Source organism: Centroberyx gerrardi, chromosome 1, assembly GCF_048128805.1.
Source record: "Centroberyx gerrardi isolate f3 chromosome 1, fCenGer3.hap1.cur.20231027, whole genome shotgun sequence".
Lineage (NCBI taxonomy): Eukaryota > Metazoa > Chordata > Actinopteri > Beryciformes > Berycidae > Centroberyx > Centroberyx gerrardi.
Genome location: NC_135997.1, coordinates 22119003 through 22179033, shown reverse-complemented (window position 1 = coordinate 22179033; position 60031 = coordinate 22119003). Strand labels below are relative to the sequence as shown.

The window sequence follows — 60031 nt, the reverse complement described above, 5'->3', positions numbered from 1 at the left end:
CTCAGCACTTTGTGAAATCTTCTCTCACCCCAGGCCGGGGACATCAGGTCTGTTGCATGACATTGAAATAAAGACCTTGAGGACCTTGCTCCTATTTTACATTTGCTACAGCCTACCCTAAAAAAGAAATATAATCCCGCACATGCCTCTTTGGTTTTTGTCCTACGCACCTGTCACTAAAAGACTTTTAGGTGTGCTAAAGCTCCATTTTTCTTTACATTAGCTACCCTAAAATAAAGGTGGGGAGGGAAACCTCCGGGTGCTGCTTGAGGAAAAGTGCATTACAATAGCCATTTTGTGTTCAGTCTTTATTGCAATGCTGTATATGCATACTGGAGACAATAAATAGCTTTTCTGCACCATCCAGTGCATGGTTTCCCTTCCCACATTTATTATAGCACTTCTCTGCCTCATTGGGAACCCTGTACTTTTTACTACTTGGTGCAGTGACATTAGCTACCCTGAATTGTTATGTTAATTTTCAACGTTGGCGTATTGAGTACCTACCTGTTAGAGAACGAGCCACTCTTCTCCATTAATTTCATAGTTTGTGGCCATGCCCTGGTTCTTCTGACCCACAGAAAGGCCTCCATCACTGGGTGATTTGTTTGATTTTGACTCTGATCGGCTTTTAAATTGTTACATATAGGGAGATGCATAAAGCCTAATAATTTCTGCAATTCTTCCTCATGGCCCTCAAACCACAGACTTCTTATATGGCAGCACTTTTTGACATTAGAATCTCTTGAAATTGTGAAATAAATGTACAGTAATTTGTCATTGTGACTTAGGTGCAAAGACATCCTGAATCTGTAGGTTCTGTTCACATTCACAATAAGGTTGTCAGTTTCTGACAGTGGTAAGCAGTACTTGAGTGAGTGAGTAGGCTATACTGTGACCATGCCTCTCTGATATTTCAACGTCAGGCTGATGCGTGCCCAGAGAAAAAGGTGGCAATGGTGCATATACCATAATGTACTCTTTACAATGCTCATGGCTTGCGGCCATCTAAAATGCCCACCCAAATTCAATGCAGTTTCACCTTTAAAGTTGATTGGTAGCATTATTTTAACCTTAACCTCGCTACAATGTAGCACTCATCACTACACAAGGAATTGCCTGCTGTGCATGCACATTGTGGCACTGTCCCTGTCCCAAACAGATCATTTTCGGCTATGACAGTTTCCCGCTATGCTGCATCTGCTCATAGACATAAGGTATAAAGATGTGGATTAAATAAGCCATAATGTGGGAGATTTATAACAGCTTCTTCCTGCTATTTTTTGAATGATGCAGCTGTCAGTATCTCACACAGAAAATAACCCTTTTTACACTTTGCTATTGCATGTAGGTCTATCTCCCCTCTTCCAACACACACACACACACACACACACACGCACACACACACACACACACACACACACACACCTTATCAAACTCATCAGTATGGACTATGTCAGTATCAATAGATTTATACCAGTGCTTTGATATGATTAATTTTAAAAGAAATCCAGTTTTGTGTAGTTTTAGATGAATATCATTCAGTGAATCTCTCAAAGATCATAGGATATTAATTTAGTTGTATGTCGTTGTGCCTCTAAATTTGCCTTTTAATCCTAGTTGTACACTTGATACAGTTAGATCTCTGAACTGCTGAGGGTGCTGTTTCAAGCCAGAGGGGTCAGCCATTCCTTTAGCCTATGGTTGCTGAGACTGAAGATAAAGTTAGAAATGGGTGTAATGTTGTGAGCTAAGTGTAATTCTGACCAGTGTTGAGAGTGGGTGTGGAGGATGTCAGAACATACTGTTGAGCCTTCTGGAGGTGTCATGGGCCAAATTCAGTGAAACATCTGTGGTGGGAGAAGCCCATTTGCTAACTCCAATGGCACACCTGCTGTCACCCTCCCCCTTGTCTGCTATATCACCCAAGCTAGAGTACCTAAACCTTTAGGTAGAAACCTAGGTAGAAACCTAGCTTGGGTGATTTAAGTTTCTAACTTTACTTGTGCGATTAGATCTCATGCAAACATTTCAATACTCATTTCAATTCATTGTGACTGGAACAACAAGATTTTGCCTCTTGCTTACATTGCAGATTATTACAGCCTTAGTTCTCTGGTTTCTAGCTTGGGGATGGAGTTGTTTCATGTTCACACATATTGATGGAGCTGTCTAAGGTCATAGAAACAGCATCGGTGAATTCTGTTTTTCACCTCAAAATGACTTTCAGAAGAATGCAGCACTTTACTTTTGAGTCAGGAGGTTTGGATTCCCCTCAGCGAGACCTGCCAACCAGTAGCTTCTGTCTGCAGGGAAAGGACAAGTGGGCCCAGGGTGGAATGAAGATAGATGGCTGATAGTTCATTAGCTAGTTAGGAACAGAGGGGGGGATACCACAGAGGGTTGCAGACTCTCCTTTTTCAAAGTGCTGCTAAGAGCCCAGTTTCCAGTGCGGGGCCAAACACATCTAGGCTTACTTGTTATTTATGTCACTCAGTCTCCTCCAAAGCAAACTTTCTGTCTTATTCTCTGCTGACATTTTGTTGCTTTAACACATTATATTTCTGATGGGATATACTGTTTCAAATAAACAAACAGTAATGACAGTTTAGTGTTGTAAACATGGCCATGGTAAGCCCTGATCTGGCCTCGCAGTGGAAAAGCAGTTGTTGCTTCCCTCACCACTGCCTGAGTCCAGCCTCGGGCCTGGTTGTCCTCTAGAGATTTGCTGAACACCACTTCAAAGACAGATCCCCTCTCCTTACATACCGTACCCCTCTCTCCCCTCCCGCGATAAACACAAGAACTTAAGGAATTAATTAGACACCGGATCAAAGATGGGTTAGTAGATTCAGCTCACTCAGAGAGATGCTCAGAATGGTGCAATCAGAGGTTGAATGTTGCGTCACTTGTCATGCATGTAGTGTCTTTGACATGTAGTGTGTAGTACATTACATTTCAGATCCGGCCTGACAGCTCATATAGACAATCTCCTGACCCCTCTCTTATTCACCGAGTGATATGGTTAAGGATATTTTGCAGGCTTTGATCTTCACACTGAGGGACAGCACCGCAGCCCTGTAAAAAAGGCAAAGGAAACTTTCCTTGATACAGCAACTGCTCCTTGAAGGCCTGTTTTTGAAGGAGAGTTTCTTCCACAAGGGCAGCTCCCAAAATCATTTTCCCTTGGCTCACATCAAAGAAGTAGAAGTTCCGATGATCTGTGAAATATACACATAATCCTGTTAATTTTACAGGTTAATAGTTGGGCTTCGGCCTCGTTTGCAGTGCATTTCATTTGTGTTTATGGGTAACTGTGTGGTCTAATCAATACTGCAGGGTATTGCTGCACTACTCTGCAATCTCACAGCCCCTGTGTAGCCCAAGCAATGTCTTTATTTTCAGGTAACAAATCATAGCCTGTACAACACATGCTGATTAGACCCGGCTACATTGGCATTACTCCATGTGTCGATAAAGAGAGTTGATTCATGGCTGCTAATATGAGAGGCAGGCTCTCCAAAACACACTGTGGATGGATTGCATGGGAAATCTATACGAGCACGCTTGTCCATAAATGAGGGTCTTTCTTATCTTTTAATGCCGTCTCCAGATAGGCAGGGCCGGTGGTTATTGACAGGAGGACAAGCAGCGTTTCATTGCTTATAGATCTGCCCTGAGGGGGTATATCAGAAAACAGGATTACCCAGTTTAGTCAGATAACTGATTTGAATAACGGGGCTATTTAGACTTGGATATTGGTTCTTCCTCAGGATGTCTAACAGTCATTTTTTTACTGATGACCTGGTTTCAGGGACAAAAAAATGATATTTAATGATGATTTGAAGTGATATGACTGCTGCTTGAAAAAACATCTGTAATGGAAGGCAAACACTGGTGAGGAGTGCTGCCTTTTTCCTGATGAAAACTGATGCAGTCTGCCTCAACCTACTATTACAAGCTCTGGATTTTTGCAATGCATTGCGCAATGCAGTGTAATGTGTTGCACGTACTGTTTGGTGATTGAACTTAGTCAAATGATATTTAGTGCAAACTCTGTGTTGTCAATTTGGATTTTTTTCCTCCCTCACAAATGTTCATTGACAAGGGGGGAAAGCGTCTTTGACAGGGAGCTGAGAGATCGTAACTTGGCTGTGAAGCAGCAGTGGCTGTAGGCAATGTTTAGAAGTACACACAGGCAGGATAAACATCACAGAAGACCCTGCCAGGCAGCCAGCAAAAGCTGTTTGCACTCCTTCATTCAAGGCAAAATGCCCCCACCTAATTATTGTCTTTCTCTATCTCTTTCTCTCTCTTTCACCACACATAATCTTTTCTTTCTCTCTCTCTCTCCTTCTCACACACACACACCCACACACCCACATCCCAGCCTCCCACTGTGTGCAGAATGTGTAGCGAAGCCACCCGCGCATCAGGCAGGGAAACCAGCGTAACCATCCTCCCTACCGTCTCACTATCTGCTGATCAAAGCGCCGCTAAACAGCCAGAAACTACAGCGGGGGCAAGAAAGGAGCATGCACAGCAACGCAATTAGCAAGCAGGACTTTTTTTATATATGCAGAATTCCACCCTCAATCCCTGACATTTTCACACATAAACACGCACATGCATACTAATTTACAACATGTATCCTCACTCGGGGAAGCATAAACACAAATAAACACTTAGATACCTATGGTTGTGTACGTGTACGTACACACACACACACACACACATGCACAACACATACACAAAATAAGCTGAATCCCAGCTTCACCTATGAGTGACTGTGCGCGATGACATCAACCACTGATCTCTAAGTTGCTCAATTAAAGTTAGTGAAGAGACCTAACAGGGCAAGGAGAGGGGAGGAGAAGGAAGATCAAAGGGAATACAGAGAAAATCCTTCTGGCTGGAGAGAGAGAGAAAGAGAGAGAGAGAAAGAGAGAGTATGTGTGTGAGGGAGTGAACAGACAGAGAGAGAGAGAAGCTGTGATTTTGAGAGAGACAGAGGAGAGGGTAACAAGGGGGAGACAGTGTGTGAAAGAGAGAGACAGAGCAGTTAGACAGAGAGACTGTGTACATGAAAGTGTGTGAGAGACAGTGCAAGAGAGAGGGAGTGAGATGGTGTGATGGTGAGAGACAGAAAGAGAGAGGGAGAGATTGTGTGAGTTAGAGAGAGAGAGAGATGGACGGCAGTATAGAACAAAAAAAAATGTCACCCTGATATTCAGGTTCCTGTAATTAACTGTCACCCCGTGAAGTGATTTAGGTAGAATCATTTTTAGTATGAAACCCCATATCCTGACAGAGTTTCTGGGAGAAACAGAGGTCAACTGAAGCTATCAGCAATCTATCAGCCGCAGTCTCCACCTCCACCACCCTGGGCTCTGCTCCTGGAACTAGTTAAAACAAGAAGAAAACAAATCATTTTTTAAAGATATGAGACAGGTGTGTGTGTATGTGTGTGTGTGTGTGTGTATGAGAGAGAGAGAGAGAGAGACGTACCAACACGTTACCTGAGGAACTCCAAATTAGCCTGCTCTCAATAACATGTATCTTGGTAACCAACTAGGAGACTTTAAGAAGTACTGATTTATATATCTGTCTTGAAATAAGAGAGAGAGTTGGGTAGATGTCCATGCACCTTCCCACTGATCCTCAAGACAAAGGACCCTGCTGTCAATACTTTAGCTGAATACTTATAGACTTTTTAAACTGCAGGCAAAACCCAGGTCAAATAGTATTCTCAAATAGTTTTCATAGTGTGTTTTAGGCAACTTATGTCTCAAATAGGTTGGATTTGAGATAGGACAATTCAACGAGTGCCAGAGAGTTTAGACAATTATAGGAAAGTATTTCAGTTTGGTATAGGCTACTTTTCCCTCACTGACAAATTACTTGATACTATCTGAATTGATGTGATGTGTTATACCCCATAGCACTTAAAGCAGATTAACAGTTTTTTGTTTTTTTTGTAATTACTGCTTGACCCAGGTAATAGCACTATCATAATTCTTGTTTTGCACAATTTTAGTAAGTGTAGTGAATGTGTAATATACTGGCACCTAGTTCACCTTCACTTCAGGTTGTTTTAGCAATGTGTTAATGCCTGAATAAGATTAACATTTATGAACTGGAAACGAGAAACCGCCTCTGTAACCCTCAGAATGAAAACCGATTACTTTTGTGGCTTATTTGAAAGCTTTGGCTACACACTTGGAATTAAGTAAAGCAGCTGCAGCTCAAATGAAAGACAAACAATCATGCATGAGGAGGCAAGAGAAGGCAGTCAACAGAGGTGGGGACTCGAGTCACATGACTTGGACTCGAGTCAGACTCGAGTCACAATTTTAATTGCTTGAGACTTGACTTGATGCATGAAGAGAAGACTTGAGACTTGACTTGACTTGGGTTCTGCTGACTTGGGACTTGACTTTGACTTCTGCTTCGATGACTTGAAAAGATTTCTAAAGTCTTGACAAAAGATCTTGGCCCGGATCTACTAAACGTTTGCGCCAGTGCAAATCGCATTGCGGGTGCTAAAACCTTGTTCTCTGTACAGCGCATGGGTTGATCTGATCTTTTTTGCAGTTTGATATAATTGCATATGCATTTGTGGGTGTTCCAAGGACGAAGCGCAAAATTAAGGGAGGGTTTTATGGAAATTGGCAGAGGACGTGATTTATCAAGAGGCGGTGGCCGTTAACACCTGTTGATTGCGCACGGAATTTAAGACCTAGGAAAAGCATGTCTTATCATTTTGCGCACAGAATGGCTTCAACGAGACTGGCTCTGGAACCGGCTCTAAGATCAAGGTGACACACACATCTACACATCATAACATGTAGACATTAGATCGCATCCCTATTATAATTCCAATCAGGTTTAAACGGGTATGCTGATTTAAAAATACACCATTTACGCGTCATTGGCAGAGTAGCAGAATGCGCACTCAATATGCAGACCATTACCTAAATATACAAAAAGGAAAACGCACGCTCGCACACTCTTGTCTGGATTTGCTGACACTTATTATGAGCCAATATCTGAACGGCATTGCCTGTAAACAATGCAGCTAAAACATGTGTGATAATGCTACCTCTCCATGGAGAGGTGTGTGTGCGGCTTCATACCTTCACCAGGTCTCCATCCCTCCCCTCCCCCCTCTCTGCCACCAACACTTCCAGCTCCACTGGAGAGAAATTTGCGCTTCTTTTGTCCATCATTACATTGCCGCAAATAGGCTATCGTGCGCATTGTTTGGCCCTTATATTTGCGCATTCGCAATTATAATTAATTATCTGCGCCTCCGCTCATTTGCGTGCGCTACTTTAGTAAATACCATGAGCTGGCGGTACAAATTTCACCCGCAATTGCTTTTGTGCTGCGCCTGGAATTACGACATGTTAGTAGATCCGGGCCCTTGTGTTTGTGTAAATGACTTAGATTGAAAGTGATAAGATTTGTTCCAGCAGACGACTGAATTTAAGTTCTGTTTTCTGAATTTGTATGGAGTGATTTAATTTATTGAAGTTGAAACTGATTATAGAAATCAAACTCATGATGCTTTTACCAAGTTTTTATCCTATTAAAACCATATTGCATTGAAAAGTCCTAGATATTTACTTTTCTTTAAGATATTAAATTGATATTGGACTCTCAATTTGTTCTGACTTGACTACATTTAGACTTGAGACTTGACTTGAGACTTGACATAAATGACTTGGACTTGACTTGGACTTGACTTGGTAATCTACATGTAGACTTGGGACTTTACTTGAGACTTGTGCCTCAAGACTTGAGACTGACTTGGGACTCGAGCAAAGTTGACTTGGTCACACCTCTGGCAGTCAAACAAAGTTATTAATGAGATGTTTGTGAGAGAACAGCCATTCAAAATATAATAATTCAAATGAAGAGCATTTTCTTTATAATGTTCTTCACACTAAGGGCAATGCAGGGACATTTCTGGGAGCAGAGCCATTTGGGAACGAGGCACAAATCTGAGGATTGTCTATAGGAAAAATGGATGTGGATCCGCTGCTGTAAAGGGATCACTAAGTATAGATGGTCTGGTTGAGTCTCGCATACTGCCACTGCTGATCCAAGTGCGCCCTCCAATGGAGGAAAACAGACTATATTGACAAAATAGATTTATCTGCTATAGGCCTATGTTTAAGTGAATCTTGGTCTTTTTTCCCACCTGTATTTGGACTCTCTAAATTCTTTACTTTTCATTGCGATTTTGCGTTTTCCCTTAGTTGCCAAAATTGGTGAGCAGAGGGCATTTTCCCAGCAAATTCAGGGCTTGAACACTTGAACACTGAACTTCTAGGCACACGCCTTCTTCTCTATCCATTCAAGTTAATGTCAGCTCTATTTTTATGGAACTGTACATGCATGTAATATCACAGAATACAGAGTGGAACAAATTCCTGTGTTTCTTCTGTTTCTGGGAAACGGTGAATATTGTAGATGTCAGATAAACAGTGTATAAGCCTAGGAAATTATAAAACAAAACTTTCTCAGATAGAAGTCTGCAGCCAAATACTTCTGTGAAGTCTTGTAGCATTATTTCTGATAATCTCAAAACAATCGGAACAAGCACAGACTTCATTCGCAGCATATGTTCATTAGTAACACATTATAATGCAGTTTTTCGAAAGGTCGCTGAATGATTGCGAGGTTCTAATCCAAATGCTAATTCACCAGCTGATTGGAAAAGCTCAGTAATGTGATGATAATGATATGCAGATGAATTCTCATCAGAGCTGTCTATCCATTAGTGAAGATCATATCAGAGTGTATGTGTGTCTATGTGTGTGTATGTGTGCGCGTGTGTATATGTACATGTGTATGTCAGGCTGTGCATTCACATCCCTTAAAATGTTATGCATATTAATGTGCAATCTAACACTGCACTAATGAAAACTTTGATTATGGTGTGCCGTAGTCGGTAATTAACAGAAGGAAGAAACTAGACTTGATTATCTCACAGCCTGCTTACACGACGAGCTTTCCTCCTTTTAGGAAAGTTTTGATATTAAGATATGCATAACCCCACAACCCTGAAATATGACAAAGAATAGTGCAATGATGATGAAAATGTCTGTGTGTGTGTGTGTGTGTGCGTGAAAGTTTGTATGTTAAAGTATGCATGAAAACAGAGTGAACTGTGATGCAGGTGGCAGCAGGTGTGTGGAACATGATGGCCTTAATTTTGATGCTTTTGGCACAGGTGGCAACAGATAGCATTTCTGAGAGAAAAAGAGGCCCTCTCTGTGTGGAGTTTGCATGTTTTCTGTGTGTCGGTGTGGGTTTCCTCTGTGTGCTCCAGTCTCCTCCCACATCCCAAAGACATGGAAGTCAGGTGGGCTGGCGACTCTGAATTGCCTGTAGGTGTGAATGTATTTGTGGAACTCAGGAAGACTGGCTGAGATGTCAGCCAATGGGGATCCTAATAAATAAAATGTGCTTATCAGATGGGTCGACAACACAATTCAAAATAGACCTTGACTGTACCTTAAATGCATCTTAAATATCCCAGTTTTAATTTACTTGCTATGAACCAAGTGTTGTATTCTATTGTAAAAGTTGAAAGTTGTAAACTAAACTATACTAAATGTGCATCCAGTTACAAACTGTCAAGAACGGGTGTTAACATCTGGGTGTATTACACTGTTGGACAGATGGAAATGTCAAACCAGTAAGACAAACAAGTAAGGTTTTATACATCTGATCCATTTAGAAGGCTTCCATTCCCATTCATAACATTGAACTGAACAGTAAATTGGCTCACTGTCATCTAATCCCCCCCAACAGTGACTGAGGTTGTGTGATGGTGGGCATTTTTTAGTTCTATATTAGCTCTGTGTATATTAGCAATGCATAAGACATTGTATAGAACAGTGCTTGATTGACAAGCTACTTTATAATTTCATACACACACAGACATAATTATATGCAGTCACTGATAAAAGCACACACACATCCATATAAACAGAAACAGTGATCTCTGAGAGTTCAGTCTAGATCTTTGAACGTAAATAATTATATTCCAAGGTCAATTCCATTATATTCCAACACTGACTCGTTTTATAATGCCATCAAGAGATTAATCCCTAAGCTCCACTGACAGTGAATTGGAGACTTGCTTTGCATCATCTCCAAAGCACCACAGAGCACCAAATACAGACAGAGCTGTTCTCTGTAAATTAAGAGTTGTTTGACTTCTTCTGCCCAGGACCCAAATGAAAAATGTAGTTTCTTTCATCCTGGGACCCAGGCCCATTAAAGCGTGATGAAACAGAAAGTAACTGCTCGTCTCCACTTCAGAGTGCGAATTTTCGAAAAGCCCAAAATGTGGGAGGAGATAACATAGGAGGGGAGCTGGGGAGTGTATGTTTTACTACAGTGCTGTGCACAGATTCACGTCTCCACCTTTGAGCTGGTTGCTGCCAGGAGAGATCGCTGCTCTCTCTTCAAGTTGATAATATGTAATGTTACAAATACGATTAGTGTCAAGTTGATAATATGTAATGTTACAAATACGATTAATGTCAAGTTGATAGTATGTAATGTTACAAATACGATTAATGTCAAGTTGATAGTATGTAATGTTACAAATACGATTAATGTCAAGTTGATAATATGTAATGTTACAAATACATTTACGCAGAGCATCATTGTTATTTCTATAACATAACATTTTTTCAGTCTTCATACTTCCCAGCACAGCAGCATTCTTTACAAAAAAAAAAATACCGTCCACATTCAAACAGAGCCAAACACAACAGGCTACACAGCACACATGTTGCTTCTCTCGTCCATACCAGACAAATTTGCCAGAGGCTGGTAAGTAGCTGTCTCATTCAGCACAGCCCTTGCTAATTCATTGGCACCTGACAAACCTCCACTTTTACATCACATGGCCTTGACCCCAAGGTTGGAAAACCCAAAGACTGCCTGAAAAGATTATGTGCCACTAGAGGGCAACAAACACCAAGTCAAGTTTCTGCATAGGCCTTGTCTTTTTACCTTTCTGACTGAACCACTGAGTGTCAATAAACTATATGCATACTTGGCCTGAGGCACATTAATTTAAGTAGATTCCCTCATTCTATTCTCCCACGTACAGTCTAAATGTCATACAAGTCTTAAATATAATGATGACAATGATGATGACGATGATACTACTACTACTGCTACTACTACTCCTCTTCCCTCTCCTCCTACTACTAACAATGATAAAACATAGCAATAATAAAGTGTGAACACAGATCTAATGACAGTACAACGTCTGCATGCCTTCACAGTTGCAGTGCTGTACTGACATCTGGTGGACAATCCTTGGGACAGTCAGTTCACTCAATCCTAACTCATACTGCAGCTGACTATGGCTATTAATGTAATCATACTGTCTTTTCCACAAGCAAAGGTCTGGTAACACACAGGCCGACACACACACACACACACACACACACACACACACACACACACGCACGCACGCACGCACGCACGCGCACACACATACATTACAGTCAAAAACCACATGCATATATACAGTACATATACTGTATATTCTCATAATACAATCATTCATAATCACACACCCCTATCCACACTCAACCACGTTGTTGCTGAGTTTATACCCCAGTGATGGAGGGTATATGCACACAGTTCTCATAGACTGTTCATGTTCACTTTATTCTTACTAAGATTAATACCTTTGCATGCATCACAGAGGACAATGAGGAGGAATACAGAGAGCTTTGTAGGTTGGTGCGACAACAACCACCTCCAGCTCAACATCAGGAAGACCAAGGAGCTGGTGGTGGACTTCAGAAGGAGCAGGAAGCCTCCAAATCCTGTCACCATCCAAGGGGAGGAGGTGGAGATGGTGAACTCTTATCGGTTCCTGGGAGTGCAGCTCAACAACAAACTGGACCGGTCGGACAACACCGAGGTCCTCTACAGGAAAGGACAGAGCAGGCTGTACTTCCTGAGGAGACTCAGGTCCTTCAACGTGTGCAACAGGCTGCTGCAGATGTTCTACCAGTCTGTAGTAGCCAGACACCCCCCCCCCCCCTTTCCCTGACCTCCTGACCACTGACTATGTATATATATACAGAATATATATGTATATGTATTTATTATTATTATTATCATTATTTGCATTTATTTGCATTATTTGCACTGTCTCTATAGTATTATGTACATTACCTTTTTTTATCGTATTACCTCTTCTCTTTATTATCTTCCTGTACTTGTTTTTTGTCTTATCTTATCTTATCTTAGATAGCCACTAGGTAACATCATGCAACACTGTTACAGAGGAGTGAAAGAAAGAAGAAGAAACTCTTACTCCATCATATATGAGAAGCAAAAATAAAAGTAATGTAAATAATGTAGTTTCTCCTCAGTACATTAATGCTCTGGGATCACAGTTATAAAAGCCGAGCTAAATAAACATTCATTCAGATAACAGGAAAGATATCCATGCAACAGCCTCTACACCAAGGGATCTTTAGCCCAACACAAACTATTGCACTTTAAAAAATGATCTACCTTCAAAATCCCACTTTAGATATTAAATTGTGTTGTGTCAATCTAGCCCAAATATAAGTGTTATTATTATCGCTCTATTTTAGAGTGATAATGATAACTCTTTTTAGGCTGGATCCTCTATATTTTAGCGATATTGAAAATTATCTTTTAGTATTTTTTTTTCCCAAACACTTTTCATTTTTTCCCCCAACATTTTCAGGTGACATAATTCTTGGAAACTGTTCACACAGTCAGACCAATGGTAAGGTCACACTCTTGTATAAATATGTTAATGTATTTTTGTAATAGATAACCTCCTGAATAGCATCTCAGATTCTGGGCAGTATATACAGTATTAACAAGAATGATTGGAAGACATATTGGCATACAGTGATGACATCTCAATGGAATTATAAATTGCCCACAAATCTGAGCTTTTAATACAAGGACCAGCAGTATGAGACAGGTGAATATTATGCATGTATTATATAGCTTTACATGTATTTTAGAAATATTAAGCTTTTAAAACTACCTACAGACTGGATGACAGCAAAAATATCACCCCATAAAAGATAAAGGAACGGTGCAACTTCAAGCAAGCAAAGGAAAATGGCTGGCAATCCAGCTCTGCCATGCCTTCATTTTAAATATACATTCATTTTGATTACAGGAGAGGCATCCCTGTAGCACTCTACAACCAGGGATCTTAATGTTTTTTCTGCCCTGGACTCAAACAAGAAATTTCTCATCTCATCTTGGCACACAGGTTCATGAAAAAAGTATATGCACTTCTACTGTTGTCATGTTGCGACCCAACAGAAGCGAGCTGTGACCCACTCTGGGTACCAAGTTCCCAACCCATAGTTTTGTAAAACCAGGCTCAAGATGTTTCAAAGCACAGTGTTCCAGTGGAACTTTGTCCCGGCTGTCAACTCCCTCCATTCTCATTCTGTTTTCTCAGGAGGAACCACTTCCATCAGCAGCTGGAGATGCATGGTGATGGGCCCTACAGGGGAGCAGAGGTCAAAGGTCACATCAGCAGCACGGTTGGGGTCCATTCACCATGATGTCAGTGCAATCAAAGTATATCATGAAACTGCAGTTCATTAATCCACTTGATACTTTTAATAGAATTTGTTTGGCCATTTTTGCCTTTATTTCACAATTTAAAGTAGAGAGAGAGACAGGAATGATGGGGAGAGAGAGGGGGATGACAAAGGTCTTGGGCCTGATTTGAACCCAGGATGTTGTATTTACATGGTACGAGCCTTAGACCACTGAGCCACCAGGACATACTTTATTTTTCAGTGTGAACCACACACCTAAAGGTGTAGACAAGTTCATATGGCGTTATATGGCGTACCCACCTATTTTCTTGGGCAGTTGTTTGATTATACCCCTCTATTGTAATAAGCATAAGTGTAATAAGCAATGAAATATAGAGGAAGGTTACAGTATCATCACCTCACCTCAGCAGTATACTCAACTCTTCTACTACTGCAGCACTTACTTTAACACTATCTTCCCAGGTCTGCTGTTGTCACAGAGGATTAACATTTAAGGACTTACTCATGAATGTGCGTGTCCAGCTGAACTTGCGGTGGACAAAAGGGTAGTAGAGGATGAGTCCGCTGAGGATGAAGATGGTGCAGTAGAGGTACTCCAACTCTGGCTTATCAATGATGGGGGCCAGGACCAAGTAGCAGGACACTAGCACCATTAGGCCTGCTACGACGATCGGGACCTTGGGGCAAACACACAGTTACACAGGGTGCTGTGCAGAAGTAGATGCCACTTGCTCCTTTTTCCCTGTGCTGCTGCTCTGTCATCACTTCCCCAGGAGAAGCTGCTTGGAAAATCCTGCAGTATTAATGCCTGATAGATGCAGGGTGGGTGGACTTCTACAATTTGACTTCTACCCACTGATATAGTGGGCTGTATATTGACAGGGACACATATGATTGTATGGGATATCAGATAACACAATGACTATTAAAATCATGTCTCAGTCAAAACAAACAATGTGCCATAGTCCAAAAACTTATGGAGCTCATGGTATATTCCCATCTCTTTCTCTAGGTATAGCATATACTCACCTAATTATTGAATTTTACAGTACAAAGATGATGGAGTTACAGTACACCCACCTCCTCAGAGAATGTGAAAGCATATTTTTCATTTCTTACCATCTCCCTTGCCTCCCTTTGCTTCACCCCAGCTCTCACACTGAATGAACATCCCTCCCTCATGCACAACCATTTTAAAAAAAAAAAACTGTTGGAACTGCTTGTATTGTAGGTCATGTGCAGCCAATAAAGATATTTCAAGAGAGATAAGACAAAAATATGACTGAAAGGGGTGTGACACAACATTAGACAAAATGTCAAGAGATTTTACAGGCTAAAATTGAACAAAAAACTCCAAAATGAACACTGCTCTTGCTCTTTGTAGTCGGAAAACTGTCTCCTCTATCACCTCACCTTCACTGGTCTGTGGAGCTCCTTCCTGGTGAAGCGCATGACGATGAGAGCCAGGGCCGTCAGACCATAGAACAACCACTGGGCAAAGCTGAAGTAGTTAATGAGGGTGTTGATATCCGCTGGGATGATGTAGAAAATAGCCAAAATTCCCTGAAACATAAAACAATAGTAGAAAGCAGATACTGGTGAATTAGAAGTTGAAAATATCTTGCAAAAAAAACAGCACAATGGGCGTTTATTTATCTTATCTGGCATGTGATATGATCATTTATGTCCATGTATTGTTGAAATTACACAATAAGATTTTAACACCTTTCAAGGGTCACAAAACTTGCTCAACACATACAGTAAATGACCGTGCAAACTTCCTGCAGCGAACTCATACTTTATGGACATTCAAAACAGAATTAGCTCTTTCTTTCATGGAACATGAGTAATGAGATGGTAATGCTGGAATAAAAATGGACCCGTCAGACCAAATTGAAGAGTATACGGATGAGCTTGTTAAATATGCAGGACTCACGTTGAATATGAGAGCAGGGGATGGGGTGCAGCGCTTCAGACTGATGTAGGACAAGATTTTCACCATGTGGCCCTCCCTGCCAGCCACATAGGTCAGTCTGCGAGGACAGACGAATACAAATGTTTTGTTTTTTTATGTACTGACTGGGCCGTCAAAGCAATATTGACGATTTCTCTCTTCTCTCTCTCTTTCTGTCTCTCTAGCTCTTTCCATCTCTAACACACACACACACACACACACACACACACACACACACACACACACAAATATTCACTCCCCTGTACTCTCTTTTTGTCTCACACACACTTTCAATCTCTTTTTTGCTTCTCTCTCTCTCTCTCTCTCTCTCACTGACACACACAGGAAAATTCTGTCTTTGGCTCCTGATTTTGATCTATACTGTCACTGTTGTTTTTACCTGCCAGCAGTGAAGCAGCTCCCATTGGCAGAGCCAAATGTGGAGAAGACGACAAAGAGAGGAATGACCCAAGACACAGGGTAAAGCACTCTGTCTCCAAAAGTCTAAGGGGGCACAAACAAATCCTTCAGAAAAGACAAGGGAGCAGAGTAAATGAATATTGAGTTTTTACCCATCTAGTATTCTCTAAACAGAAACAGAATAAATTCACACATATATACATACATATATGTAAGGACATGGAAACATTTAGGGTGTTGCCTCTCATTAGCCAGTTCCCATTATGTATTTACATTGAATTCAACAGTACAGTGTTACCAAGGTGGTTACCAAGGAAATTTTAACATGCTCCATGATGGCTAATGGCTCTCTGGTGCTCTATTACTTCGGCAACCTCCAATCCTCCTTACCACGGCAACAGCTGGAGACATCAGCAGTTCAGTGGTCGTCATAACAGTGAAGTAAGCAACGTTGACCAACACATAGCACACAGACACCAAAGGGATCCCGATGAGGATGGCCAGTGGCAGGTTCCTGACACAAATAGCCAACAAATCAATTTAAGTGAGAAAATTGTTGAACATGAAACATGAAATATGCTCTGCAACAACTTTGTTGTGTCTGAATTCATACATTTAAGAGGGAGGTTGGTCTAGAGGTGGCTGACTAAGCTATAAAAGGCTGTAGGTTAATCCAGGGTATCTCCATTAGGAGGTATTCCAGCTCACATTCCAGCTGCCTGTTTGGTGGATGGTATTACATCTACAGTAACCACTAACACTGCCAAAGTGCCCTTTAGCATGACACGGAATTTCAAACTGTTTTGCCAATTCTGCAAAGTAGTGTAAGCTCTTTAAAGAGGAATAATGCCCTTCACTAGTATAGCTACTAGTATAGGAAAAAAGTTTAAATGTTTACTTAGAAGTTTGTAGATAATATTTGGATATGGACTTCTTACAAGTGACAAACTAAATCAGTTTAGTTTGTCTCACCTGTATGGATCTTTCAGCTCCTCTGTGATGAAATTCAGCTGATTCCTTAAAAAACAAGGGACACATTTACCAGATGTGCCATTTGGCTTGGAAACCAACGTATTGCCATATAAAAAGCCATAAAACAAAGAAAGAAAGAAATACTGTTTTACCATCCATCATAAGCCCAAAGGCCATTGTAAAAGGCAAGTCCAATTGCTCCAACAGAAGTTGATGACCCCTCAAAGGCATTCGACAGAGTCTCTGTGTTTCCTGGACACAAACATACAACAGTCCATAAAGCAATGATGCAATCAACTGGTTCATAAAAGGTCAACATTTGAAAAGACAGTGTTGTCTATCACTGGCCATGGATAATACAAGAAGGCCCACCTTGTGCCAACAGAACAATGCCAGCTCCCACTATGACAAGAATGATGAGAAGTTTGGCTACAGTGAAAAAAATCTGGACGTAGTTTGCCAGCTTGACACTGGAACAGTTGACTATGACGATCAACACTGAGAAGACACAAGGAGATCGACAGTAACAATATGAGACATTCCTATATTCCTATGTATTCCCAATATACAGGATTAAACATCCTAGCAGTCCCACTGTATGTACTTTCTGTGCTATCCTTTCACCAATCAGAGAACACATTGATTATCTGGCAACCAGGTGATTGACAAGTACATTTTTTGATTTGACAGAATGCCTATCCAGTTCCTTTTATATCTGAAAAGGAAAATGTTTCAGCTGCCAGTGCAGTACTAATGCAGGATAGATACATGATTGAGAACTTCCACAATGACAATGATAATCTTCTACTATTGACTGATAAGCACAAAATTACAACTCACATATAGCTGCTGCTGACAGACACTTGGTAACCACAACAGGAGGAGTGCAGCCGGGGTAGAAAGGTGTGGAGGCGTATTCTGCAAAGCTGAGAGTGATGATGGCGAAGGAGGAGGGCTTCAGCACCATGACAGTGGTCCAGGAGTACAGGTAGGCTAAAATGGAGCCAAACGCCTCCATTAGATACGGATACTCTCCCCCCGATTTGGTGATCATGGTGCCAAGCTCAGCATAGCACAGCGCCCCTGTGAAGCCATACATACAAACACACACACACACACACAGAAAACTAGAACAAGCAGATAGAAAGAACTCCCATCTTGTCTCCTGGTAAATCTCTTGGAAGAATGGGAGCCTTCTCCTACTGGGTAACATTCCTTTCTCTCCGCCAAACTTCTTTCCTGTCACAGGACCAGACACTCAAAATTTAAGTCCAATTGAAGACCAATTTATTTTGTACAGTCCAATTTATTTTGTAGCAATCTACCTCAACAGACAACAATTCCTTTCCCCTTTCTTTCCCTTCCATTAGTGCTCTTCTTACAGTCATTTATTCTTGTGTGTGTGTGTGTGTGTGTGTGTGTGTGTGTGTGTGTGTGTGTATATGACAGCTCTGAGGATATTACACAGCAGCACACACACACACACACACACACACAGTAAAGCACTTTGTGATAAAACCTGTTCTGTTAAAGGTGCTTCATAATTAAATTTAATATGACTTGACACTATGTCCCCAGTTTCTTAATCTCGTGTGATTTAACACACTAACCCAGTATTTTTTAAAAGAGATCCTAAAGACCAGCTTTGCATTGTGAAATTCTTGGCATTTTTCCATTCGAGAAAACCTCTTACAGCAATATGACTGAGCGAGGCTGAATTTCACAATACATCTGTATTGTTGTTGAACACAAAAACAGATTGACTCCACAACTAGAACACATTGCTAAATTCTACAGTTCTGATGCATGACGAAACTATAAAATCTTGTTGACAGTTTATTGTGTCAGGTTCTTTGTACTTGCTGTGACATTGGCTTGTCAAATTATATCTAGTTTAACACTTATACATGGGTTTAGATACCCTTGCTCTAGAGCACTACAGCAGCATTGGATACTGTCGGCGGGATACAACAAGCAATCTTTCAAGTACTAGATGGACTCCCTAACCTGTGGTCCTATCTAAATAGAGTTTTACTAAACTATATAGTAAATAGTAAATAGTACAATTTGCTTTTGAGTAAAGTCATCCCATGGAGTTCAACAATTCTCACAAATGTCAATATGATGATGTAATATGGTATGTGTGCTTAGAGAGGTAATGTGCATCTATGCAAGTGTGCGTTTGCGTGTTGGTGGTGGTGGGGGGGCGTTCTTTGGAAATGCATTCATATGCGAGGCCTGGGTCCTGTCTCACGAATCGAGTTTAGTCGGTTAGGCAGTGGCCACACTGATCCATCAGAAAACTGAATTATCGACAGATAGATTTCTGTCTGTTGGGCCTTTTTGAAACGTCAACATGGTGAGCAAGGCAGAAGTACAGTAAGGCGGCCACACTGATCCGTTGTATCTGTCGGTCTCCGTTCATTTCAATTAATTTTCAATGAGAGCTGTCCATTGTCCGGACAGGGCTGATGACGTGTCCGTCTCTGTCAGATTTCCATTCGTTTTGATAGACAGAAAGTTCAACCTTTTTCTGGACGGACGGATTTGTCACCATCCATTTAGCCAATCACAGGCGTTCCTATGTTTGTTTTGGAAAAAATAGCAGCGAACACAGAGATAACAGTACGACCAAAACAAAGGTAAAACAGAGAAAGCCGGGTATAACATTGGGATGACTGTAGGTTTTCCAGGTCAGTTTCTTAGTAGCACTGTTATGAGCAAAGCCTAACTTTGGGCTTAACCCTGGCTTTTCTGTCTCTCGACTGTGACTCACTTTATAGCAGGGCTGATCACCATGGCAACTCAGACTGCACAGCTAACCCGCTTTGGAGGTTATCCAATGGATAGTTATCCAGTTATCTGGGATTGGGATCTGGGTTTTATGAAGCCAGCTATCGTAAAGATACCCTGACTATGTTTAACTTGCTGCGTGAGACAAGCCCCTGGCCTGTTGCACCAGGAGAACAGAGCACCAGAGACATGGTTGGAGAGTTCAACTAAGGAGGCTTTATTTAAATGTGTGGGCAAAGGGAGGAGAGAGCAAACATTTTATTTGAATTCTTCCTGGACCAAGGTCAGCACTACTTCATGGTTAGGCAGTTTCCTCCTATGAGACACACAGAAGGAGGGGAGTCAGACATGCTGAGGGAACAAGAGAGAGAGAGGGAAAGGTTAAGCCAGTGTCTGGTCCAGTTCACAGTCACTCCACGGCCATGGGTTCAAGTCCAAATTCATCCACCAGCAACACCCTTAAAAAAAGTTCTGGTTAGCTTCATGGTCAGCCATTATTTTCATCCAATAACACAAGGAACTTGTGGCCTTTCACCATCTGGTCCCTCCCGTACAGGTCTTCACTCTGGGGTTCCACACTCTCTCTGGGCTGAGGAGAGACTGACACGACTTCAGGGTAATGATGAGCAGGTCTGTTATTCGCAGATGAGTAGTTGCTGTGAGTGAGAGGGTCCACTCCATAAAGGTATCCCAGTGCACTGCTTTTTGCTCAGGTGGCCGTGGTTTCCACTCCATTTAAAAATGGCACATGCCGGTTGTGCCTCTCTGAAGGCTCGGTAAGAACAGCAAGGACACGGAGCAATCAAACAAAAACACACATGGAGCCTGAACATGGTGAGCAATAGAGATGCATAAAACAGAGAATTGATAAATGTCTTACAGGGTTTCACAAAACTGTAACTGTTCTCCATGCTGGCAATTATGGAAATGTGTTCCGATTCATTCAAGGGACGTCTCCTAGGGCACCTACAACCAGGCTTTTGTGCTATCGTCCATTGTCGTTCATTTACTCAGTTGTCAAGTGTGCCAACATTGACATGTTTGTTGCCACCGGCTGACAGATTGCCCTCCATTTAAGTGGTTTTCTCTACCCTTGCCGCTATGTAATGAGTGGCACACTGGCGTATGCTAATGGACAGGACCCAGTCCCACCCATAGCACTGCTTGTCAATGACCTCACCTATTCTCCATCGTTCTTTGAATGGTGTTTGTTCAAGTTGATGAAGTCTCTCCATGTCCCATGTGGAGGGTCTTGGCAGCCTGGGTGCTCCACACATCCCCCAGCTCCTTGGTGGGACAGGGAGCAACAGTCCGGAGGTACAACAGTCCAGAGGTTTTTTTGACGGAGCATCCGCACATCATTGGTCCCTCCCTGCTCAGTGCTCCACCTTGAATTTGAATCCTTGCACTTCTAAAAACCACTGGGTTACTCATTTTTATATTACTTTGTTCATGCACATCCCTTTAAGGGGGGCATGGTCTGTGACCAGGGTGAATTTTCTGCTGAGAAGGTAATAACTCAGCATTGACATGGCCCTTTTTCAACATAATTATCTTTATGTTTCATTAACTTACAGCTGATGACCAGATCTTCCTCTCCACTCCTGACCTTGGACAGTACGGCCCTAATCCTGTCACTGAGGCGTCATCTGTAGCACAAAGGGATGCTGGAAGTCAGGAGCCATGAGCAATGAATTCAGCACACAGCGACTGACGAAGAGTGTTGAAGGCCTTCTCTGCCCCATTGGTCCACTGCCCAGGGCGGGGTTGCCCATTGTGGGTGAAAGCATGCGACAGTGCTGCAATATCAGCAAAGTTTTGGGATGAACTGTCTGTAGTAGCCCACCAGGCCCACAATATTTCTCACCATTTGTCTTAGTGACTGACCAAGACCAGGCATCCTCAACCTTCCATAGTTGTGGTTTCATGCTGCCCCAGCCAATAGTGAATGCCAAGTATAGCACGCACCTCTTGGGGTTAGTGTCAACCCAGCCTTCCAGGATATCTAGCACTGCGTCAAGGCATAGCAGGTGTGTGTGTGTGTGTGTGTGTGTGTGTGTGTGTGTGTGTGTGTGTGTGAGTGTGTGAGAGACTTGTCTTCACATACAAAAAATACTCCAACATTTTGACAAAAAAATTGGTCAATTTACTGAACTCTTATAGGAGTTTCACCTCTGAGTGTCCAGTATCTTCACTATAGCGCATATACTAACACTTTTGGCATGATGCGAAGCTACTTTGGGTGAAACTGCTACCAATCTTCTCATTACACAACAGCAAGTTGATCAAAGAACTTAGGTTGATGCTTTAATGTGTGTGAGCTGTTTATGACTATATTTATACGTATGTGCATTTATACACTATGGGCCCTATTGTTCTTATACCATGTTCTATCAGTATATATTGTGAGACTTTTTTAGTCGTCATTGGTTAAATCTCCACACCAATGTCACCAACAGAAATTCCTGTATATTTATTGCACTTTGTGATTAATGTGATTAATGTGATTCTGATTTTACCACAGAAATAAGCTGATCAACAAGCTTATTTACTTGAAGGTCAGAATTGTTTCAGAATGTGTGTGGATTAACGTGTACGTGTATTTGCACAAGGTTTGTTGTTGGTTTGGTTGCCCTCCTCACCCAGAGTGGCCAGCACCCCGCAGGCAGCCCAGACGAGCAGGCAGGGTCCCACAGCCCCTGTGTACAACAGAACAGCCTTAGGAGAAATGAAGATCCCTGAGCCAATCATAGTCCCCACGATCAGAGAGATGCCACTCACTAGACCTACCTACACATACACACACACACACACACACACACACACACACACACACACACACACAAACAATACATACAAACAGAAAGAAAGGTGAAGGGTACAGATGTTATTTTGATGGTTACATTTAAACGTTCTTGTATCTTATCTTCAGTCCACTTCAGCTGGCCACTGTTTAAAGAAGAAATCCACCCTCAGATACTCTTACACTGTTAAGGCTGATTTATAGTTCTGCGTTGAAGTTGTCTATGGCTGTTCAAGCATTTATAGCTCTGCGTTGGCGATTCTGTGCGTACACCACCGGAACGCTAGATGGCAGTGTCATGCTTTGTTACCACAGACGCAATAACAACAGAAGTAGTAGTGTTTACATTCTCTGAAATGTTCTGGGATATTTGTCGCCACAAATTCAGTGACATTTGGTAATCTTTATAATCTGGGAATGAGGTGTCGTACAAATGAACATATTTGCAAACTTCCTCAGCTAGTCTCTCTTCCATCTGCTCCATGTTGTCTTCACTATCAGCGGACATTAACCGGATACAAGTAGGAGGAAATACAAAGTGGGCCAATCATAGTTCTTGTGGTCTTGCGTCGTCCTACGCACAGTTACATTTTTGGAGAGGTGCACGTAAGCAACGGCAGCAGCCTCTGCAGGCTATGGCGGCAACACAATGAAACTACGGCGTAGCTATAGTGACAATGAGGCAAAATTATAAATCAGCCATTAATTTATGATGTTCAAAACATTCCAGGAGTTATTTTGTGACGAAGTGTTACAATTTACTTTTTTGGCGTACCCACTTTCCCTGTCAGCCTCGTCTACTTCTACTTCAGTTAGTGATTCCCAGAATGCCTTTCGACAACCCCCAGAGAACAAGCGTGAAGGTGGAGAGAACAATAGGGACAGTGATAGAGATTTCTTGACTTTTTCTAGTCAGGAAAAAGTGAGTCGCGCCCCTTACTCAAAACACAAGATGTCTTGTGGCTGCATTGCATTCTGGAAAATTCTTCTGCTATCAAACTCTATTGTAGCTGTGCTGAAAACATCTCCATGCGACATCACATCGTCTAGGTACGTTAATTATGAGGAATACGAAAAATAGCACCAACAAAACAACAAAATGGACCCAAGAGTGCAAGGTACATCGCCAATAGCTTATCATTAACAGTGTTCTGTTGTGCCCAGATACTCGTGTGGCTAAGGAACCCCACATGTGCCCCTACTGGCCTAAGATCGCACCCTGACTGAATTTTCTCTTCTGTAAATTCCCTATACTCTGTCTCCCTCTCTGCTTTCCTCTTCAATATTTTTTATTGTGAGTTTTCATTATCCTGAGTCAACAATAAAGTTTTACAATTAAAAGCAAAATTATGTCCTACAAATTATCCCAAATTCGTTCTACATTCACCTCCATCACATATGCATACATGCAAACAGTACACATGTGATCTGTATGCAATATTAACATATATTAACATATATTCCCTTATCACGTCACCCCACCCACCCACTTCACAGGAGTGCAGTACATACAATGAACAGACAGACACAGACACACACACACACACACACACAGACATAGCAGTGGTAACGAATGTGAATACAATTAAAAAAAAAGAATGGAAAAAGAAACAAAAAAGGCAAAGCATCACTCTGGTATGAAATATGAAGTATGAAAAATATGGGTTTCCTTCATCACATGTACTCAATGACAGACTGAAACAATTCATAAATAACTGGGAAATAACAGTAACTGTTTGTTTTATTTTGATTTCAAAATTTCACTCTTAGGTTTCGATTCATCACTTCCTATGGGCGGAGAATATTTCCTACCAGTGTCCATACCTAACACCAGAAGAATGTTTTTTGGGCAAATAGGACAGATCTACAGCAGTAGTCAATGAGGGGGGATGGGACGCAATTCTCTGTTGTAGCCCCACTTTGTGGACATATTTTTCCATCAAAATCCTGCTTAGTGCAGGTACTCAACTGAGGTGTTGCATGCTGAATGTTACGTTACTGACACTGCATGTAATCTACCTTGTGAATTCCTTTCTTAACCACCAACTGTGTTGGCAGTCACTCAATAACCAGGGTGCATTCAAACAGTTTACTACACATTAACAGAAATCTTGCAGTTTACAATTAAACTGTCTGCTGAGACTCTTTTCACTCTTACAACTCAAGCAGTTTGTTGAATGTTATGTAGACACCTTTGTAAATGTAAAATGGTAGCATTACCAAAACAGAGTGTCTGAATCATCTTTCATCATAAATCAAAGCAGCAATTTGCACAGTCAGAACTTCAGGATGAGTATCATTTCATTCTTGCTCATTTTGATTTTACAGTGGAGACCCTTAAACATTTTCAGCGTGGGATCCAAACTGCATAAAATACATCTCCCCTGAGAACCCTGGTGGAGACCCACCATTTTTTTCTTAAACCCATACTTTGATATCTCAATTAACAAGACATGTCATCTTAACTGTTCACTTCAGTAGTGAATGAGTTAAAATTAGTTATTATTAGGTATTAGTTGTGAGTTAAAAAGTCATTATTTATCCAAGGATGCAATCCCTTTTGATTCCTGCTCAAATCAGCCCCTGTGTCTGTGGCTTAGGGGGTCTGGACAGCAGCGCTGAGTTGATCAGTGTGGAGTTAATGTGCAGAGATGGTTGTTGTGGTACTGCCTGGTACTCAGCCCCAGCCCCCCTTACTGGAATGGGGTAAGGATGGTGAGAGCCTCTGTGGATCTTACGGTGTGAACATCTAATGAGACTCTTTCTCAGGAGCCCACTTCCGTACAAAGGGCAGGCAGACAGACACATACACATACACACACACACACACAGGCACATGAGCACATACGCACACACACAGGACATAATGTCCTCCTCCTTACTTCTTTCTGAAGCACAGTGGCCCTCACAGGCTGCTCCTCTGTGGTCTGAGAGTCCACACTGTGGTCGATGCAGCCGTTCTGCGGCTCCTTCCTTTTCCTCATGCTGCCCTCAGCCATGTCACCCTGCTGACGTACACATGTACATAAGGATACATAAATGTATGCACAAATCAATAGAAATGAACACACACACACATTTTACACCAGTTACATTAAGGTGGGTTTCACAACAAGTTGAGTTCCAATACTGTTATTTTACATGGCTGAACAAGTTCTCTCTCTCACGTCCGTCCCTCTCCTTCTCAAACCTCATTCCACATTTCACAAACTTCATGCTCAGCAATATGCTCCAGGCTTAACTACTTACAGAATACAATGTATGGCAATACTGTAACAGGGGTCACTGCCCTCTGCTACCAGCAGTATAATTTCATGTCATTAAAACCAACAAGGTTTAATCTAGGATGTTGGGCAATCCAGTCAATATTTGTGAACTGTATCCCACAACAATACATTTGAGTACTGGCACTCTGATGGTATTAAGAGCCAGTCTATCTCTAGGATTTCGTTCACAGGAGTTTGAGCAACACCATGGGTACATTGATAAGAATGCAAGGAGGACAACTACTGGATCCGTTTAATCCATTTATTGCCACTGTGCCTGCATAGATGAAGATGATGAAGCTTATGATGCGATTATGGTTTTATCTATAAATGATAAACAAAGGAACAGACAAGAATTACACAATACACAATAATTAATCCAATGTATAACATTACACAAAATTAGGTACCTCATAGAATTCAATGAATATTAGTACTCTACCCAAGAGGAAGGCACGCCTACCACTGATGAACTGAAGGAAAGTACCATGCCACAAAGAAATATTACATTTAACAACTACACAATGAAAGGAATTCAGCATTGCCAATAGCATGGGGTACCCCAGGGGTCAGTTCTAGGTCCATTGCTATTTAGCATGTATATCAACGACCTACCTGAGAGTTGTCCTGGGGTTGGCTGCCAAATGTATGCCGATGATACGGTTATTTATACATCTGCCAGAACATCTAGCAAGGCCGCTGACCAGCTCACTGAATCCTTACATTCTGTATCGCAATGGCTTGAGTCCTCTCACTTAACACTGAATATAAAAAAAACTGTTTCAATCTGTTTTTCTATACGCAAATGACACAAAAATGAAAGATTCGTGGTAAAAATAAAGAATGAGGTCATCAGTGAGGTTGACAATGTCAAGTACTTAGGAATCATCTTAGACTCACATCTAAGATTTGATAAACAAGTGAATAATATTTGCAAAAAAGTTAAATCAAATCTCAACTGCTTCAGACTCATCAGAAAGTATCTGCCATTCAGCACAGCCCAGCTCTACATGCATGCCATGATATTCTCACACGTATCATACTGTATCACTACCTGGTCACAAGCCTCACAAACAACTATAAAACCCATCATATCACTATATAACCAGACAATAAAAATCATGGACAAAAAACCAATGAGGTGGCACCATTGTCACATCTTGGAGAAACACAATATGTTCAGCTTCGAAAGCTTCATAAGCTATTCCAACTTAAAGCTTACTTTTAAATGCCTACATGGTCATGCTCCTTCCTTGCTTAATGAACTTAAAAAGCCTCCTGTGGACAGGTGTTGTAAAATAGCGTTTCGCTACAAACACTAAACACAGTGCATCTGGTCCTTGTGCATAAATGTATGTTACAATTCTAATGCTACTGTGATGTCCATGTCAAATAAAATAAACTTAACTTAACTTAACATTCCAAATTGGGTTCTAGGGATTCATACAAATTGCATCTCCTTAATCAAGAGCTACAATTAATAAATCATGTGCACTGCACACTTACGCACAATAATATCAATCTGTAGGCCTACTCTCAAGGCAAATAGTCAAAGTGACCATTAGAGCATTTACTAATGATAATGAACATACACTGGTCAAGCATCTAATCACATTCAAACTACATGAATCTACAAACGAATGGACTCACTTCAGTCAGACACAGGTACAGAGGGCCCTCACATGTCGTTAGATTTGCTGCCAGCCAAAACAAAGGAAATGGGTTATATAGCCTAAGCAATCATTAAGAGTGAGCTCAGGTGAGAATGGGCAGATCCACACCATGGAAGTAGGTAGAGGATTGCTGAGTAGTACGGCTCTATTCTACAGTAACGACTCAGCTACACTGGGTACGTTTATGTTCTGTCTGTTGTGTCGGAAGGGTCGGATCAGATACGCAGCCAGATTTGAAACGGATAAGTATGCTTTCTAGTTAGTTATTGGTTATTAGTAAAATAGGCTTCACCCACAACATTTTTGTGAACTTTGTCTAGCAATTGTGGCCAAACAATATTTGATAACTTTTATTCAGAGCAGTCCAGACATGCTGTGAGCTAAATTTGGTGAAGATGGGATAAAAAAAAAGCGAATTCAAATTCAAAATGGTGGAAAATCTAGTCAGGTGGAAATGGACACTGATGCACTGGACTCACCATGACTCAAGGAATCCAGGGAAATTAATTTTTTTCTACGACCAAAACATAAAGTTGGTTGTTATAGCACCACCAACTGATTGATATAGTTTTTGTTGCTGGATAGATTTCAAACCTATGTGGTAAGTTTGGTTGCTGTAGCTGCTATAGTTTCTGACAGAAAAGGAATAAGAAGAATCAGCACAATGACAATATGGTTCCAGCACATCATGCTTGGACCCCTAATTATCTAAGATGTTAGGAGCAACATATGTGAATTCTGTTTTAGGGTGGATTTTCACTTTAAGAGGGCTCCAGTGGATTCTGAGAAGTCAAACACATTGTGAAAACCATCGTTTCAATTTACAAATCACCACTGTATGGGGATTTTAAGTCAAATCAATGTGCAAATATCAGTAGAATTAACATGACAATTAGCAACGGCACATGCTTCAGTTGTCTCATATCTCATCCTGTTTGAGACATTTTTCATGCAGTAAGTGTCAAAGCACGCTCTGAAGTAATAAACTTATACTAAAAGATACTTGCAGACAAGTGCTGTGCTAGCAGACTGGCACCAGCACAGAGACACAGAATGAGTTTTGAAGAGTAGGAAATTTGTTTATTGTTGTGCCGGCAATATAAACCCTAATCATCTAGTTCTTTCCATCACATCATCTGTGTGCACCACCTCTGCATAGCATCATGCCAGTCTTATGTGATGAGTCTTAAACCTATACTGCTTCCGAAGTGTCAAAGTGCCCTCATCACTGCCTTCAGTTTATTGTCTTTCTATCGCACAGTGTCCCATTCTGTCTTAATACCATTGTATAAAGATTATTCAGCTTGTTAAAAACGCCACAACACATCCTTTATGGTGACTGACTAGACACAAATCAGAACGTGAAGGTGTGGCTACTTCATCTAACTTTAACCAGGTGAAGCAGTGACAAACAATAGTTCAGAACACATACAACAATGTACAACATAAACAGGATAGATAGATAGATAGATAGATAGATAGATAGATAGATAGATAGATAGATAGATAGATAGATAGATAGATAGATAGATAGATAGATAGTCCACTCTAAGTCCACAAGATGCTGAGCATCTTAAATCTGTTGTGTCATATTAGTTATAATGTACAAACACAATAATACCATTAACTAAATAAAACATTGTAAGACAAACCAGAAGCCGCAGCACTAATCTCTAAAGGACAGCGTTCAGTACTTCTGCATGTGTCCGTTGAAAGATGCTGGAATACTTGAACCAAAACTTATTTAAACATAATACATACATGCATGCCAAGTGTTTTACCAAGCTAGATACTGTATAATTTCCGTCCAAAATGTTTTCAAATGTAAAAAAAAAAAAAAGCTTTGAGTACAACTTTGCTAGTATACTGCTTGATAAATGAAGTAGTAAATAAACAAATATTTCAATAAATAAATATTTCCTCACTTACACAGAACCCCGACTAAAACCACCTTTTCATCCACCACTGATGCTCCATGAACCTTGAATGAAGCTATTTTCAAACTCAGGCATAATGATATGAACCCACAAATAATACTGACCCAAGGTAAACGCACGAGAGCAGGAATGCTTGATGTAAATGAAAATCTCTTTGTCTCTGGGGACCTCAACTTGGCTCCCTGTGACTAGGCACACTGCTGTGGAGGGAGGTCCTCGCTCCCATTGGACAACCTGAACAGCCTTGGAGCAGAGGGAGGCGGTTTAGCCAGGAAAGCAGAGTGCGCCAAAGATATTCTGGGTACTGAGTCAAGATTGAAATCCACTGATTAGCACCCATAGGGAAGGTATCCAGTTTACCTGCCAGTGAGCGGAAGGTAAAATAGCTGCGGACATCATCCGTAGCTATATTATTCCTTTTTTAGATTATACCGTGCACTTTGAACCATATGAATATTTTCCTACTTTGTAGATAATCTAGTTTTGTATGTCATTTCAACAAAATACACATTGTTAAACTGACCCCATATGAGAAACATTTTGGATTATTATTTATTTAGTATTGATTGCAGCGCCATTGTAATAGATGTTACAGTTTTTTTCGATTGCTAACATGCATGTCACATTGTCAAAACTCTTCACACAGTCAGCGAAACAGAAGTCTATGTGGACCAAACTGTGAATCATTTTTCATTACTTTCACACAAAATGCATTCAATGACCACATTTTCCAAAATCCATGAACTCTTTTCTCATTCATACTCCACCACCTGCAAAACACTATATATTTGCAGCACATTTTTCAAATGCTAACACACTGTTTTCAAAACTGTTAAAAACACATTCAAAACAGAATGATGGCAAATTTTGTGCATTTCTGCAGTAACCATATTGAAATATATAGAAAATCTTAGCAGAATATTTACAATAAAATGAAATAATAATCATTCCAAACACAGCTGAAAGCTTTTAGTCTCGTTACCAAGAGAGGGGGAACTAGAACCCTCACAGTACTGTACAGTATGAGTGATTATACTATACATGTTGTTGATGGGGTTTTTTGTAGTTATTATTGCAGCCCTGGAATTTCAGGAATTTGTTTTTTTTGTTTCAACTTTTTATTTTTCACAAGTAAATTACTATATGCAAAGATATAGAAAAAATAAAGGATATTGAAGCAAATTGCTGCATTTCTACTCATTCTTGTTACATATACTTTAGTACAGTCAATAAAGTGAAAAGGTGTTATTCTTATTTATTTTTAGGTCAGTGTATTATGAGTGATGCTTGTTGGTAATTGAAAAAAACTGTAATCTGAATAGGTAAAAATGCACATGTGGTGCCACAACTCCAAAATAAATGCATTTTACTTTGAATGCTATGTCGAGCCAAATCAATTCTTCCATTGCTTTGTTAACAGCCAAGTCAATCCAATGTCTGTAAATCCTACAGGGACTAATAAAGTGTGAGGTGGCTGATCCACAAAGAGACATTTTCATTGGGACACAAAATTTTATACTGTGGACACTTTTAATTTGAGACAGAAAATCCTTGAAAAACACTTCCTTCTCTCTAAGTCTACCAAGCCTGACTTCCTTACAATGCCTCTTTGATAAGGACATATGACACCTGTGTGTGTGTGTGTGTGTGTGTGTGTGTGTGTGTGTGTGTGTGTGTGTGTGTGCGCGTGTGTGTGCGCGTGTGTGTGTGTGTGTGTGTGCGTGCGTGTGCATGTGTGCGCACGCAGTGGGAGTGGTCTGCCATTAACTTTGTAGAGACTGAGCTTCTTGTGTGGTTGTTTGAGAGTCAGAACTATGACAAATTCGAGCAAAGTAACAATCCAAATATCCAAATAATAGTGAAATCAGTGGATCAAGTTCACAGTTTCACCAGAGTAATCTCTTTTGACCTTCTAATATCTTACAAAAGCTCAGATTCCTTTATTTCCTCTATGAGAGTAATTGCTCTAGTCTGATTTAATTGTCATGTTTTTACCAGGCAAAGTGTTCACACAACATGAGTCACATGACCAAATGATCTATAGACATTGTAAATTCCATAGCCACAAAACTACAGTATGGTTAGTAATTATGTAGCTGTAAAATTAAAACAACTGTTGTAATGCATGATATGGACATAGACAGAGTGTCACTATTTAGGGGTTGAGTCTCATATAAATGATTTCTCTACTGGAATCTAAAACACTATCAGATATCCAAATGATGTTGATTTTGTAAACTATTTGCATTGGCATGAATTGTGAAAATAACACATTTGGTAATGCTCATATATAATAATTGCAATAAACACATTTCTTTATACTTACCTCTCCACTTTAACATCATTTATCAGAATGCCTGCACGTCCTGAAAAGTCAAGCCTCTGGTGTGGCAGGGATTAGACTGTTGATCCAGGCCTTCCTTAGCTTGTGTGTTTGGGTAACCTAATATTCAGTTTAAGTCACAGACTTTCACGTCTTCTAAATGGTCCGTTTGGCTAGACGACAGAGAGGGAGGGGAGGGCCAAGCTAAAGATTAGTAGAATTTGTCCAAAAGATTAGACGGAAAGAAAAAAAATGTTTAAGCAGAACAAAGCACTTTACGTTAAATGGCTCAGGCTTGCAGTTTCATGGATTGTTTTCTATATGGATTTTAAAACGTAAACTGTAATCTATTTGCAAGCTGAGCTGTATGTCAGAATGAATTACTTTACATTTACAACCAAGGATGAGTATCTTCATCAGCACAGCCTTAGATCCTTTATTTAAAGTGTTGAATGTTATGATGAATGCCTAAGGACACTTGCCAGATATAATATTCTCAATGTTTATTTATCACTATAGCCATGCATTCAAATGACCACTTGCTGGTGTCTTTAGTACAGAGAGCAGGGATGAAGGATAGGGGCAATATTGATTATAGGAAACAGTAATAACTGTAAATGCAGTAGAAAACAATATGTATGATTGCAAACACTTCTGGCTTCCATGTCACTCCAACTTTCCATTCTAACAATCATGTTGTTCTGTTACTGAGACTAACTGCCTGACATGTAGGCACTTCATCTCAGTGGAGACACACCAAAATATACAGTACATTCAAGGATATTCAAATGACTGTGACCCTGGATCTTTACTTTCTGACCCACCATTGACTTGCAATATTGAGTTCCTTTTGTGGCCAGATCTTGCGGCAGTTTGCAGAAATACAAAAAACAACAACCTGTTTTCATAAAGCCTGTAATACAATGTGAGCAGTGGCAGCAGATAGACAGCCCACACTTGTCCCATGGTAATCTACTAACACACTCATGAGAACACATTGGCATATGAACTCAGTAACCCCGAGAACAAGAATTTACGCCCGATAACAATAACAGTCAGATCCTAAGCCGCAGTGAACCTGTCTGAAACCTCGAGTGCATTTGTGTGCAGTCTTAAGTCTGTGTACTGTGAGTGCAGCGTATCAGTTTCCTGCTCAACATTTTTATCCCCCCCAACAAAAAAGACAACCTTTCAGGAATTTTAAAAAAGTTTGATTTTTTTGTTGTTGTTTCAGTAGGGAGTTGATTCATTGTTGTGCATGTATTTTGGTTGTTTCATTATACATTTTCAAATGGTCTTTCAAAAGGTTTCTTCCCTACCTTTTCATCTAACCCTATTTTCCCAACATTACCAAATTATTATATAAAGTTACCTGTGCAGTGTCTCACCTGCACATTGGGCTGGCTACAGTGTATATATGAAGTGTCCTGGGTAGTACCAAGTTAATGAATGAGTTAATGTGTACATGATTTATGTTTATGCTGCAAGTTTGATATATGTATTATCCTGGAAGTGCATCATTATGTTTCTTTATCAATTTCTTATAATCATCTTTTGGTGTTTCAATTGCTGTTTCAATTTATGCTTTGAGTTGAATGACATGAAGATAAACTGCACTCAACCACACTGGTGCTGCTGTGACCTTTGACCTCCACTCCTTTCAGAACGCACTCTGTGTCTCCAACTGATTGTGGAAGTGAAGAAAATCAAATGAGAAAGTGGAAAATTGACAAGCTGGACAAATTTAGGCTACTGCCGGATCACTGTGCCGTGAAACGGTGGAAACCAACAGCTGGATTGCATACATCTAGAGCGTGATTTCTTAAATGATGGGTGGGACAGAAGGTGCCGTTCACGGGGGCTTGCTACTGTTGTGTGCCCATATGAAACATATGCCCATATGAACATCCTGCAGTAGGCCCTCCTGCCAGTGGGCAGCCACTCCAACTGCACCAAGCCTGACTGGTGTGGCAGCCTGGTCACCTGGTCAGAACATGTTCATTTTGGAGAAGATGACAGGGCAATGTGTCGGTCAACAGGAATTGAAGTCAGACTTGCAGCATAATACCATAGCATTAGAAGTTGCCATGTAGACAATGTGAGAGTGTTTATCCATCTACTTGGGCTGTGTAATCCTGCAATCTTGACCAAAATGTTACACAGTGTGCGTATCAAGGATATAAAAGTGCTGATACACCTGGCAGTTTTTTAGGGCAATGTAGGCTACACTCCCAATACCAACCAACTAACCAAGTCAAAACACAGTGGCTCCTGTGGCAAGAAATCTCTCAGGGAGCGGTGAGACTTACTGAGACATACAGACAGTCCACCACTCAATCTATCATCAACTCTGCTGTTAAAGGAATAGTTCACCCAAAAATGAAAATTCAGTAATTATCTACTCACCCCCATGCCAGTAGAAAATCGGTTTAATGTTTAATGTTCACTTTAGTCTCTGTTCTGTATGTATGTATTTTGCACAGTGTAATACATGCGGGGTTTATAGTTAAAAATGGCACATTTTGGCGCCCCGGTGGCTCACCGAGTAGAGCGCGTACCATATAAGGCTCAGTCCTTCCCGCAGCGACCCGCGTTCGAATCCAGCCCGCAGTCATTTGCTGCATGTCCTCCCCTCTCTCTCTCCCGTACCTTTCTGTCTCTCTCTCACACTATCTCTGTCAATAAAGCATAAAATGCCTAAAATAAATTTTAAAAAAAGTGCATTTTTCATTATTATTATTATTACATCAAACATTAATATGGGTGCTCACTTATTGAATTTGACAATTACATACAAAGTAATTGCTTTAAAACAGTATTTCTATTTTAAAATCTTGCGCTTTTATTTGGAAGGCTAAACTGCCAAACCGGAAGTCTTGTTTCTGGTAATTCGAGCTAGTCTTACCTATCTAGGCTGGGGTGCGAGCAAACGTGACGTTTTTTTAAATCAACAGCTAGTGTGTGGTGATTTCAGCTAAATAATGGTGTAAATGTCGGTCTTTTCAAGTCACTTTGGGATCTCTTGGTTTCAAGAGACTTGGATTATGCTGTAAGAGCTGCATGGAGCCATTTTATGGTTATTTTCCATTATTTTTTTTAACTCTGTCTGTCCATCTGTTGTACGGACTAACAAACTTTACCTGATTTTCTACTGGTATGGGGGTGCGTAGATAATGACTGAATTTTCATTTTTGGGTGAACTATTGCTTTAAACTAGTCTGTTACTAATGAGAATAAAATAGAGCAACAGTTAAGATGAACCTTCTGTTTTCTTTCCATTTGAAGATTGTGGAGGTTTGATCTCGAGAGTTTTGATAAAAGTGTCCAGTCTCTCCTCACGCTGGTAAGACCAAGATCATGAAAAGACTCAGTTTGGAACCACCAATTAACACATAACACTAGATTGATCCTGTAAATATTTCTTGTTTCAGATGTGGGAGGTGAACATCAGCATGAAACTGATGATTATTGAGTTTTTAGCCCGAATCACGCTCAACTCACCTGAAGCCAACAGTCCTTGTTTTCAGTAAGTCGCATTTATGAGATAAGATGAAACTTGAATGATTCCCATGGGGAAATTGTGTCTTTTCAGAAAATGTGTATTTCAACTCATTTTGAGTGACTCTTATCGACAGAGACCCTCAGATCATCCGTCTGGCTGACAAAGCCATCAGGAGCCTGATGGAGAAGCAGCAGCCCAGCTCCAGCCTCCTCGGCCCCCAGGAAGTGGTGATGCTGGTTGTGCCCAAAGTGCTGCAGGGCTTCTGGATTAATCTGGTGATCCTCTCGTCCGTACCCCCACTGCAGCTCAGCGACCTGGCCGTCAGACTCACGAAGGCCGTTGAGGATAAGCTCTCCACCTATCTGACCTCCACAGACTGTCAGGCCGCCTTCTCCTGCTCCATCCGAGATGAGAAGGTCCTTTCTATCCAGAACAAGGTCAGAGAGAAGTACACTCCAGACGTCCTGCTGGAGAAGCTGAAGCGCTTTGGGCCAGAGCTGCTGACCAGGATCGTTGACGTCACAGTGGGGGAAATCTGTGTGATGTTCGAGCCACAGAAACACATGGAAATGTCTGAAGTGCTGACCACCAAAGAGGTAAGAAGACCTGCGCAGATGTATGATCGAGTAGCTGGATAAGATACTGTATAGTAAAAAAAGTATATATTTTCTAAAATTCAAACGGCTTCTCTCCCTCTTTAGGTGGAACTAGATGATTCCACCCAGCCAGCTGTAGTGGATGGAGCCGTGAACTCCACCCCCGTTGATGGAGATTTGAGCGAAGAGTCCAGCCTGGAAGAGGACACAACACCAAGACCAGAAATGGACTCTGCTGTTGGTTCAGCTGCTCTGGTTCCTCTGACTCTCCCTACTGCTGCTCCTGTGGTTCCTCTGACTCTCCCTACTGCTGCTCCTCTGGTTCCTCTGATCCCCCCTACTGAAGCTCCTGTGGTTCCTCTGAGCCTCCCTACTGAAGCTCCTGTGGTTCCTCTGAGCCTCCCTACTGAAGCTCCTGTGGTTCCTGTGAGCCTCCCTACTGAAGCTCCTGTGGTTCCTGTGAGCCTCCCTACTGAAGCTCCTGTGGTTTCTCTGAGCCTCCCTACCGAAGCTTTTGTGGTTCCTCTGAGCCTCACTACTGAAGCTCCTCTGGTTCCTCTGAGCCTCCCAACTGAAGCTCTTGTGGTTCCTCTGCGCCTCCCTACTGAAGCTCCTCTGGTTCCTGTGAGCCTCCCTACTGAAGCTCCTGTGGTTCCTCTGAGCCTCCCTACTGAAGCTCTTGTGGTTCCTTCAATTCACAGCATTTACAGTTTCACAACTGCACAGTGTCAACAAGCTCTTTGGAAGGGTTGCAGGAAAGAAGCTCTTACTGAGTGCAACCCATAAACTAAAGCGCCTGAACTTTGCCAAGCATCACTGGAACTACAATTGAAACTGTGTGTTGTGGTCAGATGAGACCAAAATGGAATTTTTTGGCCATGCACACCATCGGCATGTTTGGCAACAAAAGACGACTGCATACAAGGAAAGGCACCGGATGCCCACGTTGAAATATGGTGGAGGATCTTTGATGCTTTGGGGCTGTTTTACTGCTAATGGTCCAGATCTTGTTAAGATCGATGGCATAATGAATTCCACTAAGTATCAGGATATTTTAGCCCAAACCCTGGTTTCCCCTGCCAGGAGGTTGAGACTTGGCCGTGGAAGGACCTTTCAACCAGACAATGACCCCAAACATACATCAAAATCATCACAGAAATGGTCGCGGGAACACAAAATCGATGTTTTGCAATGGCCATTTGTCTCCAGAACCCTCGTGAAAATCTGTGGTCTGAATTGAAGAGGGCAGTTCACAAGCACAAACCTAAGAATATCAAGGATCTTGAAATGTTCTGCATGGAGGCACGGCCCCTCCCAAAGTGTTCTCCAACCTTGTCAGACATTACAGTAAGAGGCTATTGTACTAAACAAGGGATGGGCAACTTGGATGGTGGTGGGGGCCACAGAATGTATGTACTGGCCATCAGGGGGCCGCAGATTCACTTGGAACACACACGCACACACGCACGCACGCACACACACACACACACACACACACACACACACACACACACACACACAAATTCCATGTATTGTATGTAATTATTAACAAATATACTAGGTCTGACATCTTCATTGACATTTTTCAATCTTTCAGGGAAAATCCTCTAATAAGCTCACAAAACAAATATCATCAGGTTCACAGAAATGTTATTTAATTTTTACAAGTGGCATGTTTGTATTGAACAGGTTATTTCACAGTGGAATAAAACTATTTGAAACTATTTGAAAGCACGGAAAATGTGTGTGCATTAAGATTAAACATTAAGATGAAACACTCACCCAGACATTAGTTGTCTGACTTGAACTTGAACTTAATGAGACACTTGTAGCCTGTCGTGCTGACGCACAATAAGGGGAATGTCAACATTGATACCAGTGCATCCAAGCTGCATCAGATGAAACAATGTTTCGTCTGACAGTCTGTTTCTCTCTTTTGACTTGATGTGCTTCATCGTGGAGAAGTTGCTCTCACATATGTATGCGCTCCCGAACATGCTGGCCTGTTTAAGCGCAAAATCTCTCAAGGAGGGGAAGCAGGTCTCGGGCAACAGTCTCCAAAAAGACACCCCCCTCTCATTCCGTTTCATTTGGAAAAAGGCGTTGCCTTGTAGCTCGCACAGTTCTATTTGTAGTTCGGGTGGCTGGTCATTCACAACAGCTGAGAGGGGGTCATTGAAAAGCTGGATTGTGCCTCGCATGTCGTGGAAATCCTGAAAGCGATTGTTGAATTGATCCTGCAACGTTTCAATGGCTTCTCTGTAGCGGTGCATCGTCGTCTCACATTTGGGGATGTCTTTGCGCAGCTCTCCACATGCGGGGAAGTGTGTCAAATTCGGGGGATCTGACGCAAGGTTATCTTTGAACAGGCCGAGCTTCCTCTGAAACCCATTCACATGACCAAAAAGGTCAGAAACGGTCTGATCTTTGCCTTGCAACCAGACATTCAAGTAATTGAGATGTCCAGTTATGTCAGTGAGAAAGGCCATGTCACAGAGAAATTGTGGATCCCTCAATTTGTCACAGTACACACTTGTATCCGCAATAAGGCTGTTCTCCAAAAACACGGGAATGTCGAGGCACAGTGCGTAAAACCTCTCCAGGCATTTACCGCGGCTCATCCACCTGATGTCTGTGTGCAGCTATAGATCACCGTAGGCAGCATCCACCTCCTCTAGAAAGGCCACCAATTTCCAATGGTTTAGAGACCTGTTCCCCCCTCGAATCAGATTGGTAACTTTTGTTACCACATCCATGACATGCCCGAAGTTGAGATGCTTTGCACAGAGGGCCTCCTGTATGGAAATAACATAACGTGAATCAATCAAATGCTCAGTCTCGCTAATAATAGCCTGCTAATCAATTTAATTTACTATGATAAGCTATTAGCCGAGCTGACCAGCCAACTTTTAAATTAGGCTGCAATGTAAATAAAAAATCCTGGCTAATTCATGAGGCTTACCTGGTGTATGATGCAGTGCAGTATCGGGCAATCCACACCACTTTGACGGAGGAGTCCAGCGAAGCCAGTGCGCCTTCCTTGCATTGATGGAGCCCCATCAGTAACAACGGCAGATAGCTTGTCAAATCCACCATATTCGCAGACAACACCCTTCACTGTGTCGAAAATTTCCAATCCCTTTGTTGTGCCGTGCAGTGGTACCAGTTTTAACAGTTCCTCGTGTACATCAAATGACGCATTTATTGATCTTGCGTACACCAGTAGCTGGCTAATATCAGTAACGTCTGTGCTCTCATCTAACGCTAATGAAAAGTATGAAGAGTCTGCCATGACTTGTTTCAGCTTTCCCTCCACATGACTTTGAATGTCAAAAATCCTGCGAGTCACTGTGCGTCAGGAGAGGCACCGATTCAACATTTTTAGCCATTTTGGCATCTCCAAAGGCGTTAGCCATCTCAATCGCGCCTTTTTTCACCATCTCTCCTTCTGATAGTGGCTTCTTTGCTTTGGCAAGCTGGAGTGAAACAGCATATGATGCTGGGTGAAAAAGCGCTGCTGTTTTTGTACTTTCCCTTTCAGGTCCGCTAGGATAGCTGCTCTGCCAGCCCCGGTGTACTTGTCATATTTGTCCTTGTGTGAGGTGTTGTAGTGGTGGCTCAAGTTGCTTACTTTCATTACAGAAACGGTCTGCAAACATACCAAACATTGTGGTTTACCCCTGAATTCAGTGAAAAGATATTCTGTCTCCCACTTTTCTTGATAAACACGATTTTCATCAGACACCTTCCTCTTCCTCATGTTGACAGCTAGCTAACGTCCATCCACAGCCCTCTGTCATCACTACCGGCATTCAGCGTGTTCGCTGCCGTGTTATTAAACCACGCAGCTCGCGACGTAACTAGGAGACTAGTGGACGGTATCAGTACTACAAGTAAAAAAGTTTAATTAATTACGTTGTTTCTAAATTGATCTGAGGGCCGCACAAAGAGGAGGTGGGGGCCGCATGCGGCCCGCGGGCTGCCAGTTGCCCATCCCCGTACTAAACGATAAAACATTTTGTGTTTGAAGAACGTATTGTGCTAAAATAAAAGTGTACGACTCCCATATGTTTGAGCCCAAAATATGACTCATTGCATGTGTTGCATGCAACCGACCGACCGACCGACCAGAACTTAAATCTGATTGACTCCAGATTTAAGTTGTTACAGTTGTTCTGTTCTAGTGGTTAAAAGTTTTATTTTGGAGTGGAAAATGCAGAAATCGTACATGTAATGACTCGGAAGCGGTATATTTGTTTACAAGTAGAAAACGGTGGTAAGTCTGTCTCGTCTTAGCTCTTGCAGTGTTCCTGAACACTAATATGAAACCGTGAACGGAACTTCTTTAAAAATGTAAAAGTTTATAGCCTAATATTATCGTTCTGAAACAATTTTGCAAAACGCGATTGGCAGCCTCTCGTTCACAGAGGTGGATTACCTTCACTGACTGAATTAAGTCTCCAGAGTTGTTTTCTATGCCGTTTGGAATTGAATCGGAGTTAATGAGCCCGAGTGGTATGGTAAAACTGATTTTAAAATATCTTTAATTGTGGCATATGCATGTAAAAACAGTTGTCCTTTAACATACTGTATGCTAAAGCGTTAGCAAGTGCACAAGGTAGATTTATGCACCAGAGACACAGAGATGATTTTCATATATTGGCTCCCAAAAAGTTGTGTAGTCCTTAAATGTGTTAATTACCATTAACCTGATCCCAGTGTTTTGCTACAAAAATGAAATTCTTCTCCCAGTCCGCACATGAAAGCTAAGCAAGGTTTCATCCCCCAGGCAGTTCTAAAAAGATGCTGAGCCAAAGGTGGCACACTAAAGTAACAGTGAACTTTAACATCCTCTCATTCCAAGGCAGCACATATAGCACAGGTAGTTAAGAGTTTAATATGGAAGATGGTTTATTAGAAAATCCACTGGCTCCATGGATCCAAGTGGACCCAAGTCAGAGGCAGCCAGGCTGTTTGTGCCCATGTGTGTGTTGCACTCATGAATCGTGGACTGGATTCAGTGGTATATTTTAAAAGAAGATGTTTATTCTGAAAAATACATATAAATACAAAAGTGAGTCGGCTGGCACGGCTGGTACATACAGTTGCCTCTACTGGTAATCGCCAACTGATTAATCAATTATGTACAAAACACTGGAATTCATAATACAAAATAATAATCAAAATAATCAACATCAATAGAAAATTATAATTAAGCTACATTAGATTCATATAATAGTTCTTAATAACACTAACCTATCTATTCCAAGCATAAAGTATTCAAAAATTATCATTCAGTAATGTACTACCCTTTCTACAAATAATAAGTCATGTATTTCTGCACTTTCATTCATCAAACTGATTAACCTATATTTACAACTGGCATCTGCCTTGGTGCGCCGTTGCCATGGCGACTGTAAACGCTACTACTACAGCTGATGTTACCGTTAGCCATCTCAAGTCAAAACACACCCACATTCCGGCTCCCCTTCAAGGTAAAAGCATCTGACAACATAACATACACACTCCCAAACAAAGAACACATGTATGTGAGTTAACACAACCTAACATGTACTGCAAATATCATTTAAATGGTTAATATGACCGTTATAGTGTTCGTTCGCGGTAGCGAACTAACGTTAGTTATTAACAGTAGATTACCCCAAAAATACACAACGGACAACCACGAACAGAAACAATAGCTCCGCTAGCTCACACAAATTACAGTGGACGCATTTAAGTGCTCGGTGACACCTGACTCACCTGAAAAATACATATAAATACAAAAGTGAGTCGGCTGGCACGGCTGGTACATACAGTTGCCTCTACTGGTAATCGCCAACTGAAGGATCAGCGCGAACTCACTATTAACGGTACCTGCCTGCGTTCTAAATTCTAAAACTAACTGCTTTCCCAAGTAAATTTAAGTAAATAATTGGTGGTGTCTGCTGAAGCAGAGATAAATATAAATCAGAGGATTTCAACATGCCACATGTGCACTGTGGTGCCTAATTACGGTGCGCGCTCTTTACACCGCAATATGGTGGCATTCACATGTGCATTTGTACTACATCAAAATAACTAGTTATGAATGTACTTCGGTGAGACCTGTGCATTGCTGGATGGCATGGATTGATAGAGATAAGTGCGTGAAAATATCAGTCTGTTAAAAAAGTTGAAACTAGCCAGACTTTTGACAGAGGCCAGATAAACACACTAGCAATCAGGTAAACTGCTTCAAAATGTTTCGAGACTCAGCAACCCATAGCAACTAGCCTGAACCTAGGTGGTTTCAGCTGAATTTGACAGGTGCCAAATGTCCCATGATTGGCTTGTACACCAGGCAGTAGGCTAGAAGTCACACACATGGACAGGATCCTTGCTGCAGCCAGTGGACATTCACTTAGGCTACCAGGAGATCAGTGATTTTACCTATAGCAGGTAAGTCAATGCATGAATTAAATGTTTTGTTTTGATCTCGATTTCCATTCATTGGTTTGAGATGCAAGGTAAAACAGACAGACAACTCTCAGTTGACTAAATGTCAAACGAAGGCTTAAGCAGGTAGTTTCATCAAGAATAGTCTTGAGAACTTCAGAGCCATGGTCACATTGAAAAAACCGAGGATTACTATGAAAATCCTGACTAGAGTGACTGTGTGCTGGGTGCTGTTGGCAGCTGTCGGGATTGTGTGGGGAAGTGAACTGCTCCTCTTCTCTTCTCTCCTCTCTGTCAGGTCCTTATCCAGGTGCTGATAATATATTAAAGTAATATTTCGACTTTTTTCTCAAAATTACCACTTTATTCTCGTAATATTATGACTTTTTTAACGTCATTTGGCCCATGGGGCAAGACCAGCCTCAGAGCCAGGAAAAATAATCGATTGCAAAGGATTACCCAATCAGCAAATAGATCCCGCCCCATTCACTTTGATTGACAGACGGCTGAGACATTATGAAAAGTGACATTATGAAATAAAAAGAGGAGCAATGAAAAAAGAAAAAGGGAAATAAAAGAACCACTTTAAAAAATGTAATTCAGAATAATATGATCATGTAATTGAAAATAAAAGGCATTGAAAAATAAAAAAGTTTTTATGAAATTGTGGAGGAAATTACACTATTATACTATTCTATATGTCTTTAATATCTGTACTGTACTCTCTTTGTATTATTATGAGAGCTCATCTCTGTGTGGAAATTTACAAACTGCTGTTCAGCACATCTCTCATGCCTTTGACCTGACCTGAGACAGATAAGACAGTGGCTAGTTGAATTGGTCCTTATTTGCACTGGAAATCTTTTATCTCCGGAACCTGGCCATTCTATTCATCATGTATCAAGCATGATACCATTTCTCAGTTGAATGCTATCTCTGTCTTCAGTAATTTTCCATTCTCCACCAGTTTGAGATAAATAAAGGTTCTGACCAGAGAAGGCCTTGAGTGTCCGGTTGGAACTGGATTTTGTCTTGCACAGATGCACCCTAATCGTAGAATGTTTCAAGTATAAGAATGTGCCGGACTTCTCATGACATCAGAGTCATGAGTCATGAGAAGTCCGGCACATGTAAATAGGTGCGCGTCCTGCGTCTCTGAAGCGTTAAAATCCGAAAGGACGCAGTAAACTCACTATCGATGCGTCCAGGGGACGCACCCTATTTTTTCCTAGAAAGTCTCAATCATCGCGGGAGAGACTTAATGCCCTTGCTGGGCCTGCATCCAATGCTACACACAGATTTCATTTCAACAAGGCTACAAATTGGTAAATAAACTCACGTGGATGCTGTATTCACTCATGTCGATGATGACCCGACGATGCTTTACCGTCCAGGGGACGCGCCGTGTTGAAAAAAGAAATTCCACCGGCCGCGATTTTCTCACCGCATATATCTCGCGCATATCTCCCGTTTTGTTCAGTCTCAATGAGTGAAAGGAAAACGTTTTAAAATGCCACCAAAGAAAAAGATCAAACATATTGCTGGCCAACAAACTATTGCAGGTAGGGATGTACCCGAATCCGAATACGTTATTCGGGAAAGCACAGATAGGCTAATGCGATGGAAACAGATACTTCTTCTACCCGAAGTTGCTCGTTATTATTCGGGGGGGGGAAGCCATGACTGACATGTCTGTGCGTCAGCCACTATGTTTCTTCAAATCGATTCATATCATTGTGGATGGCCACACGATAGAAATGCCCATTCTGTTTGCAACATAGAACTTTTATTTCACTAACTAGTCGTTTCATTTACTACACATTAGAGGTCTGCAACCCGACCCGAACCCGACGGAACCCGAGACTGTAACGCGCTTGGTCGTGTCTTAGCTTACATTAGCTTTGTGCTTGTTAGCTTTAGGCAAGGAAGTAGGCTAACGTTACTCCTGGATAGCATGACAGAGCGAGACGACGTCAGCATTGGGTAGGGAGTAGTTGGTAGTAGCCTACTCAACCTGTTGCTGTAACTCAGTCTCAGTAAAAAACAAGGAGCAAACAATGTTCCAAAAGCATAGTAGGCATATTTGCGACTGTTACAACTGTATGTCTGCCTCGGCTCGGGCTCGGTTGTTTTGTTTTTTCATGCGTGGAAAAAAGCACAATGTTTTATGCTCCTCGCTTTCTCCTGAAGCTCTGTCACACAGGCTACTGCTCTCGCTCGCTCGCGCTCTCTCTCTCTCTCTCTCTCTCTCTCTCTCTCTCTCTCTCTCTCTCTCTCTCTCTCTCTCTCTCTCTCTCTCTCTCTCTCTCCTCTCAATTCAAAGGGGCTTTATTGGCATGGGAAACATACGTTTACATTGCCAAAGCAAGTGTGAAATAAAAACAAAAACTACGTACAATTAAAGATATACTAGAATAAAGAAATGTGTAACCAGAGCTGTGCAACATTGCAACACATTGCTGTTAAAAAAAAAAATATTATTGGGGACCCACTCAATTTCCCTGGGACCCACTCAAATTACCACCTGTGGGTCCCGGGGACTCACTACATTGAAAACCTATTTACATTACTGCATGATTATAAAAAGGGTGGACAAAGCTCATTGTTTCGCTTTTTGTCTCACACACTCGTTGGGTGGGCATTGCGCCTTGCTTGCAAGCAATAAAGATAACAACTTCTCATCTCCAAGTCTCTTTATTACAGAAAACTTCCACCACAGAAATAAAAATACAATTAAATATAGTCATGTTATTATGAAAATAATAATTATGAAATAATATGATTTAATCATTTTTAAATTAAAGGAAACCAATCAATCAATTATTAATTTATTTATGTATTTATGTAATTATTTATTTTACTGACACATATTTATTTATTTATTTAATTGTGACTGTTTTGGTTCTCCACAGGTTTGGAGTTCATATTCCAAATTATATCCCATACTTAGTTTGTTTGAAAAGCCCTTGTAATGATGTTAAGGCTCTGTTGTATTTTTGTGTTATTACACAAATGCCTGTTTCAGTGGGCAAACTCATCCCATTGCTTTCTATGTTCATCACTGGATTTTATGGAAGGGATGCGATTTTTGAATCTTTACATTGATAGTGAAGATTTCTAGTTCCTTAAAATCCACTGGTAAACAGAGAAGAATAAAACAAGTTTGCCTCATTGAGGCCATTTGACATGGTGCATGTCTTCCCTTTGTAAGTCATCCAGTCTGTAGGTGGCGCTAACAGCTCGAGTGACTAGAGGTGCTCTTGACCTTCCTGTGCCACGTGACTTTGTACCAAAACAAATTTGTGGAGTGGTGGAGCAGCGGGGCGACGAGGACTTAAACTTTTGGAAGCGTTAGAAGAGACATAAGAAGCTGACTCAGTGTGTCAGGATGAACACCGCTCTGAAGCGCTGGAAGGAGGCGGCGACTATCATTTTAGCTGCAGGCACGAGCCACCGGCGCGGCGTGGACAGCTTGTCGTCCAGGATGCTGGAGAAAGGTGCGTCGGCTTCACCGGTGGACACCGGTAACGGGCAGCCGACCCTGCCGCACAAGTCCGCCTTTAATTACGAGGCTTTGCTGCTTAAACGAAGCGGTAAAAGCGGATTCATGCCCAGCGCTTACGTGTTTCCCGGCGGGTTGGTGGACTCGTCGGATTTCTCCAGTGAATGGCTGGACATTTTCAAAGCTTTCAGGAACTCACCTAATTTCGGTTTGGGAAATGTCAAACAGCCGGCGGAGACGAGACCTCCAATCTTTGCCACTGACCGACTGAAACTCGGCTCTCCTGTCCCGGGGGAGGTCGCGTTCAGGATTTGCGCCTTGCGGGAGACGTTTGAGGAGTCCGGTGTGCTGCTGGTTGTGTCTAAAACGGAGGAGAGCAACCTGTTAAAAGGTATCGAGGACAACCGCGCCTGTGATCCAATACAACCACACGTGTCAAAAGTGAATGAGCTGTGCGATAGGAGTGAGCTCACCAAGTGGAGGGCCCTAGTGAACAAAAACCCCTCCAACTTCATCAGGATGTGCAGAGAGTTGGAGTTGCTGCCCAACATCTGGGCGTTACACGAGTGGGGTAACTGGCTGACTCCCGCGGGCGTCTATGGGAAGGAAAGGAGGTACGACACAGCCTTTTTCATTTGCTGCTTGCAGGAGATTCCCCACACGCTTCAGGACGAGAAGGAAATTGTGCACTTCAAGGTGATTGGCCAGTTAACTGAATCAAACTTGTGTCTTTGTTATGGCATCAGTACTGGATTTCACCCAGTTTAATGGCTGAACCTGATCTGTCCCGCAGTGCAGAGCATCCAAGCATCATCACTCCTATCAGTATCTGAAAGTCATGTGTTACACTAGTGTTGGATGGATGGGAACCAAAGAGAACAGATTAGGCTGAGAGTCAACCAGCATTATGTGCCTGTTTGTAGTTTTGCAGTTGTAGCCTATATGTCCATGATATGAAAACTCACAAATGAATATTAATCAGTTTCCCCATGTACGTGGTCTTGATGCATACTTCTAATCGTCACAGCTCACATTGGGCACTGTAAACCTTCTGGTCAGCAGATCGAGGAGACTCATAACATCGTCTTGCGTTCCCACCTAGCCACTTCAAGTCAGACATCTTGCCCCCCTGCCGTCTTGCCTTCACCATCCAGTCCGAAATCCTGCCCCACCAGTATGATTTGAAGTCATTGTTTAGCTCAACGTCTCTCTCTCTCTCTCTCTCTCTCTCTCTCTCTCTCTCTCTCTCTCTCTCTCTCTCTCTCTCTCTCTCTGTGTTTCAGTGGTCCACGCCCTCTGAGATTCTCCACAGCTACCAGGCCAGGGAGTTGTGGATCGCCCCACCACAGTTCTACGAGCTCAGCCGCATGTGCCGCTTCCCTCTGCTAGATGACCTCCACAACTTCGCCAGCCAGCGAGCCGCCGAGGGCTGCGAACAGTGGCTTCCTGTTCGTGTGGTCAAAGACGACTGCTACGTATCCCTGCTACCAGGTGCTGGCTGCCTGTCTAATCCAGTTCTCTACACCTCATGACAGAATCACTAGTGAAGCGTGCCGAACTGATGTATCATGAACTGAGTGATACACATGATCTATATCATTTAGTGTGACTTGCAATGAATATGGTGCTGGTGCTCTGAACATTGATACTATCGAGCATTAGCTGTGTGAGACGGCTTATATCTACGTTTTGCTAAAATAGTGAAACCAACCAGTGCGCGACATTTATGTGCATACAGTACAAGCTGTTCTCATGAAAATCACTCCAGGTTTTAAGATTTTAAAAAAATCAAACAAGTTAAGCTAGCTAGTCGTGTCTGGCTTGTAGCTTGTGTTATCATTTTGCTATTATGTCAGTTAGTGCTGAAACGATTAGTTGATTAATCGATTAGTTGATCGACAGAAAATTAATCAATCATAATTTTGGTAATCGTTTTAGTAATTTATCAAATAAAAATATAAAACATTTGCTGGTTACTGCTAAGATTTGCTTGCTTTTCTCCATTTCATATCATTATTTTAATACTTTGAGGGATTTTGTCTGCTGGTGAGACTAAGCAATTTTAAGACATCACTTTGGGCTCTGGTAACTTGTGATGAGCATTTATCATCAGACTAAATGATTAATCTCTTAATTGAAAAAATAATCGTTAGATTAATCTACACTGAAAATAATCGTTAGTTGCAGCCCTAATGTCAGTCAACAGTTCTTACTGTCTAAAGAGAATCTTTTCATTAGTGGCTTGTGTACATGACAGATGTGATGGCTGCACCGACTCAACACTGCACAGCTGCCACTGTTGACTGTCCACCTGATTCCTAGCCTCTTATCAGACGTCTCACACTGTTATCAACTCATTTTATAGCTCTTGAGGTTAATTAATCATATGAATTATATGAACATATCAATAAACTTCTACATATTAATATTATAATATGAATGTTAATTCACTGCACTGATGCCCGTTCATAGCAGTGCTTATGTTACTTGTTCAGGCTATAAATTCGAGTCTGTCTAGGGCCAAGCTCACACTATGCATTGGTAAGGAATTTCACTAGTTTTTACATTAGTGATGAAACAGCAATATGAACGCTAATAATAGCCCGATCATTTGTTCTCTTTCCATCTGTCTCTGTCTGCCCTTTCTCTCTCTCTCTCTCTTGGCATTTCCCTCTGCTCTCTCTTCAGGTGACAGACTGTACCCAGAGGACGGCTCAGGACAGATTGAGGTGAACACGAGCCCAGACCCTCATCTGGAGGATTCTGCACTCCACCGCATCGTGCTTTTTGACCCATACACCACAACTGTGCAGGTCACCATCACGCCCAAGTACAAGCACCTGCTGCCTTTTGAAGGGCCAGCCTTGATGCGTGGCCCAAACAGTCAGCTTTGACTCCATAGCTCTCCTCCTGCGCACTAAAACGAAAAATAACCCTTATCTAACAAGATTGGTTGACTAATACATTCTTCATGGTTAGCTAGTTTATACCTCCATGAGACAGTAATGACACGAATCATGTCATCATGTTGGAGCTCTAACGTTTGTCCTCGCACCTCCTACCTCACTCCTCTTCTAGGCCTCATTGTACACAGTACTTTCTAAAGAATGGCAGTTTGCATTGAATGTTGTGTGTGGGAAGCATGCATCGAGCCTCCTGCAAGCCTATCAGTGTGTAAAGCTATGGAATGGTCCAGTAGGTGGATGCATATGCCTGTTTGGAAAGTTGACCCAGCCTAAGATGCTGGGTCATGCACATTTGATCACTACTTACACAATATTTATACAATATTTAAGTCATGATCTTGCAATTATGTTGTTCCATGTTTTTAAAAATGAAATATACAAATAGTTTGTATAGCCGAAAGCAGTTGAAAACATTTAAGGTGAATTTCAAGTTAGTTTATTTATGCAGTCCTTCATTGCAAGCATGTCTCAAAGGGCTTTACAGAGAAAGAGCCTACCTAGATCTAACTGATCAACAATCAGTCATACAGCAGAACGATGTAACACAAATTTAATGGAGTAACACAAAGCACAAGCCTAACCTACCCGGCACCACCAACCTTAGACCCTTGATGTATACAAGGAAAAACCTACAAGAAAACCTTATTAGGAAAAAATGACAGAAACCTTGGGCGGGCCAAGTCAAAGAGGGATCCCCCACCGGGACGGCTGAGCGTGCAATAGGTGCCGGGACAAACAGTGGAATGGACAGCAACATGGACAATGACAAACAGATGAGGCAAAGAGAAACATAATGCAGCAAAGAGATGGGGCCACAGTTTGCCCCAAAGACAAATTAAAAGGTGCTATTGGTGTTGCTCTATGAGATGTGAAAACTATGACAATTCTAATGTCATCTCCTTAAAACTACTTTGAAGGAGGAGCCTTATGAGTCCATCCTTACAAAATGTTTCAGGTTTCACCTAATTTTTTTTTCCTGTACATGTAAAGTGAGGAAACCATTTTAAGCGGGTTACCAGAAGGGGGAGTTTTCAGAGTGTGTGCTTCAGGCAGAACTTGGTTTTGTGAACACAGAAACTGCTCGAGGCTTTGATCAGTGGACCTCATTGATGTGGACACCATTTTGAAATCAAACATGAGCCTGGGTCAGGAGAATCAGGGAATTGCTGTTGTAATATGATTTCAAAGCTCAGAAAATATGTTGGTAACAACAACTGAGAGTCTGTTAGGCCTGACTTTATTTTTATAATTATGATATATTTAATAATGTATTATATGTATGTATGTAATGTATTATTTGATAATTTTAATTAAATGATTGATTTCACACTGAACTGCTTGCATTCTTAATTATTTTATGTGTGCCATGTTTATCTACTTTTGGTCATATTTGTTTCCACTGAGGACCACATTAGAAATATGTATTTGAATATATTAATGTGATTTCCTCTGGGTACAGATATGTATGCATTGGATCCTGCCAAAATGCCCAAAATAAATCAAATCCAAGGAAAGTTCAGACCAACCCACCTTATTAGTGAATCAGCATGTGGAGGTGACTATGTATTTGTATACACTTTTAAAGTGACCAGTTAGCTTCAACTGGCTCTGGTTAGATCACTGTATCTCAAAGGGGAGACTAAATTTACATAGTAGAGTCAGAAAAGAAATACATTACTGAGATTTTAAACAGATTTAGCCTCAACCAGGATGTCTCACCTATGTAGGAGTAGTTTGGGGTCAAAATGTGTTTGTGACTTGTTTTAAGTACCAAATCAGTGGGTTATACTACATCAGTAATATATAGACAGTGTCAGCTGAGTTGCCAATCACATAAAAGTATACTCAATTGAATTCCAAATACTTTATTGTGATTGTCTAAACTTTCTCATATTGATTGTATTGTCTCATGTGCCAATGTCCACCCAGATGTCGGTTAACAAATGCAAAGAATCATTTGCAAATACTATTGGACTAAGTTCTAGATAGGAGAAAATTTCAATAGTTTCCGAGTTTTCTCCGAGGGCTTCTCGGACTGGCCCAAAGGACAGCAATTGTTTTGCAAGCTGGTTTGTTGAACCTTGTAGTTTTACTCCACACCAAGAAAATCAAATCATTAACCATTTTATTTTGACCAAATCTAGCTTGAAACCATAGCAACAGGCTGACTATGGACTTAAAGACAGCAGCTAATAGGTGAAATGTGTGTGTGTGTGTGTGTGTGTGTGTGTGTGTGTGTGTGTGTGTGTGTGTGTGTGTGTGTGTGTGTGTGTGTGCTGGTGAGTTATGATCATCCCTCTCAGTGGGAGTGCATATGTCAGTGGTAGAGGCACAGAGGGAGTTCCACCTATTCTCCTCTGGGCATCTTCCCTGCTCACAGTGGTGTCCCTCATGGCAAATTAATGACTCATAAGAAATAATCTCTGTCAAATGGGTTGTACCCGGTGTCTGCCATTTATAAACATTCGTTAATTTGATCTTTTCTGATGCAGTGGCAGCCTCAAACTCCTTTCAGATTGTTGATGCTACTATCCATTTTTATCTTAAGATGCTTTCCTTGCCATAACATATCCCACTGCATGATGGAGAAAGCACATCGAGCTCAGTGGATGAGCTGAATAAAACAGGCAGAATAATGAGCCTGTGGGACTGTTTGAACAGCTTTTATAGCTCTGAAAAACACACACATATTCACACATTTACACAAGCTCCGGTATGTCTTAAAATGAGGTGTTAAGAGTGCATAATGAATAAATATGACTTGAAATTTAGAAAGTGTTAAATTTTTAATGCTAGTGCTAATGGGCTCATGCAGTGAGGTACAATGCAGGATATCGCATCAGTGTAAATACCAATGATGACGTCCCACCGCCTAATCACCGCTGTTGGGCAGATTCCTCCAAAAAATATAATCTCAGCTCTCAGCTGTTGTCTGTGGAAAGTAATCAGTTGCTGATTACTGAAATTTTCATATTTCTTTTTATTTTAGATTATTTTGGTTTCATGTGCTAAAGTTTTACATATACATATACATCCTAAATATAGTATCTGTATGTTCTATAGGCGGATGTTTATTTTCTTAATACTTCTGAACCAAAAGAAAAATATCTTTCCCACAGTTCATCAGTAATCAGAATGCTGTGATGCCCTTCAGAAAGAAACATTCAACCTTAAGAACAGCACCATTCTCTTTTGTTTAAGGTGGCTGTTGGTGGCTCTATCGTAAAATGGCAGCAAGGCAGGAGAAGCTGAAACGGGTTGATTGGCTGCTGCTGCTCTGCCGTAGGTGCCTGACAATTTTTCACACCAACTCGAACTGCTCAAAGCTGCTCAGTTTATGCCTGATGGGTGTGTTTGTGCTGTGGAGAGGAGATCTTTAACATATCAGACTACACGATTTAAAAAAGTATCCAACGCTGATCACAATTACTTTATATTGTCGGTCTGTATCTCATAATCTGATCATGTAATCCAATTACAATATCCACCACATCCTATCACTCTGGCCACTATAGAGCAATAGTAGTCATCACCAGGCCCATTTAGTTTCATATCTGGGCCTGTTTTCAAAATCAAGCTTGATAATGGGTATGAGGATAAAAAATTAAAAAAAACAACACTGTTGCCATAATTTCTGGCAGAATTCACCATCTCTTTGGCCTCAACTTTCACAGATAAGTGCACTCTAGATGTCGCAGACAAAAGGGCTGCTGAGATGAGTAACATCAGGAAAGGGCTTAAGAGGATCGAATACACACTTGAAAAGACGGGACTTGTTTTGCATCCTGCCTTTTGTTCTCGGCAAGGGTTTATTGGGCGGCTGAAGAATGAAAAGGACATATACCGAGTCATTGTAGAAAAGTGCTATGACTTAAATTGTGCTTTTTATTGATTCTATTGTTTTTATTATTGTGGTCACTGCAGAAAAAATTACAGGCAGATACATATTGTATATTTTAAAGGATATACCACTAAATTTAATAATTCATGTGTCATTTTTATGGCTTTGGTCAGTCCAAAAAAGGCAAACAACAGAGAGCTGTATCCGTGATATCATAAAAAGCCTGGAGATGCTTTATTGACAATAAATGGGGGATTAAATCTGTGGACTTTGGATTTATCTGAGCCTCCGCATCAGAATGAGCTCGGTGTTATAATAGTGCCGCCTCATGTCACGTTGACCTGACTGACTGCTGCCGAAAATCTTCTTCTGGAATGATGCTGCAGGGTGTCACAGGTCAAGACCCCTGAAACTGATTTCTATTGATTTGACAGTTGTTTTTGTCGGAGGTTTTATCCCTTCTTGAGCTCAACGTGTGATGTCATCTACTGTGTTTGAACGCCACCCTCCTCCCTCGTCCTCCTTCACACTCGACACCACATCCCCATCTGTTAGAGCGTGCTGTGTGTAGGATGGCGGTGGGAGGAAGGAGGAGGCGGGGGGGGGGGTTGAAATAACACTGCTGAACCTTCTGCGCTGTTTGCGGGAGAGAGAGAGTCTGTGGACGGTTTCTATGGCAACCCACAGCCTTGGATACCTACCGTCTTCGTCCAGATGAGGTGATGATGCGATGGTCTCTCTCTGCCAAGTGTGCAGCTCGCCTCTCTGTGTGAACCCGCCTCGTTGGTTTATTTGATTCTGAGTGACAGCGTGAGGCAAATGAATGTCAAAATGAAGACGTGTGCCTGAACAACCTCAGAGGTAGTGGGTTTACTCACCTGTAAAGGGCCCAAGGTCAGTTTATATACCTTATGAAGCACACCTATTGTGGAACAAAACAATCAATGCATCAACTGCATAGGCAGGAAGGAGTTGCATAAAAAAAGACGGTAACAAAATCATTTTATGCCTGCAGAAGAATCTGGAAGTTCCATGACAGTGGAACTTTGCGGGAGCAGGCAAAGTCCTCTTCCTCTCGGACTGCGGGGGACAACATTTAAAATGCAGCGTTTCAGAAAGCTTCATCTCATCCGTTATTTAAATCATTTCTCTTTCTTCCCCAGCCCATGTTTAATTAATCGCCTTTATATTTTTGGATCGCCGGGATGCAGGTGGCTCTGGGTGATGATGTAAATCTGTCATGAATTTCAAGTGGTTCATGACTCATTGTTAGGAGAGCTAACTGCTGCTCTGAAGTGACAACAAAAAGGAAAAACAAGATGTCAGAAGGCCTGACTCTGGCCTGAGCGTACCGCGCCACTGATTTCCATGCATCAAAGTCCTCCTGCCAAAAAAAATAGCACTCGGCTCTGTGGCCTCGGCGCTTTTAGGAGTCCTCTGTTTGACAATGTTCTATTTATTTATTTCCGGAGGTTTCCAACCTGGAGAGGCAGAAGAGTGCGAGAGAGGGCCAGGAGTGAAAGAAGAGGGAAAATAGAGAGATGCATTTGAGTAATCCAATGGGTAATCATTTAATCTCTCAAAAATATATGTAGTCTGATTGCTATTTTTATCTGCAGCTGTAATACTCTACACTTAACCATCTTTTTCTGTAATAAGATTAGCCTGGTTACACGCAATCCATTACTCCCAAGGCGACTACACACCAAGAGTCTCAAGGGCTCCGCTTGAGAGTGGAGGTTCGCTGCAGTAAACTTTGATTCCCTGAGATTATTCCATACTTCTGATTAAAGCAATACCTGCTGCAATTAAACTGGTCTCTAAATGCCAGGGGTCTGTTTTTGAAGTTTCACACTTATAGCACTTATCAGGAAGTAGAATCAGAATTTTAATGGAAGTAAAATTGATGTACAAGGAAATCCAAACATTAGCTATGGCATCCTATGCATGAAAGATTCTGAAAATAAATGTGGAGCAATATGTAAAGACATGAATTGAATAGATTTTCATTTAAATTAATTCTAGTTGAATAATTTCAATTCCAGTTCCTTACATTCAGTTCAAATTCATATTATGCTTCCTGTTAAAAAATGAACTGCATTGATTCTTGAGAACTGGGCTGCAATCCCCACAGAGAAAAGATTTGATTAAAAATGTAATGCAATTTTGATGATAAACGTTATTAAAATGTTGAACCCTGGAAACCTTTAACACATAATATTTTAACTTAACATCTAAAACATTGTGGATTTATTTGTTTCATATCTGGTATGTGAAAACATTTAGTCTGAGACAGTTGCTCTTCAAACTGTCCAAAAAAGGGTGAAAACTTCCTAGAAATTGATATTTTACATATTGGATGAAAGAAAGATGCGAGCCACACACCAAACAATGAATAAAGTGAATTTGAAAAAATATTTACTCTAAATATCTGCCCACTGAAACGGAGTCATGAATTTTCTACAAACCAAAATAAGGGACACATGTAGCCAATCGAAATAAACACTTTTGAGTCTTATTCCATAACATCATGCAAGGTTTGCTAGTGAAATATTTTGATATTGTAAAGAAATGATACTGATGCTGCTGCAGTCACAACCATATTGTGTAAACAACCAACATCTCTCTAACATGTTTACCTTTCCTAAACTTTGACCCAGTTCTCAGTAACACCTGATTGAGATTTCTGACTATTTGAGAACTGATTTGTGAATTAAACCCATCCTGTTCTTGTTCTTTGTCCCCCTGTGTTCATCCAAGGCCCAGAACAACTGTGTCTCTCTCTCTCTCTCTCTCTCTCTCTCTCTCTCTCTCACAGCCAACAATCACTACAACTCAGCCTCCTCGTGCCATTCCAGGAATACCATCAAAGAGCCTTACAACTAATATCATTAGTGATTCGAAGCACCTGTGTAGGCACCTCTCTATTTTAAATCAAACACTATTTTTGTCCAAAGGGGGTTACGTCTAAGGAAATTCTCATCTAACCAATATACGTATGTGTAGTTCTGATGCCAACCTGGGTATGTGTATAAGGCAGGTTCCTACATTTGTAACTGCACAGCAATTAGAAACTAAGATTGGCTTATGGCTCATCTAAAACCAATAGGCTTAAATAGCATCACAGTTGTCTCAAAAGAAGGTTTGAAGTACCTCAAAGCCTGTATCCAAGACTCTGACACATAATAAAAATCCAATACATGCATGGTCATTTGTGCAAAACTAATTTAGCATGGTCTTGCTTTACATCATCTGGTAAAGGAACTATTTGTACAGACTGCAAGTGCTGATGTGCGTTTCACGATTTTATTATAATAAATATACTTCATTGTATGTACATTATCTGACACAGAAGTAGATTGTATTTACAAACCCTCTATTCACATTTTGCAATGCATACATTCAACACTGTTCAAATGAAACCCTGAAAATGAACAGAAACAGGCTTACAGTGAAAGGGTGCTTTATGAAAAGACTGTGAACGCTTGCTAAGTACATTGTGATTTGCTGTCATGAAGTGAGATATATTCCTACTACAATCTGGGAGAGCTATACAAAATGTTATGATGTATTTAAAACTGTACTAGCAGGAGTGTAAACAGTGCAGATCTGATCAAATCCAACGTTTGTGATGTGATGAGCAAACTTTGACAGACTACTGAAGCCATTGGTACCCACACAGTGAATTTCCCTAATTCTCTGACTAGATGCCCTCCTCATCTGAGTGCGACTGATTTTACTGCTTTGCTGCATGGCTCGAAGTCATAGATTTAGAGCAGCAGTCAGCAGAACATCAAGGGGAGTACTTAACAGCAGTAGGCTACAGTTACGCATGAGCCTTTTGACTAATCCACTTGGATTACGTCTCTGTAGCGACATTGTTAATAGCATCGTGATGGCCAGACACTGTCACATAATTTCCAGACATTTTTTTCTCTCCCAAAAAAACAATACACGACCCATTGGCCCCTCAAAATACTTAACCTTAAACTGTGCGCGGCGTCCAAATTCCTCTCCAAATGACAGACATTGGCTACATTGTTCTACATTTATCTAGTGCAACTCCTCAACGCCACCGACTACATTCAGAAATCCGACGAATAACTTCTTGCTCGTGTGTCCACAATTTCAGCCCCCTCACAAAAGCTCTCACTTGTGGAGATGCTGGCCCTTGCCCACAGTGACGTTCCCGTGGGCGGCCTGGCAGGGTGCGTGTCCGTCAGGGTGGGTTGTTAGTTATACACTTCAGGACATGTTGATCACCAAATATCCCAGAACCCCGGCGACCATAACGATGATAAAGAACACAATCACCGCGCAAAACGACGCAAAACTAGTCTCCCTCACTCCTCCCTCGTCGTCTTTGGGCTCCTCTTCGCAGATGGAGATGACACCCACGGAGGAATTTCCGATGCTCATGTTGGACTTGAGCTCCGCGCCCGCCTCCTGCTTGGCCTCGACCGCCCAGGGCGCCACCTGCACCTTCATCTCCATCTCCTCCATCATCTGGCCCACCTGGCTGATCTCGGCCTGCAGGTCCTTCAGGTCCGCCGTCTCGATGTTGCCGTCCGCCTCGTACTTCATGTTCTGCACGCTCATGGCCCGCGCCGCCACGGTGGTGGTGCTGCCGGTCATCCCGGTCTGGATGAGGTGTCTGGTCGGGACCTTGAGGGGGAAGTCCTGCCCTATCTCCAGGGACCTTTTCATGTCCACTTCCAGGAGCTCCATGCTGCTCGAGAACAGCACCCATAGGCGCTCGTACTCGGTGCGGTCATCTTTGCTGATGGTCTTGTCTTTGAGCAGAGCGGTCAGTTTAGTCCTGTTGGCCACGGCCAGCTCCTGGGCCTTTTTTCGGGTCTTCTTCAGCTCCTCTCGCAGGTTCTGCGAGTCCGAAGTGCTTCCCAAAGCGATGACCAAATGTCTGTAACAGGCGGTCACTTTGTTCAAAGCGTCCAGCATGGTTTTGCATTCGTCTTTCCCCATGACTGATTAAAAACAATGGTTATCTCCTCACGGGAATAAATGAAAATGTCAGCAAAAGATTCTTGAAGAGATATGGCGAACCGCTCGTGATGCTGCTTTCGACTCTGTGCTTAGTTTAGTTTCCACAGGAGCACAAATCCACTCAGCGCACTCGTCACAGCAAATTCCTCTCTATCCATGTTCATTCCTGTCTGCAAGCAGGCAGAGAGAGCGGCTTAGAAATTAATGCGTCCGTAAATGGCTTTGGGCTACCTTTGCGCTTCCCCACTCGAGATCAAACAGCGTCGGAGCGCCTCGGCTGAAAAATGGGTCTGAATGGATCTGAAACCCGCTTCCTTTTCTGAGATTGAGCTGCACCAGACGCAAATGTCTATGTAGATTCAGCCACAGGTGTCACAACATCCGCTTAACTCCGTTTGTGAAGAGCACAGCGCCTAGCTCGTCAGCAGCGAATAGAAACGCAATTAAAGAAAAAAATAAATAAAAAAAAAAAGTCCGTTGATATTCACAGATGATGCAAGTCTGCAAAAATAGATTTTAGTTCACTGTTTAAGAGAAGACAGCATTTCAGAGCCTCCATCCTAGGGACCAAAATAAACCATCTTGTTTATTATTTTTCTGTAACGGAGCTGTCCACTTCAGCACCCCATCGATGATGTTTAAATACCAGTGAGCGCCTTCAGTGGTCACATGTGCGCACAAGACGGAACCATTCAGCGGCAGGCAGAGAGGCTGGCAGGAAAACAGAGCAGCTTCACTCCCATTGGTTGTTTCACACAGCATCGAGTTCCCTACTCGTCCTGCCATTGGCTGCTCTGTCCCTTCCATGAGTTTGACGACTAGATGCCCATCAGCAGGGAAGTCAGATCACAAAACCCTAAGCTATGGCAAACGTCTCTGCATCTAATATTATTTGCCATTAGAACTTATATCGACAAAATTTCTGGGGACAAGTGGAGCAATGAGTGATGACTGACTAGATGTTATTATTTGGTCAGTGTGATTGATTATCAGACAAAGTACACCAAACTGTCTTGCACATAGACCCCCAGTTGAGTGTTCCTCTTATGTGACTGTTTTATGGCTTCCATATAGATTCCTGGCAATTTTTTGTATGATCTTTACTCCCCATATTGATAAAAAAACTGTAAGATCAAATTTGGACTCACCAGGCAAAGGTATAGCAAGTGTCATACCATGATATTCCTAGTGGACACTATCATGCCCATCAGAATCTGCCTGATAGATCTTACTACTGTACGCCTGCTTGGTGAAAAGATGCAATTGCAATTGATAGACAGTTACAATAGCCATAGGAAGAAACGGTCCAATGATGAAATATTCCTCTAATAGCTCTGTCAGATGTGTGTATGTGTGTGTGTGTGTGTGTGTGTGTGTATTAGTGTCTACCCACATATTTAGAAATCTATTATTTTTCAATTCTGTTGTGTATTGGTGTGCAGTTAAAGTTTAGACACAATGCCTGGCTGCACACTACAGTACAAACACAAGCGAGAATGCCAGTTGTTGCACTCAGTATTGGCTGGATAATGTGTTGTTTACCTAGTTGGCTCCTGCTGTGTGGAGAGACGAGAGGCAGATAAGACTGCGGTGTATGGCTGGTTTGCTCTTTTTGCATTATTGAAGCGGATGGGGCCTAATGATCCAGTGACTGCAGTATAAAGCTAATGGACTGAAGCACAGAGGATGCTGGAGGAAGTGAGGGAGAGGCTCATTGTTTGTCTTACATAAAGATAACACCTGCTGTGGCGTGGGGATTTTTATTTCTTCTGTTCTATTTATTTCATGTTTTGAAGTGTGGCAAAAAAAAAAACAACTACACTTTGGCAGTGCTCAACTTTGTTTTGATTCTGTTGGAAGAGCAAAACGTCTCATCTCCAAAAAAGTAACATTATGAAAAAGATATCTGAGATATGAAAAATTGCCTTTTTTCCTGATTGACAAATATCCGTTCCTAAAACCATGCAGTGGATTTTGAATAGGTTTTATTGGCCCTGGGGTCATGAAACCTGCAAATGGCCATGTGACCTGTCTGACAAGGCAAAGAATAGCGTGACACTATGAGATTTCTTGGAGATTTCTTGACTACCGAATGCCTCTGCCCTTTTCCCCTTATATCAGCCTTCTTGTTAGTTCCACATTCATATTAACTAATTGAATTTTTCACCTGTAATGTGATGTGTAACCACTGATGCACGTATAACCAGCATAGCTCCCTCCTTCATTATCGGCTTTATTTAATCGTATATGTGACTCTGCTCCATTTATATTCTAAATAACATTATAAGTTTGGACTGCTGGCGGCAGATTGTTCTCTGATGCCAGCAAAGTCTGAATAATAACAAATATCTGGGCTGAGTCAGATGTTTTGTTTGTATCTTGGTAAATGGGTCTCCATTGCTTTGAAATTGTTTCCATGGCAACC

At 41.5% G+C, this 60031-nt stretch overlaps 3 protein-coding genes across 3 annotated transcripts; 1 reads left to right on the top strand and 2 right to left on the bottom strand.

Moving 5' to 3' along the window:
• Window positions 1-13459: 13459 nt before the first annotated feature.
• Window positions 13460-43738, bottom strand: slc7a9 (solute carrier family 7 member 9). The gene is made up of 13 exons (XM_071900024.2): window positions 43633-43738; window positions 25441-25566; window positions 22398-22545; window positions 17803-18045; window positions 17335-17460; window positions 17115-17214; window positions 16963-17007; window positions 16381-16504; window positions 15971-16074; window positions 15553-15649; window positions 15030-15179; window positions 14119-14293; window positions 13460-13555 (listed from the first exon to the last, which is right to left on the bottom strand). Exons 1-13 carry the CDS (start codon window positions 43651-43653, stop codon window positions 13494-13496), a joined length of 1521 nt encoding a protein of 506 aa, XP_071756125.2. The 5' UTR covers window positions 43654-43738; the 3' UTR covers window positions 13460-13493.
• A 1858-nt stretch (window positions 43739-45596) lies between these two features.
• On the top strand, window positions 45597-50028 carry nudt19 (nudix (nucleoside diphosphate linked moiety X)-type motif 19). The gene is made up of 3 exons (XM_071900032.2): window positions 45597-46491; window positions 47079-47286; window positions 48484-50028. Exons 1-3 carry the CDS (start codon window positions 45682-45684, stop codon window positions 48687-48689), a joined length of 1224 nt encoding a protein of 407 aa, XP_071756133.1. The 5' UTR covers window positions 45597-45681; the 3' UTR covers window positions 48690-50028.
• A 6819-nt stretch (window positions 50029-56847) lies between these two features.
• Window positions 56848-57585, bottom strand: LOC139912272 (regulator of G-protein signaling 9-binding protein). The gene has a single exon (XM_071900034.1). The coding sequence runs from the start codon at window positions 57583-57585 to the stop codon at window positions 56848-56850; it is 738 nt and encodes a 245-aa protein (XP_071756135.1).
• Window positions 57586-60031: the final 2446 nt, after the last annotated feature.

Coding starts and splice junctions, on each gene's coding strand:
- slc7a9 (XM_071900024.2), bottom strand. CDS start 43,653: ATGAGTGAATACAGCATCCAC. Junction 22,546..25,440: donor CCACTGTGCTTCAGAAAGAA/GTAAGGAGGAGG, acceptor GTGTATGTGTAG/GTAGGTCTAGTGAGTGGCAT. Junction 15,180..15,552: donor CCCCTGCTCTCATATTCAAC/GTGAGTCCTGCA, acceptor TTTATGTTTCAG/GGAATTTTGGCTATTTTCTA.
- nudt19 (XM_071900032.2), top strand. CDS start 45,682: ATGAACACCGCTCTGAAGCGCTGGAAGGAGGCGGCGACTATCATTTTA. Junction 46,492..47,078: donor AGGAAATTGTGCACTTCAAG/GTGATTGGCCAG, acceptor TCTGTGTTTCAG/TGGTCCACGCCCTCTGAGAT. Junction 47,287..48,483: donor CTACGTATCCCTGCTACCAG/GTGCTGGCTGCC, acceptor CTCTCTCTTCAG/GTGACAGACTGTACCCAGAG.
- LOC139912272 (XM_071900034.1), bottom strand. CDS start 57,585: ATGGGGAAAGACGAATGCAAAACCATGCTGGACGCTTTGAACAAAGTG.